This window comes from Anser anser (genome assembly GCF_964211835.1).
Source record: "Anser anser genome assembly, chromosome: 4".
Lineage (NCBI taxonomy): Eukaryota > Metazoa > Chordata > Aves > Anseriformes > Anatidae > Anser > Anser anser.
This window is the reverse complement of record NC_139724.1, coordinates 65,436,312-65,508,400: the sequence shown is the minus strand read 5'-3', so window position 1 is coordinate 65,508,400 and position 72,089 is coordinate 65,436,312. Positions and strand designations below refer to the sequence as shown.

At 43.0% G+C, this 72,089-nt stretch overlaps 1 protein-coding gene and 2 long non-coding RNA genes across 6 annotated transcripts; 1 reads left to right on the top strand and 2 right to left on the bottom strand.

The window, feature by feature from the left end:
* Positions 1 to 19,207: 19,207 nt before the first annotated feature.
* LOC310899275 lies at positions 19,208 to 23,740 on the bottom strand. 4 transcript variants are annotated; one of them, XR_014584150.1, is made up of 4 exons: positions 23,304 to 23,725; positions 23,037 to 23,202; positions 21,626 to 21,736; positions 19,208 to 19,942 (listed from the first exon to the last, which is right to left on the bottom strand). It is a non-coding gene; the product is annotated as an uncharacterized lncRNA (long non-coding RNA). The 4 variants fall into 4 exon arrangements; XR_014584148.1 differs by having other exon boundaries at positions 23,045 to 23,731; XR_014584149.1 differs by having other exon boundaries at positions 23,037 to 23,725.
* Positions 23,741 to 35,121: 11,381 nt separating this feature from the next.
* Positions 35,122 to 38,242, bottom strand: MSX1 (msh homeobox 1). Its single transcript, XM_083835192.1, has 2 exons — positions 37,663 to 38,242; positions 35,122 to 36,120 (listed from the first exon to the last, which is right to left on the bottom strand). Exons 1-2 carry the CDS (start codon positions 38,129 to 38,131, stop codon positions 35,690 to 35,692), a joined length of 900 nt encoding a protein of 299 aa, XP_083691318.1. The 5' UTR covers positions 38,132 to 38,242; the 3' UTR covers positions 35,122 to 35,689.
* Positions 38,243 to 39,889: 1,647 nt separating this feature from the next.
* LOC310898955 lies at positions 39,890 to 62,429 on the top strand. The gene is made up of 4 exons (XR_014583873.1): positions 39,890 to 40,466; positions 58,486 to 58,580; positions 59,840 to 59,977; positions 61,157 to 62,429. It is a non-coding gene; the product is annotated as an uncharacterized lncRNA (long non-coding RNA).
* Positions 62,430 to 72,089: the final 9,660 nt, after the last annotated feature.

Genomic DNA, 72,089 nt, shown 5'->3' with positions numbered 1-72,089 from the left:
AATCGCTGTAGTATATGTGTTTACCACTAGTTATTAATCAAAATAAAAATATAAAGAGGCATATATTTATAAATGAAAAAATAAATGATCATTGTGCATAAGCAAAAGACAGAAGAAATGTCATTCATTCTTAAGAAATTACTAAGGGGGAAATTGCTGTCATTGCTGTCGTTGTTATTATGGAGAACTAAGAAATGTTGCAGACACTGACCATGTTCAAATCACACAGGACAGAATGATAGCCAGTGCTGTGTCCCCAGCTCTCCACCCTAATCTTCAAGGGCTTGCAGACCACATTGCCTTGGGGAACCCCTGGGAGATTTTTTTCTCCCCAGTGAGAAAGAGAAAAAATGCTTCCCAGACCTTGGCAACTGCTATATGCAGAACACTCAATATAATTTTATCTTGAATCATGGTTTGTATCCAAACCTTTATTAGGTTGCTTTGTGCCCCCAGCTACTCCCTTTCTGTCCCTGTGGTGAGAAACTGGTAACTTAGGCTGTATTTGTCAACCTCAGGCAGTGAAATATTTGAAAGCCAAGCAAAAAATGAGAGGTCATCCTAATATGGGATTTTGAAATAAATATGTTGGGAGTTTTCATGAGTGGAAAAGCCTTTGGACTTTTATTACTGGAGGGAATATATTTATAGGTTTATCTTGGTGAACAGCGTGACTGGGAGTTAAACATTTGAAACTATAAACTACGATGCTGCCTGTATCACAACTTCAGATTTTAGTAACTGAGAAAAAAACATCCAACACTATCAGGATAAGAAAGACTGTTCAAATCTTAAGGCAAAACTACCCCTCCTAGATCAGATGTCTATAATAACCATATGCAGGAGTTGACAACTCAGAGATTTCACTATGGCCATAGAAATGTGTCAGCTACATATCTTGTTAGAAGCATTCATTCATATGGGAATTTTCAAGATCTTTTTTTACTTCTGCCAATATTGCTGCAAACCAAGATTCTTAACATGAATGGAAAACAAATAAGAAGAACAAGCAGAATAGTCTAACCAAATGTGGTGTTACAAATCGAAATAATTGCAGCAATTTCTTTGCAAGATTCATTCAACCATGGGTCTGATAATAAACCCTTGACTGAAAATGTGTAACACTTATGCTATATAATATTAATTGTGAACGGCCTTAGAAAGGCTACTACTATATAACGACTTCATTTCTGGTTTCATTTCTACATTACATAAATAGTGAGTCAAATAAAAAACATGGTAAAGTGAGGTACTTGAAAGCCAACATTTCTACAGCAGAATTTTAATTGCCTAGAAAGAAATGTATTCAGGTCAGCATACAGAGAAGCAGCTTGAACAGTTTAACAGTTATTTAATTTTGTTAATGGCTCTTATTGCTAATGCAAGTTTAAAATTCTCCACAGTTATTATTGTTTGTTCACAGGGCATTTGCCAGCAATAATGCATACTTTTATTTTACAATTTTAAGGCACGCCCCAAGCCAGGCTTCAGTGGCAGAGGAGGGCTTCCAGGGTGGGGCTGGCCTTGGGAGAAAAAAACAAATCAACTTCAGAGCAGCTGCTAAGAACTGCATTTTCTCTAAGTTATAACGTATTTCTTTATTTTTAGCCAGTGTTGTCTTATTTAATGGCTCTAGAGTAGAACACGGCAGATGGGCTGTGGACCTTGTAAGTTCAGACCAGAATTCCAACTTTCAGACAGCCACAAAGCTGAAGGGCCGCCTCGGGGAGAGATGTTTGTGGTGTGCAGGAATGTGCTGGGAATTCCCACAGCATCGCAGGGATGCTTCAGCCAGACTTCCTGGAAGATCTGGCTAGGTTTTATGGAGGACACGTTACATCAGAGCCACCTTACAGACATATTTTAAACCCAAAGGCGGGGTCCTGTGTGCACTGAGGGCCTGGGGATTTTACATGCAAATCACTCCTTGTCACAAAAATGTACTCTGGAGTTTTGAGTATACTTCCTTAAAGAAGTGTATGAGTACTCTTCATGAATGAAGAAAAGCTTGAAAATACAGAGAAAGTGTAACCGGGGTGGTGTCTGTCTGAGCCTGCACATAACCCTCATGCACCCATAAGTAATCCCAGTCGTGTTTCCTACAATGCCCTAAAACTCAGAAGAGTTGGCACTGGCTGGTTTGCTCCAGTCAGACATCACAGTCTGTTGTTTTCTGTCCCCTTCTCTGTGACGACCTGCCTCTTGCTGTCCTACTTTCCCCACAAAGACAAGTTAACTGGACAAAAATATTTTCGCTTTCTGCTCTGTTTTGGGCAGACGGGCAGCTGGGGAAGAGAGAGCCAAGGATAACCTCTAGTGAGCAGCCAGCGGCACAGGAGCCAAAACTGCCATATGAGGACTCAACAGCCAAGGGACAACCCTGGGGACACGCTGCTTCCGTCTGCTCAGGCCGCTCTACCACCTACCACTGTTTTCTCTGGAGAACACACTCCAGGAAACTTTTATGAAAGCTCAGATGTGAACAACTATATTGCAAAGCCTCATTAGCAGCCATATTTAAAATGCGCTTGCCCAAGATATAGTCACAGGAGCTGTGGGGATATACTCTCTGTTTCTTAATTTAACACTATATTGCACATTCAGTGAATATGTCAAGACAGGTTTTTGTTTGTTTGTTTGTTTTTTTCCTGGGAACCTGCATGGAAGTGAATGTATCTTGCCAAGTTATTGAAATAAAACACCTTTCATCTTGAACCATGACCCTTATTTTACAGAAGAAAGGAGAGATGGAGAATTCCCTATGAAGGGAATTTTAGCAACATTTATCATAGGATAATGATACCACTGGAGCTAGCAGGCGTTATTGCTCTGTCAGAGCCTTTCCTGCTGGTGTAATTATCGTTACATTGCATATGTATGATATAATTACTTCATATTTTTTTTTAATCTCTTGTTTGCTACAGAAAGGCTGCTTTGGGTCTTCAATCTTTCTACAGATAATGACACTAATTCCTGGAGGACTCTTTCATGATAACCCCTTATAAGCCTGTTTCATACTAAATTATCTTGGTGCACCACTTTCCTGCAGTGAGTAGTGTAGAACTGGGCTTGGAAACATATCAGAAAGTATGCCAGGTGAGCACAGAAGACCAGTCCAAGTCCTTTAAACCAAATACACAGTGACAATAAGACTGCCATCTGAGACAATCATGGTGTGTCTGCAGAGCTGCTGTTGGGTCTCACGCTGTGCCCGTCTTCTGGGAATCAGGCAAAACCTTTGGGCTTTGCATATGATGCTGCTCTGTGAGAAGGGGCCACCAGGATAAAACTGCATCCCCTCACCCTGAGGTGTGTGGTGGAAGTCAAAGAATGAAGTCAAAGAATTCTTGCATGGAGAGAGATAAGGGGAGAAGTAATTCATTGTAATTCCTAAATGGCCTAAAATATTTCTGTTTTCATCTAAAATATTTCTCTTTTTACTGCATGTTGAAAAATTACACTTCTCTGAGTAGGAAGTTTATTCTTCCCCCTTTTTGTTAACATTCTCAGCAAAGAAAGTTATATTTTCATAGTGGTACTTGCATGCTTCTGAAAACCCAACAAAAATACCAAATATCAAAAGAAAGATCGTGGATACCTGTACTACATCTAACACAGCACAAGATTTTTTATTTTTTTTTTAGCCCAGGAGAGATCGGTGTGAATAATAATAATAATAATAATAATAATAATAATAATAATAATACCTTAGAGAGCTAAGATTTTTGTCTCTGTGTTCAAGCTATTCCTACATACTCTTTTGCTTCTTTTGCTTGATATTCAGGCAAAGTGGGAACAGAAGGGATGTGATAGGGAATAGTGAGCAGGACAGGGTTTTTCCATTGTTTTGAGTTCTTAAACCAAAAAAGCATGGTGAGGTGGGGCATCTGGAAGGAGACATCAGAAGTGAAGCACCAGTGGAGAAATTTTGTGCCCTACCATCAGAGGAAGTATAGAAAAAAATGAGCAGTGACTGATAAGGGTGGCCTGGATTCAGTGGTCACTTACGTGTCTGGTCACGCTTTCTGGTATAACCTGAAGAACCAGGTATTTAAAAGCTTTCAACATCAGTGTTTAATGCTTTTTCAGAAACTTTTGATCCTCCTCTTCCTTTTTAAAGAGCCACATCTTTTTTAATGGGACTGGGGGGGGGTGGGGGGTTGGGGGTGAGGAAATTAGTTTTTCTCTCTCTTTCCTTGATGGGAAAAGGTGTGAGGGGATTAAGACGGTCTTTCACATCCCCTCCATCCAGTTTGTCTAACAGAATTGTTCCACTTGTAAACTTCAGTGATTGCAAACACACCCACTAGTTCTCAGATCATCTGACACATTCATTAGGAAATCAAAGGTCTTTTCTAGCAGGGAAGAAGTCTTTGCATCAAATACTAAAAGAGAAGCACTCTGTAACAGGCCATTATGCAGAGACAAACAGGGTTCCAGGTTTTCTACAGGGAAAGGCTAACAGCTTTTTACTGAAGAAAAGACAAAACACAAAGTTCCTGAAACATCTAAATAGGTTCTGTCCACAACAAAGCACTTCACATACCTTAAGGCTATTTGAAGTTCTATGACTTTTTTTTTTGTGTGTGTAGGTTTTTGTTGTTGTTGTTTTTGTTTTTTCCAAATTAATCAGATCTCTCTTATCTCTGTGCCCCCAAGTCAGTGTAGCTAAACATAGTGTCCATTCTGCACTGATTGCAAAAGATTTTTAGATTTCTCTTTTTTGTATTTAATTATAATGATGTTTTGATTTTAGCTATCAACACCTCCAAGATGGGATGGGCTTACAAACATGCCACAAACATAGCAGCCAAATTCAGATATTGTCAAGTTACTGAGTAAGCATAACTCACAGCACACCATGCATTTATATTGGCTTTGCTTCACATCTTCAATAATGGGACGCATTTGTCTTGGACAATCTTGAATTTGAACGCATGCTGTAGGAAGGTAAGTAACATGGTCAAAGAAAAATGTAGACAACATGCATTTGGGTACAGCACGTTACTGAACACCATTGGGCTACAGCAGCCCACATGACGATTTTCAATCTGTTAATTCATTTTCACTCAATCACATTGAATTGTGATTCTATGTCCACAGACTTCAACTTGTTTTGATCGCCTTGAGTGACTTATAGCAGGACTAGATAACATGATTGCAATGTTGTTAGCACATAATGTGTCAAGTACTGTTTCAGCTAAGAAGACATATCCAGCCAGAACAGAGATTTTTCTTCTTGATGCATCACTTTGCTCTGCGGGACACCAATCCCAAACTAGATCTCTAATCTCTACCACAGTACAACTATACCTAAGCACAAACAACCCCACAAGGTAATGGGCACACTAATAATATTCCATATGACCATACAAGTTGGTGTGATTTAATATTTTTTTAATTTATAATAGAGAACTCTACTGCTGCTAAGGAAATTTGTGGGGCAATTTGTAGTGTTTTTTACCAGCACCTAGTAAAGCACAGGCATGATCTCAGATTGATAACCTTACTTGCTCTCCTGTTCAATATCTATACCTCAGGGAAAATGCTTTAAGTGATCTTTGTATGGATTTCTGACTCCATAGCTGCTTCATTCCATATGAATTGTCCCTCTGATCTCTCAGGTTTATGAGGAGTCAGACTTGTGAAGAATCTCACTTTAGCAGCTGCTCCCATAAAATGGTGTATATGAGCAAATTAGTAGAGACCTGAATCTTTCCCTATTTACCCATGAAAATATTGTAGCAAAACCAGGCAGATTGAGATATTGCCGTCATCCCAGCTGTTTCTTACCACCACTGTAATGGAGTCAAAGGAATAATGTACAGAGGTACCTATGGGCATTTTAGGGCAAATCTAATAGAATAAACCACTTCCATGTTGCTAAACTTTGTGGAAGTGGAAGTGGATTTGTGAGTGGATTTGTGTTTCTTCTATGGTGCCAATAACTTCTTTGGAAGCTCCAGTGCAGAGCTTTGTGCTGAGTGGCATTTCTGATGTCAACAAATTCCTGTAGACCTCCAAACAGTTACCACAGGGGAAAACAAAACAAAACAAAACAACAAAAAAAACCAGCATCCACTGGCCCCTTCTTCCCAACATGTCCACATATGCCATGCAGTGTAGCTGAACGGAGACTCTTTTTCCATCATGGGCTGAGTGTTCAGAAGCTAACTCACTGGGGAAGGCGCTGTGAGAGTTCACAAAGCCAATTAATATGAAGTCAAACATTCAGGTTCATAGTCCTTCCACAGTAACCTAATTAGTAGGAAAGCAAACAAAGTGCCTTAGCTCATACTTAACTAGAAACTGTTAAGGAACCACTTAAAATTACTCCTTTGAATTTCATAGCAAGGACATAACTAGAAAGTGTTAGTAGAGAATGTCTGCCCATGGCCCCAGACTCTGACGGTTTATGGCCTTTTTTTTTCTTTTTCTTTTTTTTTTTTTTTTTTTTCTAGGTAGCAGCTCCAATCTGCCAGCATCCTTCTTATTTTCTTCCAGGTTTTGACAAAAGGTCTTTCCTTCTAGCTCAAGCTACAATTTTCCCAGCAAGTCAGTGCTGGTAAGAAGGTGTCTGACTTCAATATTTCTTAACAGAAAGAGCACTTCTAGTTTTACAAGACCCCAGAGGAGAAAAATCAGGCTTGTAATAAGAAAAAATCTGCATTTAACCAGGTCAGTCTCTCTTGTAGACAGAGTCTATAAGTAGAGCTGTGAAGTCTCACACAATGAATATGGGACTTACCCCCCTGGCTTCTCTCTGACATCCCCCAGGGTAAAGCCCTATCTATACTGTGCACTGTCCCCTTTATTCTTCCTCAGAAATACAGCAAACAGCAAAGCCAAAATGTATTAATGAGCTGCAATTGGCACAGGGTGATGGAGTGAGAAGGCTGGGGCCAACACGGCAGTCAGGGGCCTCATGGCCACAGGAGCCATGGAGGAGACACGTTCCTCAGCTCCAGCCATGCACTACATCCTTTCCTCAGCACCTGCCTGAACAAAGTCCCTTTCCATGATGTTATTCCTAGGTCCATCCTAGCACACAGTCTCGCACCCCAGACAGATACTGCCCCTCATCATTTGACTGGAAATAGACGATTAGCCCGTCTGACTTGTAGAAGCATTGAAAAACCAAGGCAGGGGTTGCCTATAGCAGTTTGTGAGACCAATCTGACTTGAAAATAATTTACACCCAAGAGCACTGTGGTAAGCAACTACTTCAGGTTCTTTGAGCACACAAACCTGAAGCCACTGTTGCTCAGATCAAATACTGACTGGGACCAAAATACTGGCATACGCTGCAATCATGTCCATTAACAAAGCAGGATGGGGTTTCACTTTCTGTCCCCATGCCTTGCATCGTCACTTCCACTGTCCATCTCAATTCATTGAATGAAAGCTTCCAAGACCTTTACTGTTCATAAGCATGAGGACTTTTCTCTGTTCAAATTATGAAGATCTGTGATTTTAATGAATTATATGTTAAGGCAGCAACTTGATGCTAATGAATTACAGAACGGAGGTTGGCAGCAGAGACCTTCCATAAGTTGCAGTGTGCCCAATTATCCTAACAGGCTGGGTAACAACGAGTGAATTATTCCAACATAACATAAACCAGCATAATTGTTTTCCTGCAATTTTTATATCAAATATCACTTGTTTTTAAAAACACATTTCTTCTTTCTTTTACCGTATTCTCCTGTTGAGGAGAAGCATGATCTGTATCTGATCAATTTGTTGAATACACTGGGAAAAAAAGGCACACACTGGCTAAGGATGGATCAAGCTGTGTTTGTTTCCACACTGTTCTTCTGACCTCCTTTTAGGAAAGAGACCTGATGAGAACTTTCTCCTGGGTACAGTCAGAAGTGTTGACTTTCAGTGTGGGGAGGTTCCTACAAACCCTGATCTGATACAGCTCAGACTAGATATGATTTTGAGCTCATCTACATTATAAAACCTATTGTGGTGACACAACACATCATGGGACAAAAAAGGGGCATTCTGATAGCACAACATTGGCACTTCATCACACAGGTAAGTCGCAGTGACACTGTGCTATGTCTGTAGGAGGGATTTTGCTGCACAGCTCTTTTGGTTAGTGCAAGTACAAAAGTTCTGCTTTTGTGTTTTGTTGTTTGGTTTTGTTTTTGTTTTCCACACTGTATATAGCTGAAAATATATATATATATTCATAGTTGAGACTTGGTCTTTCACTGAGCCTGTTTGCCCCAGTTCTAGGTAAGGTTAAGCAATTGCTGTATATAAAACAAAGCTTACGGCAGTTTTGACTTTTTAAAATAAGGATTTGAACTGGAACAGCTTTATAATGCCTGATTTCTAACCACAGAGGTCCCCAGCAGAGATAGTTAAGAAAAATGAATTCATCAGTACTAATTTGTATTTGGATAACATTTGGAGTGAAATTTTAAATAAAAGTCATCAAGGAACAGGGAGGTAAAAGAAGTCTTTCACTTTGCCCTCTTCCAGGGGCATGGCTTATAAGGATATGACTATTATAGTGAAAAGACTTCCCACATTTCTCACTCCAGCAGCTGGCTAAAATAGTTGGCTGGGGTTTATTTTATTTTAATTTATTTTGCATTTTATTTTATTTTATTTTATATTTTATTTTATTTTATTTTATTTTTATATTTTTATTTTATTTTATTTTATTTTTATATTTTTATTTTATTTTATTTTATTTCTTTCATTTCATTTCATCCCATTTCTTCTATTGGCTTATTTTCACAGATTTTGCTGAGCAGAGAGCCTTCAAATGTTTTCCAGCAGTATGTGATCTCTCAAAGAGGCCATGAGCTGTGGCTCTTTAGGAGTTGCAGTGATGCACTGTGACATTACCAGACTGCCTCAAACCACACAGCATCTGGCAATGACCCCTCTAAGTGGCAAGGCCTGGACTGGACAACGCCTACAGCACCAGGAATGCACGGACAGTGCTTGACCCCATCTTGGGACTGTGCAGTGCCATGACCTGAGAACCCTGCAAGCCATACAACATCCTGGATTTAGGGCAACATTTTTCTCCCACATGTAGCAGGGCATTTCTCCCCAACATCATCCCTATGTGTATCCCTCATTCTGCTTGGTGGGAGCTCATCTTAGCAAAGAATGTGCAATCAAGACCTGCAATTCAAATCCAGGAGCAGAAAGTTTTCTTTAATTTATAAAGTATGTAAATATAAGAAATCCTGAATCTGATTTTTATCTTTGTCCACATTATACTATTTTGTTAGTATCAACATAGCTTTATGCACATATGTATATATTTTAGTTTAAAGAATTCCCTTCAACTCCTACTCAACAACACCCTTCCTGTCTCTCCTTATTTCAGTAACTTTGAATGTGCATGCACGTGCTTACGCATGCACACTCACACACAAAGAGACCACATTCAATCTCAGTGTAGTATTCAAGCTCCTAGACCACGCATTTCCTATTGCCCAGAAGTGCTGAGCCTGTAGCATGAGCCATCACCAGCTAAAATTAAATTTCTAACTACATGAATGTTATTTCTAAATGAGATTTCCTCCATCGTGTGAGAATTATTTCTGATTAAGTCCCCAGCAACATTAGGAATGTCAAATAAGAAGGGACCTCAAGAATGATTGCAGCAGTCATTAGTACTACCTCCATCACACAGCTGTTTTCAGAAACTCATGATGTCCCACCATCTTTAATCTTTGGTGGTAGTCAGAGAACTTAAAAAAACATGTGATTAACCAAATAATTGTTAAGAGGTAATAACATTTGATACTATGATCAAATTCAAGCAGTGTTTTTTTAGAAAAAATCCTTATTAGTAAGGCAAAAGACTAAGTGTTTTGCCATACCCCAAATCTAGGAGATATCAGATCTACCTGACACATGCTTAAACCCTGAAGTGAGACAAACCAAGTAGGTTACTATGAAAAGTAATTTTGTTTTGGTACATAATATTATAAGCAATAGTGAAAAATGTTTTTACATCTAGAAAACAAACTAGAAACAGAAAAAAAAGTCTATGCTTTATAAAATATTGCAAATTGTGGGTTATGCCATTACCTGCAATGAATAGTTTAAAGCATAACTTGGATACTTTTTTTACTAACTCTTCAGTACAACATACACTATTAAACAAGGCCTCACTGTGACTAAGATGTGGCCTGCAAGATGTCTACTGATGGCAAGGTAGATCAATGCCGTCTGCTTCCCAGACTGAAGCCCAATGGAGAACTCCCGGTCTGAGCCCCCAAGAATGCACCACAGGCATAAAGAAATCCGATTCAGACATGGGACTGAGTGGTCAGTGGTGCAGGGATGACTGGTGAAAGAAAGAGCCTTCAAGGATCAGAGTTTCAAGGGTGGAACTTGGCAGCCAGGAGCAGGGAGAAAGCTCCAAGAGTAGGAGTGAGCAAGAAAAAATTGAAAAGCCAAGTGTGGGAAAATGAGCCACAGGAATCAATAATGATGTATGATCAGAAGGGTATGGCACGGGAGACTCAGAAAAGGGGCGGAAAGGCTTTACCAACTTGTTTGTGCAAAAGCTGGAAGGAATGTCTGCCATCCTGAGCCAGTGTCACTTTTCCTTCTGTTGTGTATTCTGGATGGTTTAAACCCCCTTGAAGTTTTCCAGCTTTTCACAGGAAAAGATTTTAGGATTTTCCTTGGGGGTGTTGGAGGGGGAAGGGGTCATTTTTCATTTAACATTTTTAGTATTCAAATTAGAAGACTTTCAGCATCCTGGGGTGAGACTCAAAAGACTTTCCCTAGGAAGCCTGGGAGCATATCAGAAATCAATGGCATGGAGGATGGAAAAAGTTTCAAAAATGTGAGACTGGCAGGAAATACTGGCACATTTCTGTTTGATATTTACTTTCTTGGCATGCGGTGGCTCTTTTAGCGCCAGTGGAAAATCCTTTAGTGCCAAGCCACTCTCAGATAAATCTGCACAAAAAATACACTTTGAATTGGCATGTAGCATTTGAGATTGAGGTTTAACCCTTGCCAAAATATGTATTTTTGGATTCTACCATCTCTCCAGTAAATTAGGCAACTTCATAATACTAAAATGCTACACATGACTGCTTTGAAGTTGATGCATCCGAGTTCAGCCAAACCAAATGAATGGGGAAGAGTGAAGACACCTGACACAGAAGGTAAATCAGCCAACCAAACCTCTGAATGACATATCCATTTTTATACCAACATTGAGGAAGTTGTAGACTTTCAACCTACACAACTTAAACCTAATATCCAGTGATAATTAAGGGTCTTACTACAAGAGTGGAGGTATTCTTCATGTGAATGAGGAATGTAAAGGGGTTGAGACACGTGAGAACACCTTGCATTTTTTCTTGCTAATGGGTTTTAAAGCCCCTTAGTCTTCCTTATAAAATCTGTGCTTGCACTATACCCTACCCAAAACTACAGACTTTAAATTCCAGTCTTTCAAATGGACAGTTTGTACAATCCTGAAAAAAAAAAAAAAGAAAAAAAAAATAATACTTTTATGCTATGCCAGAGTTCATGGGCTTCATCCCATCTTATGGGATGAACTGACTAAGAACCTCAGATCAGCAGTTCTCCCTGAAGCAAGCTGGGAGCAATTCCTGGTCACAAACATAACTGCATGACATTCCAATATAATAAAGTCATCTATATGATAGTTCTCAACTACACAAAAAGATGTCATGGACAGAGACCTGCTAAGTCTATCATTGTGAGCAGCACCATAGCTGTTGGAAAAGAATGTATGGTCTAGATCAGGAGCTCAAATCAGTAAGCACAAAGAAAAATCTAAAGAGCAAGACATATCTGGATGCTAACAAAATAAGAGGGATATTAGGTTATGCTGCTGAGATCAGTAAAAGGAGAAACCCTTGAACTGGGTTTTATATCCATTTCCACTTATTTCTTCTCATTTATTCATCAACATTATGCAGAATATTTCCCCAGAAGAAAAGGTTTCTTACAACTTCTTTTTCTTTGCAACTTTCCAAACCCCATTGCCACCTTTGGGAAGCTGGAGAGTATCTGTCTTTGATGCGCCAGTGGGTCAGCTGTAATTCTTGAAATGCATGTGGGTTTTGTTTCATTTAAATTTTTTTTTCATGACCATATGAAGACAATACAAGGCATCACAAAGAAATGAAAAGTATGAGAACACAGATTAACCCAAATACTCCTGTTTTTGTTTTCACATGGAGTTTAATTAGTCAGTTTTTAAAAGGCTATGATGTACACACCCAGCTATCTATATTCCATAATCACATTATTATGTCTCATCACAAAGCAATCACTTAAAATCTTTCTCTTTTTAAAACAGCTCCTTTTGGCAGTGGTAGAACAAGAATTTTAAACCTCAGCTGTGTCACCTAAGACAACGCCCAGCTTTGCTAAAAACTACAGTTATGCAAGGTCTTCCAGAGAAAGGAAATACAGTAATGTTAACTTAACAAAATATGATACATAGCCTATTCAATATGGTGCAACAGACTTTGTTTATGCCATTTCTCTCTTCCCGTGTTATTTCTTTGACTTCAAAGAGGTTATTTCAGAGATGTACCAAGAACTCTAAAACAAAGTCTCTAGCATGGTATTTCTAGGCCTAACCAACCTACTGAAAGTGTCGGACTCTAGATTATTCTGACTGCCCCACTGTAAAGTAGCTTGAAATCATGGTCTGATGAAAAGAAGAACATTAGCATCAACGTTCCAGAATCTGACTAACTCACTTGCACTTTGTCATTGGAAATATTGTTATTAACAATATTACTTAACAAAGCAGGCACTCAAAGGAGTTGCTTGAATCCTGTTTTTTAGACACACAATTTATGGCATTCAGACAAATTTACCAAAAATGTACTGGGGGGAAAAAAGGTTGTTTTATATATTTTCAGATCAAAGATCTCATTATCTAAAGTACTGTCAGGTTGTCTTTTATCTTCAGAGCTGGCAAGCTTAGGAAAACACGTTGCAAATAAAAGCAGCCTTCCAAAATGTCATACTGATTACACATTCAAAACTCAGCTACTTGATGCTTAGCTAGATGACAAATACCACACGAGTCTATTACATGGTTTAGCTGTTGTGATTTGAGAGGCTGGACAAAAGGCTTCTCTACACATATTACAGAAGCAGCCATGTTGTAAAAGACATATCCACTGACAATATTTCCTAACCTATTAACTGCCCTAACTTCTTTTGTTGATTGATAAAATACAATAAAGGCTGACATCCAGCTACTAGCTTTTTATCACATTGCTTATTTCACAGGACATATGTTGACATGTTCTGTAACTTGTTCCATTATTTTTTCCCATTATTTTTCCATACTTTGACAATGATAACAACCTATGACTGCCCAACTCTAGAAATATAGAAAAAATATTACAATACATAGTTGAACACATTTTGTGCATGCAGGAACTTCTTCAAAGTTGTGAGGTGCTCCCCTGTGTGTACCTTTCCAGCATTAATGAGGTGTTGAGCAATAAAAGGAATGCATGTCAAATTGTAACTGATAATGGGCAATGATTTATTTCCACCGACTTTACTAGTTTTTCTATCTCAGGAAAATATTTAGTGTATATTTTTGTTAGTATGCTATTTTCAGAAGAACAGGAAAATTGAGACTAGTTAATGCCTCTTGAAAGAATGCTTTCAACTGCTGAGAATGGAGGAGAAAAGCCATGGAAGTAATTTGCTACTGAATTTCTTCATAATTACAGGGTTACGACACATACAAAAACAATGAGTCTCCTTTTGAAATTTTACGTGGGTGAAAGGTGAAGACCAAGCTGAATTGGGTCACTTGTTTATTCTTCTGATGATGACAAGCTTGAATATATAATAATCAAGAGAAGTCAAGAGCTACGTTGACATAGATGTCAATTAACACAACCAAATCACAGAAAAGCCTAAAATGATTCAGTCTTTCTTATTCAGAAATAGTTTCTGCAGATTCCAGTAAAAAAATGATAAAAATAAACAAATATTTAATTGTGCACATATTTATTAATGATATAACTTATATCATTGCTCATAGTGGTACTGTATTCTATATCTTGTCTGCCTGAATGCATAATGACTTGGAAAGCTAGCTACAATTTAATGTTTTCTAATACAAGAAAAACTAGACTGAAATAGTGTATGCTGTTTTTTGAGGAAGTTATTATAAGGTGTACAACTGACTTCTTAATCCACTAATGTTCTTTTCTGCATACAGATAGGACAAGTCCAGTTAAAATTAGAATCTCTGGCAGAAAGATTGTGAAGAAAACATTATGATAAGTCTGATGTCCTGCACAGACTGAAGAATGTCACAGAAAATGCCCATGTTTGGGTCTCTTCACAAATGTAAATATGCTATTGATAGGATATCCTCTTCTGAATGAGAATCATAAAGCATTGACACAACCAGCCACAGCATTGTTTCTAGGACTCTATACATCATCTCTTGTCCAAACACCACAGCCAGACATATCCTATACATTATCCTGCAAATAAATGTGAAGGATGGGAAAACACAACCACTTTTTTTTCACCAGATGAACAAGTCACTAAAGCGTTTATCAAAAGAGCTATTTCTATGCTGTCTAATAAAGCAGGTCCAGAAATGAAACTAGAATACTGTTTGTCCATGTCACTTAATTACCAATATGCTCCCTGGTATGGCTGTGCTAGCTAGCGCTCTCAGGTACAGTGTGAGGGATAGACAAGACTCTTTCTATCAGAAACTGTGGACAAAATACAGCAGGTTCCCTCCACCTCTCCTAGTCCCCACGGCTATCCCAGGCGACTTTGCCTCCTAACTCTTCTTCAGTGCACTCCTTGGGCATGCAACACATACCCTTCATGCTTTGCAAGAATTTATCTAATGGAAACACCACATTGTTTCAGACACTGCGAGCTGAAAAAAGACAGCATTTGTTTCACTAGAAAATGAAATATCTGAACTTGCACGGACTATAATAATTTAATTATGCCTGCTCATTACAGAATATTCAAGTAAATGACAAACACATTGAGTACTCCCATCTTTTGACCCCAATTCAGATCCCATTACTTTGATACTTTGAAATCACTGGATACGAGTCTCTAAAAATAATGTGAGTCAGCAAACTGTTCTTCCATTGGAAAGACGATCTGGACTTACGGTACTGCAAACAAGAGCAAAGCCTGGCTGCCCAGGTCTAAAGTGAATGCAGACTTTGTATAATGAAATTTTTAGGACATAATTGTTTTAAGTTCATTCTTTTGTTTTCCATTTGGTAAAACAAGTTTAAATATGATAAGGCAGAAACCAAACCTATTTAGGTTCATTTAGACTTAAATTTCAGGTGTCTCTTGGGGATGAAGTAGGTTTTAATAGTTTTTATACAGTAAAGACTTACATCCTCCATACAGCCAATGGGGAGAGGTCTCTGAAGACTTCCATGGAGATTCTCTGTACCTGAATTAATCTTGTTGACTCTTCAGTGAAGGTAAGTAAAGATTCATTAATGACACTGCAGAACAGAGCAATTCAGTGAGTGGTGCTTCAGCATTACATTGGAAGCTTGGAGCCAAACTCAGTTTTATTCGGGCCTCTGGGAGCCAAATTACTTCTGTGCAAGATTGTCTTTTTTCATCAGCCCGAAGACCAGGATCATGATTAAAAGGCAATATAGGTAGACCCATAATGATAATTAGGGGTTAGACTACTTCTTGAGAACAGCTCACAGGTGATCACCTCAGACAAAGAACTCATCAGCATTATTGAATAGAAAAGAATACCATTTAAGGCTGAAAAAGGGTATCTGTTATGAATCAGTGAATTAACATTTCCTTCTAGACAAAATACAATGGCAGTATGCCCAGTTTGTCATGGTTAACAAAATGATCTAATAAGCTTCTTTCACCTCTAATTTTAAAAAGTCAATTATCTACTTTAACAAGATGCTTTTTTGGCAAGGGCCAACAATAATGATGATGGACATGCCCTTTTCACTTACAGTGGTTTTTGTAATTTACATATATAACATTTTTCATAGCATTAACAGTATTCAGAACTATGCTGAAAAGGTAATTGAAGCATGTCCAGATCTGTCTTTTATGTAAACATGTGGAGTGCAAATACACATAGGATGATTATCAGTAGCTTAAGTGGTTTTTATCATAATGGCATTTAAGCCTTATTTCATGTGCCATGGGGTTATTTTAAAAAATCTCTTGTCTAAGATGACAAATCACTTCTTGGGAGTTTTTCAACCATTCGATTAAGAACTACCCATCACACCCAAAAGCCCTGCAGCTATTCTAGCAGAAAACTTAAAGGCCAGGATATTATAAATATCAGGAATAATCTTGCAATGATTAGATTTAAAATGCATTTGTTTACTTGCTGGGATTTGCTACATTCCCGAAAATATAGTTCTTAGAAACTATAATAGGAACTCATTTATGTAGCAGCTCAAAAGGCAAAGAACACAGTTCTCCTCTTTCATTCAAAATATGTTTGTTTTTAATTTTTCAATATGAAGTATGAAATGAAGCCTGAAGCACAAAGATTAAAACATCTAACAATAACAAAAACATCACTTTTGTCAGTATATCATTTCCTGTTTCTTTTGATTTCAGTGTTCTTTTCACACAGCAAGTTCTCTGTTTCTGTGCACAGACACCTGGGCCAGTAAGTTGATTTCTCAGCTATGGACAAAATAGTGATATAGTGTCTAAGTACATTCCTGCTGCAATTTATTTTACTTATCTATATACACATCTACCCACAAGTCAGGCAATAAGATAGTCAAAACCTTATGCAAATATATCCCTTTTTCAAGAAAACTCAGCCTTACAGTAATTGTAGGTTTGCAAGCACAACTCTGTCCCAAGAATTGACCTAATCATAGCCTAAAGAAAATTTCCTTTTTGATTACATGGCTACCTCTTCTCTAGCTATTCTACACACTCTTGCACATCTCAGAACAATCCTCATCAAGGCAAATGTTATTTATGTATTAAATAGAACTGGGAGACTACAGCTGCACTGGCCCACACCTGTAAGTGTTGAATTTAGTGCATGACAGAATACAAAGACAGAATATGGAACCAAAAGGAATTCCTGGAAAGTGCATTAAGAGGCCGAGAATAAGTTTTCTTGAACAGGAAAGTGATGTAAGGTTTCAAAGTGTTCACAATCAAATATATTGAAATACAGAAGCAAAGATGGTTCCTAAGCTTGCAATACCACGAGGCAATTCTGACGACAATTTTTGCATTATGACATCAGCTATTTAGAACAAGAGATATATCTTTCTAAAGATATAAATCACAGGATGAAAACTGAAGATAAAATTCATTTTTTCCACAATTCTCTGTTTGTAATTTTTCAGAACAGACTTTCTACTAAGCCTGCCATTTGTCTCGCTAGATGTGAATAACAAGATTAAAACTTCAAGGACTCTATCCTCATCCAGTATGTACTTGTGTACAAGAGTTGAGGCTTCAGACTAAACTATTCAAAAGCCCATTTGTGTTTTAAAAATTCAAACAATTTTAATATTTTAATATTCCCCCTCGAGTTATTGAGAAAAATCAGATTTAATACTCACCAAGCATCTGATTTATATAAATATCTTATAAACTTTAATACTGGTGCCTTTGCGCACTTAAGAGCCACAAGGGATATGAGAATAGGGAAAAGTTGCATGGAAAGTCAGTGGGAAAAGATCTGGTTTCTTAGTTATAAAGCAATAAAGGGCATGTATTTAAAATTACATATTTTAATATTTCACGTAGCCTATACTGGATGCTGCAGAAAATGAGTAGGTTGGTTCTGAACTTTGCATATGCTTGTTGATCGTAACAAATCCAGGTGGGGGGCCTGAGCTATGTGCCCAGGCGCTGTGTGGTCAAGTGTGTGCATGCTGAAGACGGAGGAAAGCTTACCCTTCTGAACCCTAAATGTGACCACTCCTGCTTCACGTATTATTCCTCTCTCTCATCTGCAGGATTTGCCATCAGGGAAGGTAACAGGGATATGGCTCAGATTAATGGCAGTGATTTGCTCTACAGCACTGGAAATACAGAGCTCCCTCAGTAGAGGTGGACTGCTACCTGTCTTACCCACATTGCATCTCTTTGGAGAGAGGTTTATAAAGTACAGAAAAGGGAATGTTCAGTCACAAACATATAAACTTCATAAATGAACTATGTTGATGATCCGTGATTAATGTATCAAAATACATTATATTTCTATGTTGAAACAACTGCTCTATAATGAAGGTTTCATATTTAAATGAATTAATTCTATCTTCAAGTCATACCTGTAGGGATTGTTTTGCTTGAAAGTGGTCCTGTGGTGGCAGGTTAGTATGGTTTTGTTTAGATCTCTGGATAAGTTTAACGGTGAGTTAGTAGTTGAGGCGTAAACTTGTTTGTTTGACTGAAGGAAAGCAGTGGTGAGCAGCAATGTATTTTGTTTTTGTTTATGGCTTTGTCTAGAACCTCTTTATCAGCACAGGATTCCTGACACAGTACCCTCAGAATGCCCTACCCCGGTGTGCATACAGCTATTCTGAACAAAATCCCATTTGTCTGGGACAGCAAATCCCCACGCCGTGTGCACACATATGGTAGTGGTAGTGGCAGTGGCATGCTGGGGACTCTGGCTCTTCACCCCGTCACGCTGACAGCAGCCTGCAGCAAAAACATTATGGCTGTTTCTCATCCCCAGGCACAAAGTGACCACATCTTTCATTAGGAAGTGAATCCCTCCAGCTTAGGGAGTGTTTCTCAAGATTATACATATTTAGTGAACAATCATAAAAGATAACTTGGTTCCAATTCCCATGAACTTCACTTGAATTCATTGCCTGATCTGAACAACATTCATCCCTGCACAGAGTGTTAATGTGAAATTAATGTGCCTCATAATTTCCAGTTAAATCTTCAAAATAAGCAGCTGTAGGAGAGAAGCCATGGTGATAAGGCAAGTGGAAGCAGAGAGCAGGACAAGGTGAAAGCAACCAGCAAACCAGCAGCCAGTCAACACGAATCCCTGAGGAGCACAAAATGGCGGTCACTCCTGGTCTGAGGACACCACTAGCAGACTGGATGTGCAGAAGTAGGGCAATGACGAGCTAAAGGGAGGGCTTGTTGCCAGGGAGAGTGGCACAACATGAGTTAAAGAAGAAAGACAAATACTATTATCTGATATGATCATTTACTGTAGTATTTCACTTTATTGTGCAAGGATTTTTTTTTTTTCCCAGGGTAGGCCATGTTATTTTATGCTTTGTGAACTAGTGGGCAAGCTCAGGGCCCTGTGCTGAAAGCTGCCATCGACCAACAGTAAAAAGTGAAATCAGATGCAAAATTCTGAAGGCCACGAGACGTGATTGGAGTCCCATGGTGGTAGCTAGACCCACACAAGCCCCTGGCTGTGCTCCAACCAACACTGAGCCCTTTGTCACTTTTTAGTGACATTTAAAGTAAGCCAAAAGAAACCAACTTTTATCACAGAACTAGAGTATCCCCAGATGGTACTGTAACGATACAGCTCTGCTGGAGCCATGACACAGGGATAACAGGCAAAGTCCTCCTCTGCTGACAAGCCCTTTGCTTGACTCTCCCATTGGCACACTCACAACTGGAGGGGCATGGAGATCCAGTGCGACGACACCAACAGAGAAGCAGGAGCAAAAAGCAGCTGTGTTTATGCTGCCTTTGTACAATGTTCCCCATCTCCTTCCAGTTATCTAGGGCATGGGCCTGGTTGGGCTGCCTGGCTCCACAGCAGCTTGGTAGGAAGCCAGGAGTGTGCTCCAGCTGCCTTCACGCCACCACGGCTCACTCACTGTGCAATGAAGACGAGAGGGTGGCGGTCCTCTGGGCTGCCAGCTGCAAGGGCACCTTCAGGTGCAGTAGACCCAAAGCAGGGCAGGGAAAGCTGCAGGAACAACAGCTAATTTAATAATAATAATAACAACAGCAAACATCACAGAACCAACAAAAATGAAAAGGACCTTAAAAAGTCCTTTAGTTCACTCTCCTATTCCCATTTCAAAGGCAGGATCAGATTATAACCTACTCATGACAGATGCTATTCTGCATCCTTAAATAATTTCTTATTATGGACACTGCACAGTTTCCTTAGTGATTTATTTCTGTCTTTCTTCCATTAGACATTTTTTCCCAATACCCCACCTAAATGTCTCTTGGGTATTTTCAGCTCATCATTTCTGATTTTACCCACAGCAGGCAGAGAAACATTTCTTCCCTTGCTTACTGAGGAACCTTTGACATGTTTGAGGCCTTTACTCAAGACTGGGAATGGCAGGCAGATGGCAAATGACTTATGCAGAAAGCTTATGCATGGGTCCATTGCATCCAGGTCTGTAAATATAACATAGATATAACATCAGGAAATCCATCAGGCAGAAAGCCATCTGTTAATACTTGGGTACTAGGAACAATGGTTTAAGTGGTGAAATTGAGCAAATGGTGAAAAAATGAGAAGAATCCCATTGTTTTGTTGAACTATGTGCTACAGAATTGACCTTAATCTCCTTCACAGAATTTCTCTGTTGCCAGTGGAGTAGTGGTGTATGATCTTTAACTTCCTAACAGATATATTTATCAATTTCATCTTCTACAGCAGTGAACATTGAATGAAGAGAAAGTGATTCTGTCCAAAAAGCATATCTGGGCATTGTTTTAATGGACCTTATGATCATTATCCATCTATCTCAGCTTATCCGCAAAAAAATATGGAAATTGCTTAGTGGCGTAATGATACCACACTTATTAATATGCATTTCTAAAGAAAAATGCAGCAAATTTCTATAAAATTTTCCATTCTTTCTTCCTAACTTTTACAGTTTTTCTTCATGTTTTAGTATAATTCTTTCTTGAGTGACTTCAACTTTGCCTTTAATTTAATTCTTAAAAAAATTCCAAATATTTGAAGAAATGACATGGAAAACCCTTAAGTATGTACAATTTGTCTTGCGGGCATTTTCCTGGACCAGCAGCTAAAGGGACTGAGGATGGAAAGGCTTAGTTCTGATAAACTACTGCTCCTTATCAGGTTTTGTATGTGCCACTCTTTCTAGAGCCAGGCTGAAAGACGGAAGAGAGAAGAGGTGACTAGTACACAGGCCAAAGCTTTTGTCCTATAACAGTAAGTGGTTTGTTGGTAGATAATGTCTAGATGATTCTCAAAACTGAGCAAGAATACTAATTTGCTATAGCTTCTTAGGAGCTCAGATGTGTCTATGTGCACTGCGCACTGAGACCTAGATTCATCTCCACTGAGACATCAAACTGAGATTTCCTGTGCAGGCACTAGGGAAATATAGGACCCTCTAGAGGGTAGCATCAAAATTATTTACTAATTGCCCATTGGCTTAGCTGAGGAATTAAAGGCAATTTTATTCCTAACTTACCACTTCATCTGACCCAAAACCCTAATTACATAGCCCTAAGAGAGGAATTTAAAGGCTCTGTTCCCCTATAGACATGTTTGAGGCCTTTAGTCTACATTCAGTGATACCAACAACCTTTTTTTCCTGCATATCTCGTTTCATCTCCTGGTCACAGCTTTTCTATACTGACTCATACAACAGCTTACCAGTTGCAGTCATATCCTGACTACGTTGTATTTATGATACAATATGGTGACCATTGACTTTTCTTCAAGAATAGTTTCATCATTTTGAGTGGCAGGCGGAGAAAAACAGTTCTGAAACGAAGGAAAACAGAAGCCATTTTAAAGAAAATTTCTCTCTCTCTACAAAATAGTATGAAGAGAAAGAATGCAGATAATACCAACTATGTAAGCAACTGAATGATTTTTACAGGTTGCCAACAGGTATAATTGTGCCTGATGATCTGCCTTCACAGCTTGAGACTAATTTAGTACAAACAAGAGATCTCTAACTGAATATGGAGTCTCCCACAGCAAGGTCTTTTCAGAAGTGGTCCACGCTGACAGTAATCCAAAGTCATCAACACTTGGCAATTGATTCAGAGGCCTATGAAAAATATGTGGATGGTCTCAGCTCAGTACCTAATTATAAAGTGGCCGTAGTGTGGAAATCTCCTTTATAATTAATTTGTAGCTACACCAACGAAGCCTCGGATGTTTTCCCAAGAGTTAGACAGGGATGGGAAGAGCATCATCCATGGGCGGTCACCGATAGCTTGCAAGCAGCTGGCTGCCCATACTGGTCTTGGAGTAATACTAACCAGTAATGTTTGCCCAATTTCCTTGCAAATGCAAAGTTCAAAGTATTACTATTTATTTGCATTTACAGCTTTTATTTCTCAATGTTCTGAATATCTGAATGTCATTTTACCAAGAAAAAAAAGGAAAACCTTAGCTTCATGAAGGAGCTTTTGTTTTATGTATTCCCACTGCGTAAGAATAAAAAAGACTGAATACTATCAGTTGTCCTAAAGAAAATACAATGCAGACTCACAAATTTGGCAGGGAATTTAGTTTGTAAAAGCATTACCAAGATAATACAAGTCACATTATTTTTATAGCTAGGATATTGCATTCTGCTGTCGAGGCAGCTGCAGTCGGACTCCGCTTGGACAGCAGATGGTGTCCTACTGTAATACTATGTAACAGTGCTCGAAGAGGAATCTTAAAACAGCCTTTAAAAGACTCTTCAGTTCTTATTTAATTCCTTTAATTGGCTTAATAGACTATGGAATAGAAATGAAGGATCTGTTTAAACACTACACTGAATTTTAAAGGTAATCATGTCAAAAACAGTGACATGGTTCCATTTCTGAGAGTATTTTCCAGTATTTAAAGGAGCTTTTGAAGAATGTAATCATATCACTTCGGTGCCTAAGTGGCCCATTTCAAAGTCGACATGGGCAAATAAGCATTAAAAATCACTCTGAGGGTCAGATGTCTCACACTTACCTGCACCTTCGAAAATTTTCCCATTTCATTATATATTATCTGCATATAATATAGAGAAATCTAAATTTACATATGTCCTGGCAAAGGTAATGCAAAGACTTACGAGCTTACAATAGCAAGGACCATTTTTTCTTCTGTGTTGTATAACATCTTGCGCAGTGGGCATCTGGTCTGTGCTGGAGCTCTCAGACACAACATCATACAATTAAAAATCCATATGTATTCAATTTAGCCCTGGTAAATGGCACACTGTCACAGTGATATTAAACCTAAAAGAAAGAATTCAATGCATTCAGCCTGCATCCAAAGACATTTTCCTTGCATGATTGTCTTTTCCCTGATCTTTGAGAGTTGCAGAAGCTCAGAGTACTTGGTGAATAATGAGGTGAATTGGATGGTAAGCAGAAATATGCTGCAATAAGATCCTACAGGTCTGCTGATGACATTGGACTTGATGCCTCAGGAATCAGGTAGGTAAAGATGAAGGATTATTCCAGGATTGGAGCCTGTAAAAGTGTAGCACAGAACCTGACTCATGACAAAGCCTGCTCTAAAAGGACTCCTCTAATGGTTCCCTGTTCACATCAATTGCTGAATCACAGCTGTGGCCACTTCTGGGTCTGATGCATTGCTGAGCAGGCTGGTGTGACTCATCTCAGGGTTATCTGGAGTTTGCTAGCCTAGATTGAATTTACTGTCACTGGGAGGGCAAAATTTGTTGGGAACAGTTTTGTCATTCATATTCCGAGGTGGTGAAATCTTTGCCTGCTGGAGCAGATAATCACCATTTTTGTGTAGCCAAACTAGGGCTGGGGCAGAGGAGTCATAAATGGTGTTATTCACATGATCATCACTGAATCACATTCTTCCTTTTCACAGAAACCCCTGTAAAATTCTACCCTGTTTTTGCTGCTTTCATAATAAAATAATTGTTCGTGTAGCCCCAAGTTATGGGAGTAGTCTCCACTGATTTTTGGTGAGACTCTTCATTTGAGAAAGCACTCTTGCCTCAGTCCTTTACAGAAACAATATTGTATTAGTCATATGAAGGAGATATCTTCTCCTTCTCAGGAAATGTTTTAGTTTTCTTCATCATCCCAGAATACGATAGAGGATGCAAAGGTCAATATTATCCAAAAAACATTTACATAACCTCTCCAAAAGCAATAAAATGATGAAACCCAGAATCTGCAAATTGTGGTGATTTGTAGCTCTTTGATTTATAGCCCTGTTGGGTTCAGAGTGAATGATTTCTACAGAGACCAGTCCCTCTAATCGGAATTTTACAAGAAACGGATGTGCTAAAAGAAACAGAAAGCTAACAGGGCTTCTGGTTACATTTTCAGCCTGATTTATAGAGCTGTAAAACTCTCTGTATCAGGGAGCTGACACCAATTTCTAGAGAGCTGTGAACATTTGTTTTCATCTGATTTTCCTGCAGGGTTTCTAGACCCACTTCATTCACAAAAGACCCCAGTGAAATCCACGTCAGGTGTTAAAGAGCATAGGAAGCTGGTGTCACAAGTGAGGTGGTGGTAAGGAAGGACAAGTTTTGTAACTGAGCAAAAAGAAACTAGCTCTGGGAATGTCTGGTCTGGGGACAGAAGTCTACTTTTAAGGAGTCAGGAGCGGAAATATTACAGGTGTTACCTGGGTTGAAATGGCTCAAAGTGGTGCTGGTCCACCAAATTGTGGTGAGGGAGGTTGTAGAACTGAGCAGTCGTGGAGCAGAAGGTGAGCTGGTGGACAAGTCAGAAACTTGTCCTTCAGACAGAAACTTGGCCTTCACACTCGCTGTCAGAGGTGAATGTCACCTGCACAGGGTCAGGTGACAGCACGCCCACCAAGCCAAACCACCAAGTCCTCTAAGCTAAGCACGTTGCCCAAGGTAAGAGAGCAAATAGAGATGGGCAGGACAAGGCATGGGTCAGGCACAAGGGTCAGGAGAAGAGTCAGGTGCAAAGGCTCAAGTCAAGAGCAGGTACATCACCAGGAACTGGCCTTCCGGATCTGTACACAATCAAATCTCTGTCTGCCTCTGTGAGGACGCTAAACTGTTAGGTCTACAACCAGGGGAGAGCTCCATGGCTTGCATCTTGACAGGTGTGCTCCTTCTTAGAACTAGAAACATGTAGAAGTATTTGGCTTGCATTTTCATGTCCAAAACAAAGACAATATGAAAGGTAAAGAAGTGTTTGGCTTGCATTTTCATGCCCAAAACAAAGACAATATGAAAGGTAAAGTAACATGAGGCTTCTTCTGAGAGGATAAACTGTACCCTTCCAGAAACCAAATTGCTCATCGATCACAGCTCATTGAGGGTGCTTGAGCTAGCATCCCATTCAAGGAGAGCTGCAACAGATTCAAAAGGAAAGGAAAACAGAGAATTATTTTAAATGAGCACTTTCAAGCCTAGGGGATCTTCAGATCTAAGGCCCTGATCCAACCACTTGTTACATTCCAGGACACTTAGCGGGTTGTGGGCAGGCACAACCATGCCCAACTGGCAGAGGTTTTAGGATCAAAGCCCAGCGCATTTATGTGCTGACTAACAGGCTAACACATACAATGGTAACTTCTGTGAACATAGCATTCAAGAATGTTATGCTGGTTGAGCTCTGATGCTTATTTTAATATGTCAAATTATTAAATATTAAATATTTTATTAAATGGTTTAGTAACAAGTCAGTGTTGTTTCATTTTTAGTGTCAATAAAAAAAAAAGTTATTAATTAGTAAACCAAGGTAAACCAAGGTGCATTTTTTCATTAAAATGTGCAGTTTATTGCCACTTTCCAAGGATTTGGTTCCTTTATTAAAAAACAAAAAATAAAAAAAAAATGTCTTAAATTAATTATAAAGATCTAACTTACAAGGAGAGGCCCTGATCTAGAAAACACATACGCTTATGCGTAATTTAACTGCATGAGTAACTTCACAGAATTCAGTGGGTGAGAGAGAAGCTGTGACCCGTGGAGCTCCTAATGTGGGTAAAGTTATTCATGGGCACAACTGTTTGCAGGACTGGAGCCAAATATAACACATACAAATTCCCATCTAGAAGAAAAGGCAAATTAATACACAGTAAAAAGCAATTACATGTTACTGGATGTTCTAACAACTATATATATCCAATAATAAGTGCATGAACAAAAGTATGGGTTCAAAGATGGACAGTGGGACAGGAGTATAATTGAAAGATAATGAATGTTGAGGTAGAATAAAATGGAAAGATGAATTGAACACAGTATAATTCTCTTCATGTTAGAGTTTCTCTGAGTTGTTTCTTAGGTTCAACAAGTGTACACAGGAAGTAGTTAAATGAAAAAACCATGGTTGCATTCAATGACCATCTTTGGACACCAAATACAGATGTTGTGCTGCCTAAAAAACACTTTTTTTTTTCTTTTCTTAAGGTGTTTTAGAGCAGAGCACCTGAGACAGATGCTCAGATGCCCAGTGTGCTCAGTAAGTGAGAGGAAGGCACCTTTAAGGTTAAATTAAAAAAGCCTTGTACCACACTCAGTACACTGCATTTTATATTAGATAACCTTTGAGCTCCTCAGCTCTTCCTAGAGCCTGTCATTAAAATATGCATAAACACTTCAGTCCCCCTGGGCCGGGCTGTGGATGCGTTAAGCACTCTGGAAGTTCTCCTTACAAATTGCCAGTAAAGTAGCTTTGCCAATGTTTATGTTCATGCCCATGCCCCACTTATTTTGCCCATAGTAAATAAATGCTGCTGCCAGGCACAATACAATGCACACAGTGTCTTTTGCACAGTTCTTGCTGCTCTTCAAGGCAAGCCACATCTTTAGGGATGTGTTTCTAGCTCTTCACCTCCCTCCCTCCACCTGTACTTTGGCAGACTCTGCGTGGAAGATATGATTGCTTTGGTCACTTCAGCTCCATTCCATGCCAGCTGGCTATTTTTTTTTCCCTGCAAATATCTGGCTGCTGTTCTTGGAGTCACTTCTCAGCAAACTCTCTCCCCTCCGGCTGTGTATGGCTCTTGTGCAGATCTCCTGGAAGTACTTCTACTCTGGATGCTACCACAGCATGGTAGGAAAATTACAAAAAATTGCAATCATTTTAGCAAACCTTTCTTCTGGGTGCACAAACGGAATGCACACTGTCAACAGTTGGACATTTTTTTCATATGTGTACCATGTGAAGTATATAAATGCTTTCTTTCTGCTCACTTGGAGGAAAAAACAAACAAACCTGAGTAAACCCTTATTTCCCAGTTGCAATTAGACTTTAAAAAAAAAATAATAGTAGGAGAAAGAAAGAAAGAGAGAGAGAGATCCTGCTCATAACAATGAAGAGTTTTGCAAAAGGGAAAGTGCCACTCTCCTCTTGGTGGCATTGTCACCTTACAGGCTTCAGTCCCCTATGGATTTCTAACCATCCCTCCCTGCAGCCTCTGTTTTGCCACCACGGCCATCAGCAAGGTCACAGCTCTAAGTGTCATCAGGCACCCGATCCAGCTTTAAAATGCAGTAATATGCTTTGTGACGTGTAGCCAAGAGGATCCTCTGTCACCTAAGGGAAGAAATGAGGAACAGGGTCTTAAGGCCGAGTAGATAAGCCAGTACCACCTCTAAATGCCTCGAAATGTGAAGCCCCCTCATTAGGCACAATACAACCATTTTGCAGGTTAATCAGGTGCTCGCTGCAGGCCTGAACCTGCTTGTCCCTGTGTAAACAGTGGCGTTGCTGTCACTCAGTTTATATTCAGGCTGAACTCTCATGGGGGATGCAGGGAGTTCTGTCTGAAGGGAGCAGCCAGTGAAGATAAGGGTTAATCATATCTGGAACAGACAAGAGCTCTATTACTTGCTACAAGACCATCCAAAATAGTGCCCCTTCTGTTTTTTTCACCCCTTTGTGCAAGAGATTGCTTTACTGTTTTTTTGAATGCGAGCTAACTTTAGTTATCAGTACCCAAAAAGCAAGTCCCTGCAGGGTCCCCACTGACAAATCCTGCCAGGCAGTCATGCCCTTTCCTCTGTGCTGAATGCGGTAATTAGAGAGATGCAATTTTCCAGTAGTGCTTGACAGCCTACATCAAAGGCACAGAAACTGTTTCTGGACATTGAAAAGATAAAATTCTAATACTAACTGATGCCTCCTTCAGTTTTTATTGCAGTTCAATGTAAACAGATGCTGCTGTTTCTAAAACTGTTGTTCAGATCTGTCAGGGTATATACATTGCAGCAGTGATATCTACTGCAGTAAACGCTGATATTTACCATCATGTGTATATACTTGAATCAATCATCTCCGTGCCATTAGCTGTATGTGTGCTTACACATTCACAGATGTCTGCCCTTACATGTACATGCACACAAATACAAACACATGCATATGAATTAAATGGAAACCGTAACCCAATCTTAACTAGGGTTTTAAATTAATCATAATACATACACACACTCACAAACACTGGGCTATATTTAACTTTCACATAAGCAGTGTAGAACTATTATCTTCTGTGGAGCTCTACAGTTTATGAGTCAGACCCAAGTCTATTAGTTTGCCTGTGGAAAGACGCCACTGACTTTATTGGGCTTTGGACCAGACCCGAAGCCAATGGTTAATTGTCTCATATAATATAACTTTCCCTTCCAGAAAACTTAAGATAAACTTAGATTCTAATTCCAATAACTCTCTATAATTTTTTCCAAACAGATTCCTTATGGAATGGAAATGCCCATTCTTGTTCTGGGCATTTTTCAATACTTTTGCATTTCTTTGTTTTGAAAATCAGTTCAGTCATGTTAAACATTATACAAGCTTGAAAAAGATCACAGCCTCCAACTATCCAAAGTGAAATTCTCAAATATACATAGCTCAGAAATAAATGTCATTAGAAAGTTCAAACTTGTCTGGTATTAAAGCCATCTTGGAGGAAGGGAAAACAATTCACATTTGAAGAAATTCAGCCCTGTGTTTTAAAAAGTAAGAATAGTTTAGGATTACGAGTCCATCTCAGCTTTCTCATTTTATGATATGCTCTTTGCAGGTTTCTATTTTCTCTCCAGTTCTTTTTTTTTCAACATGGATTGATGTTGAGTATGTACTTGAAAGATGTGATTATTTAAAGGGAAAATTAACATGCCTGCACCAGGCTTCTTGAGTTAAAGGGAGAGCTGACTAAAGATCCTCATTTGAACTCTGAGCTAATAAGGATGTTAGGTTCATCCTAATTCAGGTATCATAGCTGAAAAAAAGGAATTAATGACATTTCTGTTAAGAAATGACCCTCAAAGAGTCTTTTGACTAAAGATGCTGCCAATCTTCCTTTGAATAATGTCTAAATTAAAATTCTGAATTAAAAGCTCACGTCTAAGCTTTCTGAACACAGGTATTGGATACAGTTAATACTCATACTATAAAAAGGATGTGGCTAAAGTGTTTGAGCTGTGCTGAGCACTAAAGGAAGTTGCTGTTTGAATTGCAATTTACACCGATATGTTTTTTATCCAATACAATCACGCTGCCTTCTGGCTCTCAGCTGATGAGGGTCTTGCGTTTAGGTTCCCAGCTAAGTGGCAGCTGGGAACATCTCCGTTCAGTAACCTGCAGTGTCTGCACAGTCAGGTGGGTGCCTCCAGGGGAAGTAATTAATTCAAGGCAATTCATGCTTAAAGTGTTGAAGTGAGTATGCCGACTCCTGTTTCTCTCCATGCCTATTCCAGCCCCACAGCACATGTATCGTATTTTGTAACCCTGCTTTCTGTTTTATAAATAGAATTTAATGCATGTTGTTTATGTAGCCTCCTACCCAAAGGGAGGATTGACAATGTCACAGAAAGAAAAATCTTCAGTCAGACTGACAACATCCATGACATCCCAATGACTCTTCTTGTGGTTTACCATGGATATGGCATTCACAGTAAGTCCAAAGCTCATTACAAGGTTTTGAAAAGCATTTATGGCTTTTAGTGAGTAAAGTGTGAGGAGCAGATGCTCCCCAAGACATGAGCCTGAGTTAATAAGAGGGCAGGTCTAGGAATCCCAGAAAGTCTCTTCCAGTCCTTTGCTGATGTAAATGGGAACAGGTCCATTTTCTTACACGTAAATGCATTTACAGTGTAAGACCCCTTATTTTTAAAGCGTCCCAGCATTACTTCTGTATTTATGTTAGCTGTTATTTGCATAATAATGCCCAATGCACACAAAACATTGGATCAAAAGAAAGTTATTTCTTTCCTCCAGCTTGCCTTTTGGAAATAATTCTCTTCTCCTCCCTTCCTGAGAGCTTCCCCACACCATTTTGCAGTCCTCCAGTTAACATAATTTTGTCATCCTTTTCTACCAGTCCTCATCTCCAGCTGCCACTTCCTTACGCTCTTGCATGCAAAGTGAGCCTGAGTAATGGCAAAATCTCTAAATCCTACCTCCCTGGGTGCTCCTTCTCTTTCCAGCCCTCCACCAGGCAGGGACAGTGGTGGTCAGAGGCTCTTGAATGTATTTGTTGTCACAGGGTACCTCCTTCTCCAAAGTACATCAAGTGCACATTCTGCCCTGCTTGGTGCTGTGTGTCAGACACAAAACACCTCCAACAAAAGCATTGCTCAATTAGGCTGAAAGCACCTTTACTTTGGTCTGCATCTTTTCATGCCCGTGTCCCCAGATCTCAGTCCTGCCTGATGCTGACCATCCTGACCCCGCTGCCCCATTGTCTGCCCCAGCTTCCAGGTTGGATTCTGAACACAGAATCAGTCTCAGATTTTGAACATTGCTCCTACAAACTCCTTCCCAAGGTCGGTCTTACTATCAAGGACGGAGTTGGTACTATTTAACTGAACAGCTCTGATTGTCCCGTGAGCCTGCTGAAGAGGTTTGTTTCTTTTCCTCAGTGCTAAGCCAGAAGATATGCTACAAGTGCTTGAACCACCATGAGAATCAACCGAGACCCTGCAGCACAGCAGCCAGGAGCCCAGGGGTGGGGTCCTCAGCAGTGTCCAGAGATGAAATGGGGAGCGTTGCACGGTGGCTTTACTGCACATTCCTGGTCTCCCGAGGGGGACCGACTCCAGGTAGCTCCCCCTCCTGTTCTCCCTCTGATCCCTGCCGGGTGGGAAGCAGGGCCAGCCCGGAGCAATAAAAGATCTCTGCCATGAAGAAGTACAATGAAGCGGAGTTAATGTCGACCGATTTATTGTTGTAAGCAAATCACTACCACATCTCTCCGTTGTGATTTAATACTTGTAGTTAAATGACTCAGAGCTCTTGCTTCTGGCACTGCCTCCAGGCTCTCCTGCCCCAGAGCTGGGCAGACAATGGGTACATGGTGCAGAGGGGCCTCGGGCCAGCTTCTGGGGGCAGTGGGTTGGGATGCCCATTATTGCCGTGCCTCATTTTTGGGCTCCCTGCTGCGGAACAGATTGCTCCAGCCAGGGACAGATACCACTGTGCTTCACACAAGGTGTGGGGAGAGTTAAAAGCTAAGGAAATGGAACTTCAGAAATCCACAGGCTCCCTGGGTTAAGATATATATACACACACACATATATATACATATATATACACACTTCTGGGCCCCCACGCTGTGCTAGGCAGCGAGAAGGTGTCTCGTTCTGCCACAAACTCTCTGGCAGCTCAGTGCCTAAGCCACATCAGCCTGCTTTTGTGGAAAACTAGGGAGGGAAGAGAACCACCTCGTCACATCCGACAGCTCATTGGGTACAGTATAGGATATCCCAAGCAATGGGAGCCTTACTTTCCAGTCCCCGCTCTGCTGGATTTAATTTGGGTTGCCCTGCGGCTCCAAGGAGTGTCCTGACCATGAGGCTCTTTAGGAGGCCGCTTTTTCGTGCTGTCTCTGGCCACCTCTGTGTCTAATATAAAACCAAACGTATCATGAGGAGAGCTGAAGAGCAATTATCTCTGAGTCACTAATAAATCGTCGATTGGGATTTTCGCTCTGCTTACGAAATACCTGAGTGCAGATGTTTACCTGAAATGGGGAGGCACCAGGGGGTCAGCGCCCCTTCTCCTGTGGGTGTCCAGCCTCTTTGCTCAGCACACCTTTCAGTTTCCAGCCCTTTGGGAGGAAGGGCTGATGTGAGGGGACTCAGGCCAGATGCTGAGCCTTGCTTTAAGCGTACCAGTGCTGGTGAGAAGCTGAGGAGCAGGCTGCCCCCCCCACCTCCGCCCGGCCTTTACAATGGGCAAAGCTCGGCAGCTCCCTGCTTTGCCGCTGCTGGCTGAGGGCTGTGTTCCCAGGCACAATCCTGAGCAGCAGGAGGCTGCTACTGCTCTGCCCAACTCTCTCGCTGAATTTAGCCTGCCCTCACTTTTTCAAAACGGGCTTTTAGCTCCTAATTCACTTGAGCACTGTGGAAATCGCGAGATAAAGCATCAAAGGCAACAGGGCACCGGGCTGCGTTTCGAGTCAAATCGCAAATTCAGCCGGAGAGCCCAAAACTCCCAGGAATTCGGAGCAGACAGCAAAGCCGTGGTTTCACCGAAGGTTTGCTTAGCAGGTTTTTCCAGCAGCCGTGTTCTCTGGGGTTAACAAGAAGAGTCTTCCCTTCCTTTTGAGGCTCTCAACCCGCGGCTGCCCACCCCTCTGCCCGAGCCCCGCAGCCGGGCTCCTCGGAGCGCAAGGATGCAAAGAACCGATTGCGGGCAAAAGTGCCCGAAGAGGCTGGTTTCATGCTCACAGCCGCCGGCCAAACCCTACAACCGGGCTCGTTTGTGGGAATAAAAGTAGAAAAATGGCTTCCTCGGTTGGTGTGGGTGTGTTTTGCACACTCGCCATGCTCTGGCTCCCGTGCCCTGAATTTCCTTCCCTCCGTGGAAACCGGCGCATCAGTGTGTGTGTCTTACACGTATGTGCTCGGGGCCCCTCTGTTTTCTCTCGCCTGTCTGCCCAGGCTCTCTCGGAGTGTGTGCAGATAGGCGGGGGGGTATCAGAGTGACTGGGGGGGGTGGCGGGGGAGAGGGAGTTATTAGGAAACTTTGCTTTGGCTACTCTCTGTCCTTGGGGCTGCGTGGCGCCAGCACCCTCAAGTTGAAAGGAAAACAGCCATTCTCACTTCCAACTGCCCACTGAGCTCCTTAAGGCGACAAAGACACAAAAGTGAGTTTTATTTGCTGGTAAGCCAGAGGCAAGAAAAAAGAAAAGCCAATTCCCCCTTAAAAAGAGCCGACAAATCCTTTTTGCTCTTTTGTGTGAGCTTTTCCTATTCACATGGAGCGTTCATCCGTGTGATTCCCAACTTATTGTCATTACTTAGTTATTAATTGTTCTCATCTGGGTTTAATTGAGCAACCAAGGACTTTAGCCCAAGGGTCAGGGGGAAATCTTAAAGCAAAGACACGTTCAATAGGAATCCTGCGCTTCGAATATCCATCCCGAGTTGACATAATGTAAAAAAAAAAAAAAAAAAAAGGAGGGGGGGTGGTAAATACAGACAAAGCGGAGAGATGAAAGGGTCCCGGCTAGCTCGGAGCCCCGCATTGCCGTGCCCGCAGCGCCCAAAGGTGCCGGCGGAGGGGAGAGGGGCTTGCGGGGAGCCAGCTCGCGGCGGTGCTCGCTATTTCAACTCTACTTTATTTTTATTTTTTATTTTTTAAGAGCTTCTTTACAGGATAAACCTGGCCTCCTGTGCGATTAGATCTTCTCCCCAAACCCGCGGTCTAATCGCGCAGAGGCTAAGTTTATCTCCAGCCTTTTCTGCCGGAGACGCAACGTGGGAAAAAAGCCGGCACCGCGCTCTCCCGGTCCGGCGCGGCGTTGGGCGCTGGGGTCAGGATCACAGACACCGTCATTCGCACACAGAAAAGAAATGATCGGAAAAAAAAAAAAAAAAAAAAAGCCAGACCAAAAATAAAAAAAAAAAAGACCCACAAAAAAAACCAAAACTCACGCCAGCCCAGCCAGGACTGAGCGGCCAGAGCGGAGCGAGAGATGAGAAGAGGGGGATTAGAGCAGCGAGCTCTGGAGAAAGTGACTAGGTTCAGGTATGTTGTTTCGCTGAGTTATTGAAAGCATCACTGATATTTAGGAGATGATAAAAGTCCCGCCTCGCCCCCAGCTACAGTCTCGCTGGAGCCACAGTGCCTGCAGAAGATTGCCTAGCCTCATTACAGCAATTATTTTCCTTCTAACTTTGCTTCAACCTTAACGTTTTAAATTGCTGGAAATGAAAGCAGAGAAAAAAAAAGAAAGAGAGAGAGAGAGAGCGCTAGAGAAAAGAAAGAAAAGGGAAGAAAAGAAAGAAAAATACAAAGAGTCCCAATTTCTCAGCGCCCATTCCCGGCACATAAAGATAAAGCAATAAGGTAAAAAGTAACAAGGGAAATCCACCCTCTCCCCTAGCCTAAGGACCCTCCAAACGAAATCAGGTCTAGGGGGGCAATGAGGGGGCTCTGGGGGCGCAGCCGGTGGGGGGACGCGGTGCTGCCGGGGTCGGCGGGCGCTGCGCGGTGCGGAGCGGCACGGCACAGCCCGGCACCGTCCTGCCCGGCACGGCACGGCACGGCACGGCCTCGGCCGTGGTCGGCGGTTTCTGCACGGCCGCGGTGACCGAGCCGGGTTTCCAGCGGGGCCGGGCGCTGGGGGCTGCGGGGCGCCCGGAGCCCCGGGGCTGGGCAGGAGCCGGCGCCGAGCGGTCCCGACCGCCAGCCCCGCGGGCGGCGGGTCCCGCCCCTGGCTGCTGTGTCCCCGAACAGCCCCGTTCCCACCCCCCGGCTCCTAACAACCCCGTCCCCATCACCCCGTCCCCTCTGCCCCTTTTCCCGCACCACCCCGGCCGCGGTAGCCCCAACTCCATCCCACCGCCCCAAAGCCCGCCGTGCTCCCTCCTCCTGAAGGAGCTGCGGGGGAAGTCCTCGGGCTCTTCCCAGTCTCGGGAGCTCCTCCTGACTCTGTCTGGGGAGGGATGCCCGGCAGGGCCGGACTGATGCTACCCCAGTACCCACGGCCCCGGCTTAGGGGCTGCAACAGAGGGGCTGGGGTCTATAGGAAGAGATTTCCACCTTCAACCAGCCTTGGGAGCACCTCACCGGGCAGCTCCAGGGCACACAGCGAGCTGAGAGCCCTGCCATGGAAGGAGGAAAAGTTTCTGGTGCGGCCGGTCCCGCTCTCCTGTCCCCGTGACACACAGACACGTTTCATCCAGTGTCAAACCCTGGCAGGGCAAGGAGCAAAGAAGCTGCATGAAACAACGGTAGCTTAAAATTAATTTATTTAACAAATATAGCTATAATATAAATGATAATAAAATTTCAAATATACAGTATATTACATAGTACACAGAGCCCCTTCCACAGGAGCCGGTGGAGGAGCAAACACAGGTAACAGCCAGTGCTGCTACACAGGGACATGAGAGGCGCCTCTATGCTTCTGCCTCTTAACCTCGCTTTGCAGAAAGTGAGAGAAAAGTCCTTTCAAGCCCCCTTTTTGCCGTTTCTCTTCCACAGTTCCTTCCCCCATGCCGGGGGCTCTCCCCAGGCTGCCAGGCGGGCCGGGGGGAAGCAGGGCAGCTGCCCCATGGCCACCCGGTGCTGGGGAGCGGCTGGGGTGATGCCTCCAGTTTTTCCCAGCCAGAGTGTGGAGCAGCTCCCAGGATGGCCACGGAGAGCAGAGCAGGAGTGGAGGGGGGGGGAAAAACGGAGTCGGACTGGAGAAGTCTCTGCCACGGGGCCCTTGGGGGAGTCTGCAGCGAGGGCACGGAGCTGGAGGAGCGGGGAGGGAGCGTGTGCGGGGCCGGCGGGCTGGGCTGGGCAGGGCTCAGCTCTATGTGAGGTGGTACATGCTGTATCCCACATGCGCCGTGTACAGTCCCACGGGAGCCACGGGCAGCCCTGCCCGCTGGAAAGGGCTGGAGGCACCGTACAAGGAGGCGCCGGCCACGGCCGGGCCGCCCAGCGGGAAGGAGATGCCGAAAGCAGCGGGCGGCAGCATGGGCTTGGCTGCCATCTTCAGCTTCTCCAGCTCGGCCTCCTGGAGCCGCTTGGCTTTGGCGCGGCGGTTCTGGAACCAGATCTTCACCTGGGTCTCGGTGAGGCTGAGAGAGCTGGAGAACTCGGCGCGCTCGGCGATAGACAGGTACTGCTTCTGCCGAAACTTCCTCTCCAGGGCCAGCAGCTGTGCCGTGGTGAAGGGTGTCCGGGGCTTCCTGTTCGTCTTGTGCTTGCGCAGGGTGCAGGCTGGGGGGCTCAGCCGCCCTGCACCGACAGCAGCCGGGGGAGAGGCGGGGAAGGAGAGAGACAGCTCGGTTAGCAGCGCCCGGACACACTCGCCCCGCAGAGCCCCCACCCTGCAGCAGTGGTGGCAGGGACAGTGAGGTCCCCCCAAAGCAAAGTGGCCCAAAAACTCCAGCACCTCCCTGCCTGGGGTGCACTTCAAATTGACATCACCCCTTGCTGTAGGGCCAACGGGTGGTTCACTAAGCTTTTTCAAGGCTCTCAGGACCAAAGTCACTCGCAGCCACTTGTGCTTCACGGCCAGGAGCCCTGCGGCTCCAGGGCAAACCTCTGCACAGGGTTCTGCGCGCCTCCTCTGCCTTCGCCTCACCGCTCCCCTCTCATTAGAAGCCCACACAAACGAAGGGAATGATCCCTCAAAAAAAAAAAAAAAAAATATATATATATATATATGTGCTGTCCTTTTGACTGGATTAAGGGAAAAAACCAAAACCGGCTGGCTTCTTACACTCACACCCTCTTCATTAGGCCCCTGGGAACCAGATTAAGCATGCAATTAATTATGAGCTTGGAATTAGCACTCAGCCTCTATCTACAGCTCTTCACCAGCCTGCTTCTCTCCTCTTATTTAAGATTTCTAAAGGTCCTCAGCCTCGATCGGCCCGGGTTTACTTAGCAAAAGCAACTTGTACTTTGCAATTTAAGTAAATAAAACCACTGCGGTTCTCTCCGCGAGTCCTTTCGGGAAGCCTTCCTTTCCCCAAAGAAGTGGTCAGCTCTGCTCACAGCTCTAAAAGCACCCCAAAAACTCCGCGAAGCCTCAGCCCAAGCCCTTCCCACGGGAACGGGAGAGGTTTGGGGGCAGGATGCGGCCCGGGACGGGCTGTATCGGCCAGGGGCCGCCGCTCCGCCGGGCTCAGAGCAGGGGATGCACGGGACTTTCCGCTCTCGATCGTGTTTTCGAGAATTTGGGATCTCTCCGGAGTACAGCAGCAAAACCATCGGGAACTCCGGCTCTCGGGACTGCCGAAATAACAACGCCGGAGAGAGCAGCCCGCGGCGCTGAAGCCCGAACAAGTCCGAAGCCGCAGCAACCGGGACCGCGATCAGTGCGCGTCCCTACAAAATAATCGGAGCCGCTTTTAGGAAAAAAATAAATAAATTAAAAACCTAAAATCCCTAAAAATAAGCCTCAGTCCCCTGCCGAGGCTAAGTCCCGCTCGCAGACTGCGCACGGTCGCTTCGTGGCCCCAGTGCTGCTAACAGGCAGCCAGGCCGGCTTTCGGGGTTTTCTTTTCTGCTTTTCCTTCCCCTCCCCGGCCAACTTTTGGCACAAGAAACCGCCCTGGCGCGACCGCTCTTCCTTCGCCTCTGAAGCCACCGCCGGGACCGCCCGGGCTCCGGCGACATCTGAAGCATTTCATTCCTTCGGAAACGCCCAAGTGGCCCGGCAGAGAGCGCGACCCGCCGGGAAAACCCCTCCGGGAGAGGCCGGAGCAGAGAGGAAAGCCCCGGGCGGCCCCGCAGCTCTCTCCCCCGCGCCGTCGGGGTCCCGCTACTTACTGGGTGGGGGCGGCGAGAAGCGGGGGCTCTGCATCCAGGGGCTCCGCTCCTGCTTGTCGGGGCTCTCCGCCTTGACGAGCGCTTCCTCGGGCAGCTTGACCAGCCCCCCGACGGCGAAGTGGCCGCCGAGGGGCAGCGGGGACGCCGGCGCCTCCGCCGTCGGGGCGCCCAGGCGGGGGCTGAGGCTCCCTCGGGCGGCCGCCCCGACGGCCGCCGGGACCCCGCTGCCCTCGGGGCCGGCGAGCGGGCCCTCCCTGCCTCCCGGCGCCTTCCTGCGGTCGGCCATGAGCGCCTCCACGCTGAACGGCAGGAGGGAAGGCGAAACCTTGGGCTTGTCGCTCTCCTCCTCCCCGCCCATCGCCGCCGCCGCGACGGGGAGGCCGCCGCCGGGCTTGGCGAAGGCGGAGGCGGGCGGCTCGTCGCTGCGGACCCCGGTGGGCGCGGTGGTCATGTCCGCAGCCGGGGCCATGCAGAGGGGGCCCGCTGCCGCCGTGCTGCGCGGGGGCGGCCGCCGCGGCTCATGGGGGGCGGCGTCGGGGCGCGGGAGCCGTCGGCGCGGTCCGGCCCCGCGGCGGGCGGCGCCCCCTGATAAAGGGGAGCGGGAGGCGGCGCCGCCCAACCGGAGGGCGGGGGGGGCGGGACGAGGCTGCCCATTGGCTGAGGCCGCGGCCCCGACGGCGGGGAGGGGGAAGGAGGAGGGAGGGGAGAGGGCTCGGCCGCCGTCGGGGCGGTGCGGGGCGTCCCGCTCGGCTCCCAGCCGCGGGTGAAGGCGGCCTGGGCCGGCGGCTGGAGCGGGGCGTAACGCGGGAGAAGGGGATGGGACGGGACGGGACGGAGGCTCGGGCATCGGGCAAGGGCTTGCTAACGTCGGGGAAACGCCGGTGGAGGCAGCGAGGCTGGGATTTTCCTCCTGCAACCCCCTGACATGGCCCTGTACCGGGTGTGAGAGCTCTGCGTTGACCCCCTGTGTTTCTAGGGTTGGCTACACCTTGGAAAAAAATAATAAAATAAAGCTTGTTTCGGGTTTTTTCTTTTGGTTTTCTTTGGGTGGGTGCGTGGGTCTGCGCCCGTGTGCGCCTACGTGCGCGCAACCTCTGGCGCGGATGCGTGCGTGTCTCCGGGCCATGAAATATTCATTCCCCTAAAAAAAGGCACATCTAAGCCCCGGCCCCATTAAAGTCCGGGCTATTTTGTTTTGTAAATTTGTTTTACGAGCCCTTATCCCCGCGCCCAGGACGGATGTGCAGTAAAAGGGAGCCGCTCTCTACTGAGGCGATTGGCCGCTCGCTGGGAAAAGTTTATTGATAGCTGCAGGGCTCTAATCTCCTGGAAACACAGGAGGCTCTCGCAGTCATTTAAGGGTAATTATCTAAACGGGGAGGGACGGCGAATTCCCTTTCCTTTTAGCCGGCCCCCATAAAGATGGGAGATTAGGAGCGTATACAGTATGAAATGAATTGATATCATAGACGCTTTATTGACTGATAAACAACGGGATCTGGTTGCATTGAGTTGTCCCGCGCGCACACGACACCCGCACCCCCCCGCTTGCTGGAGGTGGCGCCCCGCGGGTGCCCTATCCACGCGTGTACCCTACCCACGCGTGTCCCTTACCCACCGAGCACACGCACACCTTGTGCTGTGCATCCAGCGGGATGCACCGGGCAGCTCCGCCGCATCCCGCAGCAGCCGTCGGGCCGGGGGCTGGGGGTCGGGGGCTGGGGGCTTGGGGCCGGGGTTGGGGGGGGGGGGGTAAAGGGGGTAGGGGGGCAGCGCCCGGAGAAGCGGCTGCATTGCTAATTGCGAGAATAAACAATCTGTCACGATTAGTCAGTGCCTCTAATAGGCAGACAAGTGATGTTGTTTTTAGGCGCCAGCAGCGGTCGGATCAAAGGCTTCAGCTGGAGGGGGACTATTGAGGACGTTAACCCGCATCAAGGGAGCAAGGCGCCTTAGCCCTGGGACATCGGCACATTCAGCCTGACAAAATTAGTTTGCTCTACCAATCACACGACATTTTCCCAAAGCCCCGGTGCTTGACGCGAAGATGCAACCCTCCCCCCCCCCCCCATCCCCGCCTAAGGAAACACACGCGCAAATAGCGGTGCATTTGTGTTTCACGTTGCCCCCCCCCCCCCGATCCTACAGGTAGGATCACTTATATTTTTTTTTCCCTGCTCCCAAACGCAACCGTGCGAAAGAAAAAAAAAAAAAAAGTGATGTGTTTATTAGACCCCCGGGCAGCCCCTAGGCTACTTTCGATCTCATTGTTTTGACGGAAATATGAAAGGAAAAATAGAGCTGCTGTTTTTTTCCCCCCCTTTTCTTTGGCAGAAGGGTTTGGGCATTGGGATGTTGCTGAGGTTTGAGGAGACGAGCGTGTGTCCCACACTGAGAGCGAGATCCCGCTTTCCTTGAGAGATGGCAGAATGAGATAATTAGCTCTTTATTTATCTCCCAGCAATGAACGGTTTGTGTTTACGTTTCTGTCATACTTGGTGGTATTTTAATCACTGTACCATAACGAGGACTTGATTCTAATCCACATGCTGGCAAGCTCTGGGGCTGAAAACGGGAAACCAGTAAAGTTTCTTTCGTTTCTTGTTCCTTTCTCCCTTTCCTTTCTTTCTGAATGAAATATACAGGCTCCAGGTTAGGAATGAAGCAACCGAATTTACAAAACGAAATCTCTCCCGAGACGGTTTTCCTTGTTTAATGGGAACTGCTCAGCACCCGATCGCTCCTCGTCTTGCTCGCCGTGCCCGGGGTGAGCAAAACACCGCTGGAAACTGGGAACTTTTTTGGTATGGCTTCTGTCATGCTGATACTCTCGCTTGTTTTTAAGTGTCTCGTTCTTATTTTCCTCGTTTTCCTATACAGGAGACCGAAGCGAAAGGGCGGGGGGGGGAATAGGTGACTTTATTGGCGCTTGTTCCAATGCAGTGTTTTTATGGGGAACTGTGGCGCTTCCCTGAAGGCACTTGTGCTAGATAACAGGATTGGGCAATTAGCATCCTAAACAGTCCCGTTTCATATAATGAATGTGCAAGGCAAAGCCATTACCCCTAGCATTTTATTTCAGTGGGAATACAACAACAAGCGCTGGTAGGAGAGCGGGGGGGATGGGGAGGGAGGACAGGAGCAGCGCTAAGCCAATTCAGGGCATTGTCTCCCTTTGTAAACGTTATCTTTGACTTAAAGGCAGGAGTAAGAAAGGAGAGGGTTGTTGTTGTTTCCCTTGCTTCTATTTTATTTCCCCCGGGACGGCGGCTCTTAGGAGAGCGGCCAGCCCTGGAAGACACCAGGAGGCTTTGGGGACGCGGGGGACTTGCGGCGCCGGGCACCGCTGCGCGTTTTTTGCGCGCTCCCTGCGCTCTCGCCACCCGCTGCCCTCCGAGCGGCTCAGCCCGGGGGGAGCTCCCCCCAAAACCACGTCTCCCGTAAGTGCCGAAAGTGTCCCGCGGGCTTTACGAGCCTCCAAATCTCAGCTCCCCCTGCTCCCATCACTGCTCCTTCTCCACTGACAACGCCAAAAGACCTCGCTTTTGCCTCGCTCCCCTCTTATATATATTTTTTTCCCTCTCTTTTTCTTTCTCCCTTTCCCTTTCTAGCCAGGTCAGACATAACCCAAACTACTTTCAGGGTTTCGGGCACCTGGGCTGTTCCTCGGGAGGTTACCAGGAGCGGGGACTGGGATGGCCAAACCCCAGCCGCCGCGGCGTCCCCGGCTCTTTGAGGGTCGGAGGAGCAGGGCTGAAAGGAGAGCCCTATTTCAAGTGGCCCAAATTAATTTGATCGCGACATTATGATGCACTTGGAAAAGATGAAAGAAAGGGCTGGCCGTCTCCTCCAAATCTCTATAATTATAGATAATATATCCTATTTCAAAGCAATTAGCTCAATCAGGCGTAACGAGGCACTTTGCTGCCAGGGAGTAACAATGCCTTACGGTTATTTAAGCTTCAAGATGTCAAGCAGACTTCGAGACTCTCTGCTCTGCCCAAGAGGGAACTTGGCTGGTGAAAGCACCATGGCTAAGGCGGTGGTTTCCCTTTAGTGACAACACGCCTATTTTATTTCATCATTAGTTTTAAAGCTGCTGCAGAGGTGCCAGCTCTCCCTGAGAACAGAATCGCTTCTCCAGGCGCATTTGGGTCCGGCATCTGTGTGGCATCACCTCGCCCTCCCGCTCCAGGCTGCTTTCCTTCTCCGAACCTTTCCCCCGCTCGACACCTCTCCTTCGTGCATTTTTCTGGGGTGATTCCGACTATTTCTCGCTGAGGGCTGGAGAAAAAGTCGTTGATGGGATGAGCCCCGTGGCCTGCCTGGCCCCAGCATCCCACCGACCCCAATCCCGCCCCAGTGCATCCCCCTCTCTGCCGAGCCGTCCCCTTCCCCCGCGAAAGCTTTACCCTGCGCTGGACTCCTGTTGGGCTTTTTATATTTTTTCTTTCTATTTTTATTTTACCTGAAACGCTTGCAGACGCCAAAGGTCCCAAGAGCAAAGAGAGCATCCGACTGCCGGCTGCGCCTTTCCCAGGCATTACCAGGGAGCCGTCGGGCTGTGTATGTGCCTAGCCGTGTGCCGAGGGGGTCTGCACTGATAGCGAGGGGGAGCGGAGTCGGAAATGCCGAAATCCCCTCGTCCTGACCCAAAACTGCGGGAGGGGGGCGCGGGGCCGGCTGTGTCCTCACTGTTTCCAGGGGCGGTGGATGCGGGTTTAGACCCAAATGGCAAATAATAATAATAATAAAAAGTAAAATAATAACTAAAATTAAAATATAAAAATTAAAACGGCTGCTTTCCTTGCTCCTCTCCAGCGGGGCTGCACGGGGCTGGCTGCTCCGCGGCAATGGGCTGGAGGGGGCAAAGCCACGGCACGGTACAGCACGGCACGGCACGGCACGATACAGCACGGCACGGCACGGCCCACGCCTGACACGGCCCCGAGAGGCTGCTAAAACAGAGCCGGGCCCCGGCGAGGCGTGCTCGGATGAAACGCTGCTGGAAGGAAAAATGAATAAGGGTACAATTAACCTGTCAGCTTTCCTTCCAGGGATTTTTATTGCTGGGGGGGCGTGAGGGAGGGGAATTTAAAAAAAAAAAAAAAAGAAAAAAAACATCGTCCCATGGGTGAGTCATTTGAACTGGACAGTTCAAGGGAAACAGGAGGCCGGGGGCATGAATGAGAACTAAACAAAGTTTAACTACCCCTCCTTCTTTTCTCCATGCGCAAAATGGAAACCTTATTATATGATTCACTGTGAATCACTAGATTGAATGCGATCATTATGAGTAAATGATAGTCGGGGCTCCGCCGGTCTTTTCTTTCCTAGAGGCAAAACTATAAAATATGAAGGATATAAATGATCTTCTCTCCACTCTCTCATAAAGGACATTCATTCAAAGCCGCGCTCTGTCTCGCTCCCAATTCCTTTGGTACCCCTTGAATTCCGCAACGATCAAGGTAGATTACAGCAAGTCCCGGTTTATTTGTCTTCATGTGCTTGTTTATTGGCGAAATGTCACGAAATGTAATTTGTCCCAAATTCTTTAACATGAGAAAATACTTTGTGGTTGAAGGAATCCATGCTGGTACCGCCAAGGCGATCTCCGATGTTCAGAGCAAGTTCATTATCATGCTATTTTGCAGCGTTTCCATGTTTACTCCTTATTTCTCAGGAGCCTTTTACATATCGTTGCATAAGAAAAGGATTTCGCCAGCTCTAGTTATGAGATTTCCTAGATTTTTTACAGGCGAGGCCAGTTTACAAAAGCTGTATTGTTTGACTGCGGTCTGGGTTTCCATTTGGGGTAATTATTGTATTCCCAGCCTTCTTCTAATCATTTGCTCACAGGGACACAGTTTGGGATTTTTTTTCCCCTTTTGAAGAAGATGAAATACCCCAAACTTGCAAGACCACTGGAATAATCCCCCCTTTTCTTTGCCTATTGTGTAAAAGCAATTCCTTACATCTCTCCAAATTGCTGGAAAATATGTTGTGGAGAGGACAGTAAGAAAACATATAGAGCAGAAGAAACAAACGTCACCATGTTTTGAAAAAGCCCTGCAAAGTGCAGAAGTCCAGATCTAAGTCTGTTCCCAATAGAAACGTCTGTGTGAATCGGGGAGGGAAAAAACCAACAACAAAATACAACAACAACAACAAAAACAACACGAAAAAGAAACACACACACATAGGAAACACCAAAAAATAAACCCAAACCCCCTTTTTGAGAAGGAAATACATTTCAGCTAGATACCAATCAGCTCCTGGGGGAAAGAAAAAAAGGGACACAGAAAGAAAAATCAAGGGAGAGCCAACACCTGTGCATGGCAGGGCCATGTCTGTGCAGAAGGGTTTCTCCTCCAGCTGTGCATCTGGAGGCAGCAGCTGGAGAAGGGCTGGGAGCTGCAGCTCAACCTGCGGGCACTGAAGCTGGACTTGGTGGCCTGCTCTTTTCTGGACCCCTCTTCAAACCTTCCTGCCCGTGTCACCCGGCTTCCCAAGACAATACAGCCCCCTCTGCCTCCCAACTTTAACTCACTTCTGTGGAACCCGAGGCCCCAAATATCCCTCTGAACAGGTGGGATACAGGATTGGGGCAAAAATTTATTTTCTTTCTCCATTAAGATTGTTAGAAAATGATCATCTTAAGCAAAAAAAAAAAAAAAAATCCAGTTAGGAAAAAAGTATATATTCATGCATATACATATACATGGATTTTAATTTCCTTGTGCAAAGGAAACTATGGTTGAACAACAGAGTAACTGCAGTCAGGTATCTTCCAGACACTGTCTATGGAGAAACAAAACAACACCACACTCCTGCAACTATCAAAGCCATCCCCAAGTATTTGAAGCTGTCCTGATGATATGCAACCTCCTGTTTAGGAACTCCCGCGCCTTATTATTTTGGCGATGTGATCTCACCACATCCTCTTGCTGAGTGGCAGCCGATGGCTAGATATGATACTGCAAGTTACGTCATTCTAATAAATCAATGTAACCAAACAATCTCGTTGCCAGAGGAGGAGGGGAGCAATCCCAAATATTTTGTAGGGGAACTGAATTTGTCTTTTAGAAAGCTTACGTTCCTCTCAGATTTTCCATCAACCACAAGCGTAGACATAATCTAAAATGTTCCTGGCTTGCCCACTGCTGGGCTGATTAGGATTTGGAACAGAAGAGATAACATTTCTAGACATCAGTCTGCCTTCAGCTGCCTTCATGTTATTCCCTGCATATGTGTTTTTGACATTATTTATGCAACAAGTGTAGGCTCTCTGGTGGTGTTGGGTCATTTTGCTTTTCAACGGCTGTTTTTTTTTTTTTTTCCTTTTTTTTTTTCCTCTTCTGTCACTCAGGGCAGAACTTCTTGCAGCCTTTCAAACAGCATCAGCCTTCTCCTCACAATCCACAGCTTGAGGGCAGGAGCCCTACAACACATCGAGCATCCCCTGCAGGGACAAGCCCAGGCTGGCCGCAAAGGGCCAGGTTGGCAGCATGGGCCGCTGAAGACAAGCTGGGTGTCATCCTGCCACTGGTGACAATGCTGCTGATGTGGGGCTGCACGGGATTTGGCCTGCTAACAGTGCCATTACTCTGGGGTTGGATTTGGATCAGCTTGAGTTTTACTTCTGAAACAACCTAAAGGATGCCAACTAAGTATTCACACCCACTTTTATTTTTTATTTTTTCCTTTCTTTTCATTTTTTATTTTTATTTAATTATTTTTTTGACCCCTATAAAATGAAAGGAGAGATAATGAGCTATGGGTGTCACATTAACTACAAAGACACAAAGGGCAGGCCCTGTGCCAGCAGGTAGAGCAGGGGTGCATTCAGTTCTCTCTCCTAGATTTGCAGCTGGCTTTTGCAAGCCTTTTCACCTCTTTTACACCAAAATTTCCCATGGCAGCCTACTTTTTGCCAGTCACCAGTGCAGCTGTAAGCACTGGCAGTAGGTGATGGTTGCGCACACACGCTTGACGTCTACACCCCCATGCTGCAGTCACCCTCAGCTGGGTCTGGGGAACTGGGGACAGATTGCCATCCACTTGTCTCAGCTGTAACTGTTTACAAGGAAAATCCTAAATCGCAGGTAAATTCATTTCCTCTTCACTTGTCCACACTATATAAATACTGGTGATGTGTAAAAAAACAGGGACAGAGAAGGAAACGCTACAGGAGTGTGCACAGAGCTGACAAGGGACAGGAGCAGCGAGCTCACCATCAGCAACAAGGAACATCTCTGTTGCACATGAGATTTTGAAAAATAAGGGGAGGGAGGAAAGAAGGTGAAGAAAAATTGAGAAAAGACTACTATGAGCATCTTAGAAAGACACCAGGAACTTTGTTCTTAGGACTAAATCTGGCTTCTAGTGACCCCCTTTCAGTAGGGTTGGCTGTGACTCAAACAGGTCCCCTGAAGCCTTCCTGGCATTTTTGTTTGGATCCTGGGAATCTGCCTGGAGTACAAGGCTGGGGGACCAGCCATGGGTCTGCAGGAGGGATCACCTTAGGGGGCAGCCTTGTAGAGGGACAGGATTTTTCAGGGATGTGTTGGAGGGATGTGGGGATGAAAGGGATGGAGGGATGGAGAGGACTGAGCAGAGCTTCCTGGCCCTCACCCCACACCAGGGTGTCTCACCCCTGTCAAGGTATGGTTACAAGAAGGCAAACACCAACTCAAATGAAAAGCAACCTGCAGATGGAATGGAACAAAACCAGACCAAACGTTGTCAATGAAGCAATGGCTCATTACATTTCCCCAGCCCCTTTCTAGCTCTGCTTTCCTGCAGATCTCTTTTGGGGTGAGGAAAGTCTGGACTCTTACAGCTCTCTGTTAAGTCCATGGGCACTAATCAGCAACTTTCCAATACTTACAGGTTTTCAGTAGTGACTGAGACCTTTTCAGAGCCACTTAATTCCCTTACTTTTTCCAGTGTTTTGGATTTAGTTATCCTAGGACATTATTTTTCATTTTGCGTTCCCCATCTGCCCCTGGCCAGCCCCCCCAGCATGACCTTTAGGGATAAAATTCAATTTATTTAGCTACTTTGCAGACAAAATCTGAAGCCTGCCTTAATTTGTAGTTTACTAGTCCTCTGATGTGAGACTACATAGAAAGCTCCTATCTGATCAAACGGCCGGTACCTTGACACAGCCCAATTATGTGAAAATATATCCTCGCTTATCATTTCAAACATCGTATAAGTGGAGAAACCGAAGTCGCTCCCTGTCTGTTTGATTTTCCTGTTCAGACACACTTGTTTAAACAGGCACCGTGAGACTTTTCTGTAATTTTACTCAGAGGGATTTCAAACAGTGCTGTCGCCCTGCAAGCCCCAAGCCAGGTGATCGCGGCCGCCCCCAGCCCGCTCCCAGCCATGGCACAGAGGGCAAGGGACAGCACTGGAACCACTGCAGGAGTCAGGGCTAGAGGCAAACACTGAGCTGGGCCCCCAGGGGGCTGGGGACCCTCTCACCCTTACCCTTCTGGTCTCGCCTCTGTGGTGCTCAGCGAGCCCCACAGTGGAGGGTGTCTCTTGAATTGCCCATTCTGCTGGTGATGGAGAGTACCTGAGAGTACCTGAGACCAGGTGCCCCCCAGTGTCCTCCTCCAGTTCTGCCCACCAGGATCAACCCTGCTGCTCAGATAGACAGTACCCAGGCTGGCCCCGCTGCATCCCCCTTCGCAGCCCGGACCCCTCCTGCCCCAAGCCCATTGTATTCACCCCCCCAGCCCTGCTACACCCTATTAGTCCCAGCCACCTCGGAGGAGGTGGCCACTAGGCAGTGAAGTCATTAAAGCAGCGAGTTACCAAACGTTCATCATCCAACCCATGTTTTCAACACACTGGAGCTGCCAGGCAAAAGGCATCCCAGAGAGATGCAATCCTAGTTGTCCCTGCTGCACTCCCCACTGTATTGCCAAACATTTCCAGGGAAAAGAGGATTGATTTGGGATCTCATCCCACAGATCCCCTTGCTTTCCTTCATGACCCAGCCATGACACACTCAGAAAGCCAATATCTCATTACCCAATATCTTCCTAAGCTGGTCTAGATGTAGAAATCAGTGGAAAAAGACATCTATCAAAAACAACAACAACAACAACAACAGAGGCTATTCCAATTGTTTGCCCAACATGCACTGATCCAAAGTCTTTGCAGCCCAGGGCAGTACCTCCCTTCCCTTCCTTTCATCAGGTTTCAGATTAATCCCTGGGTGCCTGTAAAGGACTTTTTCAACTTTCTGATAATTTCATGGGAGTAGGTCTCAGTGAAATCCACAACTCTTAGAATGGAGTATATAAAACAGGCCTTGGGGATTTTAAGTATTCTTACACTTCCCCTTTCTAAGAATCTGCAATAATCTTATCTTCAGTCATTTGACAAAATTCATTTTCTGCTAAAGCCTATGCAGAACATGTAAGACATTGAAGAAAAACCCCAACAACTAGCAAATCAGGTACATTAAACAGTCACTGCTTTTGAAAGATCGTATTTTCTACTCATTTCCTTCTTTTTACCCTTTTTAACTCTTTTTTATTCTCAATTATAAAGAAGTAGTAAAGATTACCTATTTTTTTCTCAATTAAAGCTATGTTTAGTAATTATGTTTGATCCATAAGATTTCTTTTTGCATCTATTTTACTTTGATATATTTTTATTTATGTTTGTGTCATGCTCTGGAAGACTGATGTAAAATACTGATTGGGTCTTCTATGTTGCTTCTATGTGATTTTTTAAATTAGGCTGTGTCTGAAAGCTTAACTGATATATGAATATTTGAAGTGCTCATTCTTTTAGCTAGCAATACTATCAGTCTGCACAGCTGAGAGAAATGAATCAATGAATCACTTACAGAGAGAGAGAAAAACTTGTGAAAATGTTGAAACAGACTGGAGAAGCAGAGATAGTAATAGCAGAATCAGTCAGAGGCTTCTCCAGATACAAGGATGCAAGCAGCCAGCTGGGATGCATTGCCTGGGTCAGCACCGTAAGAGCAACACATTATTTAAAGATTAGCTTGTAGTGACATTTTCCAGGTATCTTTATGGGAGCTGAGGAAATTACTCAACTCAGTTACTGAAGTAAAAAATCAAATCCAAATAAAACAAAAATCCTTTGGTGGGGCACAATCCTTAAACACGGAGTGCTCCCAGTTTCTGCCTGTATCGTTTGGGACTAAATAACGGAGAGCCCTCGCCACTCTCTCCGTGTGGAGCCGAGGGCTTATCCCAAGCAAGAGCCTTGCTCAAAGGAGGGTCGAGCTGGCCAAGCTCCAGGGCCCAAGGGCTGCTCTTAATTTGCATATAAGAGGCCAGCTTGCAGACGATGCTATCTTGCAGAAGGCAGCAAAACCATGCAACAGGCAGGCTTGATCTCAGTTTTCTGGTTGCATTGCTTGAAACAGAGGGTTTCACTCTGGGAGTTGCAGTCTCCACATCTATCATCACCCTGAGAAGTTTCTGGGTTCATTTATAATGTCTAAGGACTGATGGGAACATCAGATTGCTTAATATGACTTCCTATATGCATTACAGACCATTTCATTTCATCCAATTACAACAGTATTGAGTTCAAAAAAGTGTGTGTTTGGATAAAAGATAGCTTCCAAAAAGGTAGCTGGAAATACTAAAAGATGAAGAAGTCATCATTCAGATTCAAAGATTGTTTTAGTAGTTAATTATCCACACAGTAAGAGGTCTCTTTTACTTCCCGCATAACTCTATCTCCAGGTTCTTGTTGTTTTCTGCGACTGTCCCTGTGAAGTTAAATAATGCCTGATCCTTTTTTTTTTTTTTTTTTTTTCCTGTAAGGACACGAAGCCCTCTCTCCTTCTTCATTCTGGTACACGAACCCACCTGGGGCTGCTTCTCCAGCTGTCTGCCTTTGTTCTCTGTCTCTAGACCCACTGGTGTGGGTCTTGTTGACACGCCAACATCATGGCATGGACACGAGACCTGAGTTTGCCTTTACAGTGTGAACTACACTGGCTGCTGTACAGTGATTCTGTTTGAGCCCATCACTACTCCATACTTGGCTCCCCATGTCCCAGCATCAGTGAACTTCAGGTCTACCACTGAATAGTGGTCCTCAAAAGAAGGACAACCTCCTAGGAGTATCCGCACAGACTGCATTTACAAATTATTTAAATGGTTGATTCTCTGTCCTATTCTTATAACTTTCTCTGGGATTTGGGCTTGTAAGGCTGCCTGCAGTCCTCAACAGTGTGTGAGAGCTGGAGAGGTAGGGGCTGCCAAAGGAGAACAAGCCTGTGCCCTGCAGATGGGCATCCCTCTGCCCTGGACACCATACTTGAAGGGGAGCACCCTGAAAGCAGCATCCCACATGGGAGCCACATTTGGGTCTGGAGTCACTTCTGATCCTCACACGTGCCTAAAAACCTCAATGGATGCTCCTTAGCTCCCAGATATAAGAGAGGACTCATTCTTTGTAGATCTCTGAGCTAACATCAGACAGCAGCCAATCTACGGTGGTCTATTTCACATGCTGCACTGAGTTGTCACTTTTCTTCCTTCTTTTAATATGTCCCTGCAGTTTGTGTGCTCAGTGTATCTGCCAGCTGTGTGCAGAGTAATTATTAAGTTGGTTGCAATACCAGAGAGTCTGATTAAAAAACACGCAACACATGCTGAAAAGTGTGCATTTGGGTCAGCCAAAATCAAATGCTATCACCATGCATGGGGTCAGGGTGCATGCGAGGGGTGGAAACAAAGCTGAGGTTGGGTGCATGAGGTCTGGAGTTGCTTGTCCTTATTGTCATCCTTATTTCTTTGCATCTCTGAAAGCAACTTGAGGAGGAAGGGTCAGGAGGAAAGGCTGATGGCTCCCAAGGGGAGAGAATGGCCGTACTTGGCAATAGCAGCGCCTGCTTTTTCCAGTGTCTCTGGGATGGTCCTGTTACATGTTGCTCCTCAGTGTGGTCAGAAATCTCTGTTTGGGATGGACTGTTGCCACAGCCTGGTGGTTCAGCAGCAGAGTGAGCAAAAAAAAAACAGCACTGATCTCATAGCAGCTGGTGGAAGAGTAGCAGGAAAGGCCTGGAGCCCGTGAGGATATGCTTGGCTCTCACTGAGCTTTTACTGGGTTTGGCAAGCAGGTCCATCCAACTTATTGGTTTAGTATGAGAGTATAGCTGGGGACAGGGAAATGCACTGCCTTTCACTATTAAGTCTGCAGCAGAAGGTAAACTTAGAGTTTACCCACTTCATCCTGGAATACAAACAGTTTCCTATTCTATTTTTGATTTTATGTTTTGTTTTATTTTCTACTATAACACTCCTGTCATTCCAAGATTAAAAGAGGCAAATGGGCCTTAACCCAGGACTCAGTTCTGAGGTAAAAACCTCTTTTTTCTAAATACTGAAGACTCTTGGCTCCTACAAACAGCTTGTTTTGCTCCTGTTCACTGTGATAGCAAAACTTCCCTGAAATTAGTAAATGCCAGCCTGGAGCAAAAATCAGCTCGGCACAGAGGAAATCATTTTATCTGAGTGGTACTTGGTACGGGCTTCAGTAACAGTTAAAGGAAAAATATGGTAACATTTAAGAGTTCAACAACAAACGAGCAAGCCATCGACTTGTTGCAGTTAGTGCAACCCCCTTGAAGTCCACGGCACAAGCGCATGGGAGCTGAGAATCTGGCCCTCTGTCCTATGGGCAATCTTGGATCAGATAACACAGATGTGTTAGATTAAGGACAGAACCTTATAAAATAAAGTGCTGGCTGCACTGGGAGAGTCCTTAAAAAATAAAAATCCATCCATTAAAACATTGAAAAACAACAAGAACAAAAAGGTATAAGAGAGCATAAAAAACGAAAAATTGATGTAGTCCTCTAGATTTACACTCTTTGGACTTTTTTTTTTTTTTCTCATGCACCCAGCTGGTTTAAGGGTCTATTCTTTTTGTTGTACATGCATGCACATAACTACCATTGATGTGGAGTCTCCAGGTGATTTGATGTGCATTCCACATAAGGCATGGTGTCAAGTATATGATCCCCATACAAAAGAGCTGCCTGAGAACCACTCTTTGGGATATTTCCTTTTTTTTTTTTTTTTTTTTAGATTCCTTTGCTCCACATCTAGATTTTAGCAGATCAGAGTGCCTACCCAAGCAGTGGGACTACCACTGCTACTCTTTCATTTGCTTTGATCTGTGTAAATCTGGGGAGTGGGGGTTGGAAAGGCTGATGGGAAGGAAGTTTTCAAATCTGTGTGCAATCTTGTAAAATGCTGAATGTTTCATAGTGTAATCCTAGCGAAGATGTAAGGGTGTAAAAGGCCTGAAGATCAAATCAAAAGAGGCAAACAGGAATGAAGATATATATTTTTGGAATAGAAGAGTTGAAAACAAATGATTTTACACATCACTGGATCATCTCTAGTTAAATGTTTCTGGTCTATATTGTAACTTATTCTGGCTGCAAAGTCCAGAGTAAGACTGCTCTTCTCTCCATGGGGTACAATAAAGACTGTTACCTTGGCAATTGCAATTAGTGTGAGATACAGAGGGTTAGCAGAAAAAGCAGACGGATCTATCTGCGATCAGTAGATGATTTCAGGTAGATGTCAGTAGTGTAGCAACAGTATAAACCAGGATGAACCAAGACTTGCTTTCAGTGGAGGACTAAAACTATGTATCAGACTAGAACTTTCTGTTCAAGTTTGGTATAATGCACCTCCATAAGAAATACGATTATTTTGGGGGCAGAATTTTTGTGCAGTAAAGTGATTAGTGACTTTTTCAGATAAAAAGTCAAACCATTGTTCCGCATTGTTAGATTTTGCTATGTTTCAGAGAGAAATATTAACAATAATAATCACCCCAGATTTTGCTTTCTTTCTCCCTTACACACACATGCAGGCTACATCTCAAGTGTGAGCCAGTTTGAAACAGTGGTATGAAAAATTCTAAATTACTGCTAATTTTATCATGTTAACAGAATTACCCCATTTTAAACCAAATGGAAATTTATCCCTCTTGGAACAGCCTGTGTACATAAGCCACTTGAAGTTTTCCAAGCCTGCTTTGTTGTTTTCTGATGTTATGTTCTCACAAATGTCCTGGTTGAACCAGAGGAGATGCAGAGAAGCAGGGTTGCTAGAAGAAGGGATGAAAGGATTAAAGAAAATTGTAGTTCAGGGTTTGAGGGAACGAAGGGAGGATGCAGACCCAGATGCAAAGCAAGTTTGCATTAGGAGCAGGATGTGCTGAGCAGAACTTCGGAAAGAAAAAATGAGGAGATGAATATGGATGTACCATAGGTTTGTTTTCATGAGGGACGGGGAAAAGGGAACTGTAGATTGTAAGAATGTTTTTTTATAAAGAAATTGGTCTGAAAAAAAAGCTCCACATATGGTAATAGTCCTCTGAGCAGTTCTAGCAACATAATTACTGTCTGAAACAGTTTTTCAATGAAAACGTACACTTGGATCAGCCAAAATCAAATGCTATCACATTTGCTTATTTTTTTTTTTCAGTCAGACTCCTCTCTTTCCAGTTCAGAAGGCAACAGAATATATATATTTTTTCTATTTTAAACTACTATTTAACATTGCTTACTTTTAAAACAGAAACTCAACAACTAAGCTCAATTTTCTGTTTGAAAGACTTACAGATTCTTTTTTCTTTTTTGTATTCCAAGACAAATTTAAAATTAAGATTTGAGTCAACCTACAATACTTTTACAGCATCTCACCCCTTCCTCCTTCTCTGAATTTTTGTAGGCAAAACATAAATTATTTTCACAACACCCTAGACCCTTCCCCCTGCAGAATAACCTCGATTTCTGTGTGCATCTTTCCCAATTCTATACCCTAAAAATAGTTCAGGAACACAACATATCTGTGTTTAAATGCCAACATTTCTATAAGGAAGACCCAAACTTGCTGTTTCAGACATTCCCCCCACCAGAGATCACACAGACACTGATGTTTTCAAATGCTGACAGAAAACACATCTCAAAGCCACCATTTGCCATCTGACCCTGTACCTCAGTCACTCTTACAAGGATAAAACTGCAGGCAGAGCTATCTACAGTATAATTTACAAAGGCCACTGCATGCTTTACCAGTTGCCAAAACACTCAAAGTTGTTATCAATAAACACCATCAAAGGTCAAGGCGTTGCTCTGGTGGTGGAGCACAAGGGTGCTGAGATGTGGCTTGCAGGGGAGGACCAGGCGATGACAGAGATGGAGATGAGGAGCAGCCAAGGGGAAAGTAGAAAGAGTTCAACTAGAAAAACGCTTGTTACATTCTGCTTCTCAGATTCCTTCTGTAGGACATCTGTGCAGTGGGGCAAACTTAATCAGATCAAATAAAGAAGCAAAGAGTGAAAAATTATTTGCAGTTCCTGGTCTAGGTCTGTCGTGATTTAAAGAATGCTTATATCTTAGAGAGCAGCTGATCAATACAAACTACACCATTTTCATTAATGTATTTCAATTTTTAACTTTCTCATGTAATGTACTGGGGCAGTGCCTCCTAAAATAAAACATGGTGTTACTTTCACATGGATTATTGTAATTACAACACAAATCCCCACCATGAACCCATGGAAAGACCAGTATAATGTGTTGTTCTGTAGGTGCAATCACAGTGTAGAAAGATCTGTATCTAAATTGCCCTAAGGACTATATTTTGCTTTCAGCACCTTGATATAGTGAAACCAGAAAACATTAAGAAATGAAGATTTAGTTAGCAGGAGAAATCATTAGCTGGTCTGAGCTGCACACATATTAAGATGATGTTAGCCATTTTAAAAAAACAATTCTTGATTTAAAAAATCAGTTTTGGAAGTTAGCATGTCAGAAAAAATATCATAAATATGTGGATATTATCAGGAATATGTTGACATATTTTACTAAAATTAAATTTTAAAGATTTTTTAATCTCTCTTAGTATTAATACTAAGAACATTTTTTTTAATGAAAAGATAATGATAGATATCTCTTGAAATTCATGTGCTTCAGTTAAATATTTCTTACTTGAAGATGGCTTATCATTTATGATAATGCATTTATTTTCCATAGCAATTAGCAGGATGACAAGAAAATCATTATTTCATGTGTGGAAAGGGCTGTAAAATATGAGGCAATAGCAGAAGTCATATGTAAACATTTGATGTAAAATTTTCTTCCCCTCCCATAAGATTATTTTGCAGAGAGTTTTAACAGTTCATTTCATATCTGGTCAAGTTTTGTAGATAAAAATTGTTCCTTCATCCTTTGGGATTTCCATTTATTTTTGCAGCTACACAGCACCAGGAGAGGAGTCCCCAGCTTCTCCCATCCGTAGCCAGCTTCTAACTTCTATAGGCTGTGTCTGCTAAGAGTTAACTACACTGGAGTTGACTGTTAACGCAGCTTCCTACTGCTCTGAGGAAACTACATTAAATCCTGTTAATCCATAGTGATAATTTTAGGTCACTGTTGACTTACCTCCCTACCTGTGACTTCCTTCTCTGTTTGTATTCTTTTATTATTATTATTATTATTATTATTATTATTATTATTATTATTACTACATATTTTTATACATGCAGCTGAAGTCAATGGCAGGGCCCTAAGTTTGTTAGGAAGCGGGTTAAATTCATGAAGGTGTCTTAACAAATATAGAGAGATTTGGCCAAGATATCTCTCTCAAAATACATCTAAAATTTTAACAGTTGTGACCATTGGAAAATACACACTACTTTGCCTGTTAATTGCCTTTGGACGTTGAAGGTAGTGAACTTTTCTATGTATAAATGGGATGTCTCTCTTCTGCTGTGTATCAGTTTGAAGGGGGAGAATCCAAACATTAATAATCCATCAGCCCAGTAGCCTGGTATGAATTCAGACAAATATGTTTAACCAAACATGGATGCTTCAGAGGGTGTTCTTGTGGTTACTCCAACTGCTTTCATTATACATTTATATTAACAATGTGCCTGCTCACCATGTGCAATAAAACAATTTCTGAGGCTCAGCCTCAGAACATGAGGCTTGTTCACCGCCTTGGATAATGGCATTGCTTGTTTGCACTGTTCTTATTGAACTTTCTAAATATATGTCATTTTCCTTTTCATTCTAGGAGTGATTGTACATTACAGCAATTACAGACAAACCCTTCCAGACAGTTTGAAGACCAAACTTTCTTTGTGTGGAAGTCCAAAAGCAATTATTGGCATTACAGTTTAAGAGAAGCATTCCATCTCCCTGATGCAACAGCAGTAGCTTTCTGTGGCATGTTAAATAAAGCAATTTGCCCTGTAGGAGACTAATACATGCAGAGCTGTTATGAAAAAATAAAATCATACAGCTGCTCTGAAAGAAATAGCAACCCCCTCTTCAAAAATATATAAAACTTCTTCTGGCACTGTTTTAAACATAAGACACCAAGCATCTTTAACTTTTGCTGTTAATTCTTTGATATTTCATATATTGCTTCAAGACTCCATAAAGATACAAGTGTGCTAATTATCAGTCAGGTCAAAATGGAAGATGACAGCACTTCAAAATACACACCAGAATATAGAAGTGAGTTATAGACATATTTTTTTTCATAGCAGTTTCCATTTGCAGAAAAGAAGAAAATGAACAGACTTGAGGCTAGAAGAGCTGATCTTAAAAGATCTGAAGGTCACATTTTCCTATTGTGGGGGATTCACCCCCTTCAGTTATGCTATCAAAAATAATTAAATAAATTATTCACCTAACATATCTGTGACTTATTCATCAATCTCAGTTAGGTGTGTGAGTACAAAAAAGGGATGATCAAATACACTTAGAACTGAAAGTCTCAGAAAAAGTTGCAATATTACTGCAGCAAAATCAGTGAGCATTTTTCAGCACTTTGAGATCCTCATATTAGTAGCATGAGAGGCTTGATCCTAAAACATGATTAACTGCTCACCCTAAATGTATTTATACCAGTTGATAAAAAAACAATCATAAGAAGATGAAGAGGACACTATTACTAAAACAATAAATATATAGGACATAATTGTCAGGCGAAAGAACAAAAATACATGCATTCAGGAGAATGTATGCAATCAAAATAAATGGATCAAATATTACAGCTGGCTCATTGGCATCTATAAATGGAGTTGTAGCAATTTTTTTTCCAGACAAATTTCTGCTCTAGAGGATAGAGAAAGCTTTGAACAGAAAGGAAAGGAATTGCTTTAACAGCTGCATTATAATAATGAGACATTAGAGTAGCTGATTTCCCCAGTCATCACGCAGACTGTTCTTTTGAACAGTGAATGCGGTGAGGTTTGCAAAACAGAGAACACTAATTTTTCTGAGACAGAGCCAGGTTTACTAGGACAGGCCCCGAACATGAGGAAATTCACTATTTTTTTAAGAACAAATTAAGCCACTTTGCTTTCTTCACCATCAGAGTGAATGCCTGTCTAACAATTTGATGTAAAAGCTGAACAGAGTATAGAGGATTCTTGGAGGGAAGGAGGTGGAGAGAAAAGGTAGAAAAGGTTGGCCAGAATATGATGCTTTTGCAAAGCTTCGAGTGCCAAGGCAAAGAGCAGACTTCCCGTAAACATCAGCATGCAAAATAAGCATCGGCTTTCCTATATTGTACTGATGTTTTGACAAATATATACATTGTTTTTTCATTATAAAATGATTTGAGGGTGGTTAGTTAAGGCTAGGTATTAATTAATTTGGTGTTTCATCTGCCAAATGTACCCTGGAAGGAATTGGCTTGTATCACCATTATGAGCCTTACATGATTCACAGAATCCTAGAATGTCCTGAGTTGGAAGGGACCCACAAGGATCATTGAGTTCACCTCCTGACTCCACACATAACCACCCCAAAATCAGACCTTATGTCTGACAGCATTGTCCAAATGCTTCCTGAGCTACAACAGGCTCAGGGCCCTGACCACTTCCCTGGGGAGCCTGTCCCAGTGCCCGACCACCTTCTGGGTGAAGAACCTTTTCCTAACACCCAGACTGACCCTCCCCTGTCCCAGCTCCGTGCTGTTCCCTTGAGTCCTGTCGCTGTCCCCAGAGAGCAGAGCTCAGCGCCTGCCCCTCCGCTCCCCTCGTGAGGGAGCTGCAGGCCGCCATGAGGCCTCCCCTCAGCCTGCTCTGCTCTGGGCTGAACAAACCAAAGGACCTCAGTCACTCCTCATACATCCTTCTCTCTAGACCCTTCGACATCTTCATAGCCCTCCTTTAGACACTCTCTAATAGTTTTATGTCCTTATGTTATGGTGTCCAAAACTTCCCTTGACAGGCTAGTCATGCTGTGCCTCATGCACCCTGGAGTACAGTTGGCTCTTTAGGCTGCTAGGGCATGCTACACAGCTGGCTCATATTCAATTTGCCGTTAACCAGAACCCTCAGATCCTTTTCTGTTGGGCTGCTCTCTGCCCTCTTGTCCCCCATTCTGTAAACACAGCTAGGGTTGCCCCATCCCAGATGCAGTATCTGATATTTGCTCTCATTAAACTTCATATTGTTGGTGATTGCCCATCCCTCTAATTTGTCAAGATCTCTCTGCAAGGTCTCTCTACCCTCGATGGAGTCAACAGCTCATTCTAATTTAGTCTCATCTGCAAACTTAGTATACCTTCAAGTCCTGCACCCAAGTCATTTATAAAAACATAACTAAACAAACAAACAAACAAACTCTCTAAAACAGAGTCCTGCAGAACCCCAATACTGACTGGCTGCCAGCCTGATGTAACCCCATTCACTATAATCCTTTGAACTGGGCCTGTTAGTCAATTGTTCACCCATCATATCATATATTTGTCTATCTGTATGCAGGACATTTTTTCCAGAAGGATACCATGAAAAACAGTATCAAAAGCTTTGCTGAAATCCAAGATATTTAAGTCAACTGGCTTCCTTTGGTCAACTAGGTGGGTAACTTTGTCATAAAAGGAAATTGAGCTTGTTAAAAAAGACTTTCCACTCAGGAATTGATGTTGGCTGTGACCAGATACATTGGAAAGATGACTACATTGTCTTTCAGGTGTTCTTTAACAACTCCCAGAATAATTTTCTCCATAATTTTACCAAGCGCTGAAGTGAGACTGACAGGCCTATAATTACCAGGGTCTTCTTTCTTGCCCTTCTTGAAAATTGGAACGACATTTGCCAGCTTCCAGTTGACAGTGACCTCTCCAGATTTCCAAGACCATTGAAAAACAATTGACAGAGCTCTCACAATGACATCAGCCAGCTCTCTCAGTACTCTGGAATGAATCCCAATAGGCCCCATAGACTTATATGCATCCAGCTGGAGCATCAAATCCTGCATGAGTTTGGAGTTGGTTGGAGTTTGCCATTCCTGTGGTCATGGTCCATCAACCCCAGGTTCCAGGGGTCCAAGGGCCCAGGACTTGTCCCACCAGGTTTCACTTGTACTAATGCTGTTGTGGCTCTGGGACTGAACTAAGGCTTCTAGCTCCTCTTGCTTGTTCCTAATGCTGTGTGCATTGGTGTAGAAACATTTCAAATGTGCTTCATTTTACCCAGCAACTCATGGAGCAGACTGAGGGATCTCATTAGCATCCAGTCCCTTAATTTTGTCATGCTGTCCTATAGCTTATCACTGGCAAGCCTGTTTTTATCCCTTTACCCCTTCAAATCTAGTTTAAAGACCTATCAATCAGCCCTGCTAACTCTTGCACAAAAATCCTTCCTCCCTCAGAGAAAGGTGTATACCACCAAGTGCCAGCAGGCCTGGTGTTGCATGGACCATCCCATGATTGCGAAGCCCAAAATTCTGCCAGCGACACTAGCCTTGCAGCAACATATTGATCAGCTAGGTCTCCTTGCTCATTTCAATATTGTTTCCTGCTACTGGAAGGTTAGAGGGAAAAAATACCTGTGCATCTGATCCTTTAACCAATTGCCCCAAGGCCCTAAAGTCCCTCTTCCTTGACCTTGGTCATTGACCTCTTTGCTACTTCATCACTGCCAATGTGAAAAACCAATAATGGATAATCATCAGAGGGCTGTACCAGGTGAGCAAGTTTTCTGGTAATGTCTCTCACCTGGGCCCCAGGGAGGCAGCAGATTTCCTTATGTGTTGGGCCAGGTTGGCATATTGGGCCCTCTGTTCCCTTCAGAAGAGAGTCACCTATGACAACAACTCTTCTTTTTTTCATGACAGAGATGACGGTGATATGAAGAGTAGTCTGACTTGCTCTAGGTGACCCTTACAGCCATGATGGACCTTCAACCACACCATCGTTTGCCTGGCCATCAAGTTCCAGAGCCTCATACCTGTTGTATAAGGGTACCTGGGAAGGTGAGGTTTGATTATATCCAGCATTAGCTGACCAGAAACCTTATCACATCAGTTACGATGACAGCTTAAATTGATTAGCAATAAACACTGATGAAATATTCTCCAGCTAGTCCCCAAGAACTGCTTCTTGAAAACCTTTCATCATCCAGAGCTAAGCTTTTTATATATTGGCCTGGTTTTAAATATAAAAGCAACTCTTCAGAATGCAAAAGAGAATATCCAAAGAAAATGTTTCTCTGAAGCTGAGGAAATAGCCTGAGTGTTCTTAATTGTCTAACCACACAAATACTTTATGGTAATTATATGCCTTTTAAAAATGTATCGCTCTTACTCCTTGTATCTGAACAACTTTGTAGTATCAAGTAAACAACAAAAAAACAATAGAATATCAGCTTTCATTGAGGGTGGAGAGACCTTATAACACTGAGCAATAAAGTGATAAAATCAGTGAAACAGGAACTCTCCCATTGCGCGTGTCCGCACACTGCTTGCACGGCGGCCCTCTGCCTGGTGAGGACTCTCCCCGTACTGCAGCACAGATAAAGAGGCCTGAAGTTCAGGGCTGTGTCAGGAGATCAGGTCTCACGTTCAATAGCAGGTTGTCTGAAAAACAAAACAGCAAAAGGGAGAAAAGACACTCTCAAATGACTTCTACTGAAGAAGCCAGTCTTCCCTTTTCCTACCCTGAATGGCTTTAAAAAAAAAAGCAATAAACTGAAATATGTGGGGTTTGTGAACAACATAATTAAAAATAGGTCATGAGGAAAATAAGAGCTTACTCTCTTAAACAAATGATCACAATTAATCACCAAGACCAGAGCCTGGCTCCTTAGAAAGTGCGTGCTGGAAGTATCCTCGCTACAGAGAGCAGCCTCACAGGCATTAATAGAGGAGCTCCCCATGCTGATGGGCTTGCCAGCAGGAGCAGCCATGGTGGGATCCAGCCATCTGTGGTTTAACATGATCCATCAGCTGATCACTTGTTCTGCTGCAAGGCAGATCATTGACACCATTCCAGTTTCATCCGTTGCCTCAAAGCCAATTTCACTGCATATAAGCGCTTCATTCAGAGCACAGAAAAAATACATTAGCGAAACAATATAGTGTACTGTACAACAAGGATTTCCTGCACTGTAACTCTACAGCTCACCAGGCGAAAAACACTTCTTTTTATTCTAGTTCCCCAGGGTGCTACATGGAGACACCAATCCTGAGACGGATTAACTGTGGCGCTTTCATCAAGAGGAACTTGTCTTCACTATGACTTTGGAACAGAAAGGACGTGCTATTAGCCTGCGACTTTGAAAGAGAAAAGCTTTCTACCTACATTCCTCACTTGCTTCCAGAGTTTAGCTGGTAGGGATTAGAATTTGCTAGATATAGGATAAGCCTCTTTCAAAATACTCGTTTCAGGAAAGATGGAGATAGCTTTCAGATATCTTTACTGGGTATTTGTTAGTCTTAAAAATAGGTAAATCAGAATTAAAGGACAAGGGCAATATTAAATTTCCACATGAAATACATGAGAATAGTCAGGAAAAAAGACTTTTTTTTTTTTCCTCTGTGGATTTGCCATTCCAAAGCAACTTTTTTTTTTTTCTTTTTTTTTTCTCTCTCTCTCTAATCAACAGGTGAGTTTGCGGATACTTTGATCTTTGATTTGGGAACCTGGCTTGATCCATGTTAAAGGAGAATAACATTTCTGGCACCAGGTACTTAGTATCTCCTGCATGTCAAGGTTTCTGAAAAAGTATTTCAGTACCTGGCCACACTCCTACTCCAAGAGTCATATATCGCATGTGATTTGAATGCTGTCTTTAAGATTTCTGATAGCAGCCTGGACCAGAATTGCTGAGTGGTTTTGTATGATCATTGTCTGTATATAATTATATTGAGCCACAAGAATACAGAGACTAGCTGATGCTATGTAGTGAATTGGAAAAAATATGCACAGAGGGTGGAACAGAAGGTAACATAATTCAACAGATACTGCAGATAAATATTAAATAAGATGGACGGGTCTGCTGGCATAAGTATGCAACAGCTCCTGCTGAAGTCATAGTAAGAGCAGAAATCAGCGTATGAAATTCAATAACACTTGCAGAGACACACCACTTCATTCAATCACAATCTACAATACTGGATTCAACTTTTTTAATGCTGTAATTTTTTTCACTGTTTGAAAATGTCTTCTTTCTCTAGTGAGGCATGTTTTACTATTAATAAAATGGCTGAAAATGAAACCAAGTGTCTCTGAAATTAAACTGATTTTGAAGTAAACTGCGTGTCCATACCTGTATATATATGCACACTGATATAAAAATAAGTTAATTTTTTCTTCATCCATGTCATTTTCATGTTCACTATATAACTGATACATTTTTTTTATGTGTCTGAATATGCAGTTTTGTGAAAGCAATTTTAAAAGATAACACTGTAAAAGTGGACATTCAAGCAGGAATGGAGTAAAATATTACATTTGTCTTCCAGTGGAGATGTTTTTGTTTTATATGTCTCGTTAAGACTTTCCAGAGACTAATGAGTATTACATTTGAATAAATGACAAGATAATTAATATGTACCTGTTTCCATTTAACAGCAACATTTCTTTACATTGTATTATTATTATTAAACATTAATATTGTGGTACCATTGTCCTGGTTCCAGTTAGAACAGAGTTAATTTTCCTCCTAGTAGCTGGTAGGGTGCTATGTTTTGGATTAGGATGAGAAGAGCGCTGATAACATGCTGATGTTTTAATTGTTGCAGAGCAGTGTTTACACCAGGCCAAGGACTTTTCGGCTTCTTGCTCTGTCCTGCCAGCAAGCAGGCTGGGGGTGCAGCAGGAGCTGGGAGGGGACAGACCCAGGACAGCTGACCCAAACTGGCCAAAGGGGTATTCCATACCATCTGGGGTCATGCTAAACAATATATAGGGGTGGCTGGCCGGGGTGGGGGGGCTGGCTGGTTGGGGATAGGCTGGGCATCGGTCAGCGGGTGGTGAGCAATTGCATTGTGCATCACTTGTTTCTTACACATTATTATTATTAATACTATTATCATTATCACTATTATTATTATTGTTATTATTATATTCCTGTCTTAATAAACTGTCTTTATCTCAACTCACCGGCTTCACTTTCCCGTTTCTCTCCCCCATCCCAGAGAGGGAGGGGGGAGGGTGAGCGAACGGCTGTGTGGTGTTTAGCTGCCAGCCGGGTTAAACCACAACAACCATTTACAGAACATTACAGAGGAGCAGCATACACAGATAATACTTTTTTTGCATTGCATTTATGGGCCTTTATTAACTATATCAGTGGAAAAATCATTACATTGCTTCAAAATGCCAAGAACAATATATTAAATATACAAGTTATCCCACTCTTTTAATAAGCTCCCAAATTGTCATTTCCCTTATGATCAGAACATCTCCTGTTGTCTTGGGGAGGACCAGTTTACTTGGTCTAAAGTGACACTATACATTCTTACAACAAAAGAGTTTGCTTTAAGAGTTAAGCGTGTTCTTTAAACTTCCCAGCTAGTTACACAAGTGGTCTATTTTCAAGAAGATACTAGACAACTTAGAAGAACAAATGTTTTTAAAAATCAGTCATTTGTTCTTCCATTTATCCAAGGTAACAAACTAAATTAAGACCTTTTCAAAATGAGGACATTTGAAAGTTTTACTCTGATAGCAGACCGAAAAACAGTGTGTGGCATACATAAAATATTACTTGTCTAAAATGTGCATAAGCATATCTGTATTTTTCCTGTAAATTACAATAGATAGTTTTCTTATTAACTATTTAGTTTTTAAAAGAGTGTTCCTTGGTTATTGTTTGTCAAGAAATTCAGTATGCGTAGATATTGCAGTAGCAAAATAGAAATTCCTGGAGCTGATTTATCTTCTGAAGAGAAGTCAGAAATTTTAAAATCTTAAAATGTTGATATGGAAATGACAGAGTATGAAGGAGATCTTGTTTACTTTCACTACTGGAAACTTCATTGAATTATGGCTAAAAATTCAAGAACAAACCCAGTCTTCTTAATGCACAGGTGTATAATGGGAATCATTCAATTTACAGCAGCAGAACCAGGATAAGAATCTGGCCTCTGAGCCAGCAGGAATGCCATATGATATCTGAATGGTAATTTTCTCTGTATGTTCAACAATAATGCCTCAGACTTGACCTTTGGCTTTGTTGTCACCAAGTATTATCATATGTATAATTTGACCTTTCTCAGTTGCATGAATGCTTGGCCTTGAACTCCATCTAACCTTCTAGGAGCTGTAAAGATAATTTCTATGCATTTGCAGTAAGGTCTCTGATTTGACCTCTGACTCAAATGAACAATAATTTCTTAATATTCCCATTCCTCCTAAGACTATTTCCCGTAATAGTATAATAATAAGGCAATAAAATGTCCTTCAGTGTGAACTCATGTTATTCTAAATTTTGAAGGTCTGTGCTGCAGGGCATGCACAGTTCATTGCATTTCTGTGTTGTCAAAAGACACTATCAGGGCATCAAAAGTTTCCAGAATTTAAATCAAAGTGAATGAAACAACAACAGTGACATTATTTAACTGTGTCTATAAGCAGACAAAACTAAAGACAATAGTAAGGTCTATTTAGTAATAGTAAAAAAAAAAAAAAAAAAAAAAAAAAAAAAGCAAGCATATCTTAGCAATAGCAGAAGACCAGAAATAACCTTTGCGTTTCTATGGAACAGTCTTAAAGCAGAAAAGTATCCAAGGAACATTTCAGTTCTACTTTTTGGAAAAAAAAATCAATAAATCATAATCAATAATCAATAATAAATAAACATCATTGTATTCTGCACTGAAATATAGTAACTGATTTTTTTCAAAAAAAATAGTCTGTCAAAATTATATGCTGGAGTATTTTCTTCTACAATTAGAAGGCATGTTGATGTCATTAATGAAATATTTAATCCTGTTACCTAGACTAGACTTTCAGTACAAGAGCACAGTCATTGTGCTGAACTCAGTGACACCTGGAAGAGCACATGACTGTTTGGTGCCTGCATTGGTACCAAAAAAAAAGACCAAGGCTCACAGCTTTCTTCCTGCCATGCTTGCCTCTGCTCGTTGGTGGGCACTGCAGCACCCATTACGAAGGAGAAAAACTGGTGGCTTTTCAGGTCTCATTCCAGAAAGCTGTGGACAAGCAGGCAAGCCTTGACCAGGGACTATTTGTAGTGGTGTGTTTTGCATTCAGGCCACAACCCCAGCTTTTCTGCCCTGCTGCAATTTTCTGTATTTATGGAAACTCAGTAAAAGGTCTTCTATAATTTGTATATCAACAGGATGGATACCTGTCCTGGTTGCTGCTCTGTTTGGTACCTTAGGACAAGCTGGTGGGAAATGGAGAGTACTAACAAACATTTTCAAGTGATAACTAGATGGTAACAAACCTGTGGTTTGTGAAAAGTGGAAGTTTTATATAAATAAATAAATAAATAAATAAAATAAAATATAAAATTAAAATAAAATAAAATAAAATAAAAAAGTAAAATTTGAGAATCACAATGTTTCTTGGAATTTATGTGTCTTATGTGCCTTGGATGATGATGGCTCCATTTGTAAAGAGGGAGATGCCAAGAACAGCTTCTCAAATAAGCAGTCCCTGAGAAATTACACTAAAAAAAATCTTAGAATTGATTGAAGATTCCAGGTCCATTGGAATCACATTTTAGTAATGTTGGAATACAGGAAAAATGGAAAATGTTAGAAGTGTGCAAAGGAGCTATGACCATATTTTAAATGGATTCAACCTTATGACTTACAATGTATGTGGTGCACAAGTACCTTTACCAGATGGGCCAGACTGCAAAATTACCTTTCCAATTGCTTGACTTTCCTTCAGCACCTAAAGCTCTATTTCAAGCCAAATTTTGCTTAGAGTGAATGTTAATGGGTTATACTGTATATGATGTACAGTACAGAAGTTTTCATTTTTCATGCAGCTCTACCCAAAATATGAATGTTTGAATACTGACTAAAAATAGAAAGATCACATTTGAAGGTAAGTAATTCAGGAACTTGGCCCTGTACAAATGTAATGTAAAAGTTGTATACTTACAGTGTCGGCTCATGGATGGGATAAATGCAACAAACAACATGGGACAATTGAAAACCGTACAGGAAACAGTGACTGGAACAGCAGGTGCCACACATTGCTCACATTTAGCTGATGTCAAGGCAGAGAAGAGTTTTTGGGAAAATGAAAGGACTTTGACAAGACCAGCTGCAGCCAGGACATTAATGACAGGAACTCTGTGGCAATGCACCTGCATTTAGCTTTGTGCCATGACATGGATCTACAGTCATGGTGTCTTCTTTTTCAGTGACCCTAAAAACCATTCCTGCACATGCTATGTGGAAGATTCTCCATGCATCCTTTTTGGTTAGGAAACAAGAAGGATTTTCTTCTTCCTTTTTTTTTGTGTGTGTGTGTGTGTGTGTGTGTGTCTTGAAACGGTGCTTCTTGAAAACTAATTTTCGTGGCTTTTGCTCTCCACAGCTATTCAAGCCAAGGCTCTTTTGTGAAAATGAGTCTTTTCTACTCAGAGCTGAAGTGTACTTGTCACTGGTAGTAATGCTGTGACATGATCAATGTCGGCTCTCCTCCTTATACAAATTGCTCCTTCCGAGCTATCTGTCTTACTATCTAAGTTTTCTTCCCCACTGCAAAGGCTGGTGACACAAGACTAGCCCAGACACATCTCTTGAGATTAATCAGAAGCTTCAGAGCTCAGAGAACAATATAGGAGATAAACGCCAAATTATTAGTAGAATATGCAAATGGAAATTCAATTCAAAACCTTTACGCTGCTCTCCTTTTTTTGCTTTCCATCAGGGGCTGTATGTATTCTGATCTCAGTGGCAAGGGTAGCCCTCCATGGTCACCTGGGGGTCAGCTGCAGCAGGACAGAGGGGAGGGTTGAGAACTGAAGGATGAAGGTGCCTGTAGCTAATCAGATCTGCCTGAAACATAAAGGGTTTCTTTGGCAACAAGAAAATACTTTGGGTTCTTTAAGATTAGGGACATATAGTATGGTTGGCCAAAAAAAACAGAACATTCAGAAAAGCTTGGCTCCAGAGTGTATCTCTATCTCGAATAAGCAGATTAAGAATCATTTATTCTAAACTGTTTTCCCAACAAGAGCAAGCTTTGAATGTTTGGCTCAAGAGAAACTAAAAGTGCAAAACCTCGAGGATGAAGCTTTTGAGTTCCTGTTTTGTCAGCTCAGACCTCCAAGAAAAAAATGCAAAATTGACATTGTTCTCTGATCCGAGCACTTGAGACTTTCACTAACTTCATGAATTCTTCCAGAAATGTCCAACAGCCTCCACTCCCCACTGAAAGTGTTCTCATTGTGTCCAAAAGAAGGAGTGGCTGAGATGTGCTCAGCAGTTTGCTCCTGGTGCTGCTCCCCTCCATCTCTTGGATTGCAGGTCAACAAAACTGAGCTCAGGACAGCAACATGGTGATGGCCAGTGCAAGGGTGATGCATCGTGTAGGGGCACGGGACAGAGTTCTTCAGCTCTTTCCTTTGAGCCTCAGAGAACCCATGCCCTTGTGGAGGGAGCCTCTGGAGGGAGCCATCACTCAGGGAGGCAGGACCTTGGCTGCTGTTGGCCATGTCCTAAATATTCTGGCAAACAAAAATGGGTCTGCAAGGAAGCGATGAGATTTACAGAGTCCTAAAAACTGCTGCTTATAAAAACTCCTCAAACTCCTCAAGGTAATTCTAGTCTTTCTTAGTAAAATGTAGATGAGAAGGTCAGGCTGGGAGAGCAGTCAGAATTGCTGATAAAGCAGGAGACCCCAAATGCCCAGAGCTGCTGGGGGACACATCCAAGACCACAATTCAAGCCTTGACTTAATGGAGGGTTCCCAGACAGCCACTGAGGACAGAGGGAGGTAAGGCTAAGACAAACTGCTATTTCAACCAGATTTATGTTTTAATGTATGTGCTAATTACCAGCAAACAAGACAGGTGGTATCACTGCTTCTCTTCTCCCTTACTACAGACTTCATGGTTTGTTCAATCCTGCCTTATTTCCCCATCATTATAAACCAGAGCTTGCTCTCAGTCGGTTAGCAGAGAGGGACTGAAGTGTGATGCAGGCTTGCTCAGGGCCTTTTCTTCCATCTGGCAGCACAAGTCTAGAATATCCCAAGCGCCTTGCCCCAGCAAATTGTATTTCAGGCAGCAAAATTCTACTGGTTTCTGCTGGGAAGATGGGAAGCTGTGCTGTATGCTACATTCACTCCCTCTCACTCAGCTGCCTTCATGCATCTCACCAGCATCCTCTTTGGCAAAAGGGTCAGCCACCTTGCACTCACCATGCAGCACCGTGGGGCAAAAGCACATATTGGGTAAACTACAGCAGAAGAAAATACATGTTCATGGGTTGTAAATTTTCTCATCTACTGGTAACCTCAGAATTATCACTGCATGTTAGCAAAAAGAAAAGGGGAAGGGGAAGGGGAAGGGGAAGGGGAAGGGGAAGGGGAAGGGGAAGGGAAAGGGAAAGTTGGGTTCAAGCATTTTTGAAATCCGAATTCCTCCCACCTCCTGCAAACTGCTTTCTTATGCACTGGATTACAAAGTTTCCAAGGCTGGATTAAAGAGGCTGCTATAAAACAGCTTGCCTGACACAAAGCCATATTTGAATTAGCAATGCAATAAACCGCACCAAGAGGGAGGGCCTGCTCGTGATTCAAGGACATCATCTTTTGTATAATTTTTCCAGCATCATAAATTTCTGCATGAGCTCCTAGCAGGATAGCAATGCTTTGAAATATATTGAATAGGTGTCTTTCATAAAATGTTATACATGGAACAGAATTACAGTATCTAGATCACGTGTCTTTGAGATTAGTCTAATTTATATATATGAAGCTCTATGGCAGGATTTAAAACCTTGTGCTTTTAGATGCAAAGTTACATTTACTTTTCTGAGACCTTTGTGCTTAGCTGGGGAGTGTTTGCCGTGATTGAGGCATTTTCCTAAACAGGGAGGTGGACCATTTAAAACTTCTTGGTATGGAAACCCCCCCAGTTTGTCCACCTCTGACAATCTCTTCTCTCCAGCAGTTGTCACAGCAACAACTTCAGCATTTGAAAGGAATCTACTGCAATAATCTCAGTCTGTGATCTTTGACAGGCTTATAATGAAGGAACAGTTTGTTAATGCTGACATACACATTTTGAAAACCTAGAGGTGCAATTATTTCATATTGTTTAGGAAGTCAGCACTACGTGGTCAAGAGAACAGCATTCTGCAAAAATATTTACTCGTGCAATTTTCTCGCGAGAAAAACAAACGCTGACTACAGAGCTGAGCTGGGATTCCAGCCCTGTGGTTTCAGCAGCAAGAATTTTTCTTTGTCTCCTGTACATTTATAGCTCATATTTTCCCTCATAATCTCATGACATCTTTCAGATAATTCTAGGGTGATACACATCTCTGTCCAGTCGCTTTTTATTTTAAAAAGACAGAACATTAAAATAAAAAAAAAATCAGCCTGAATTAGATTTAATCCCAAACTGGTCACCTGATATACCACTTGCAATAAAAAGACAGTGACAAATGCTTCGCAGCCAGCCAGATGCAGTTGAAGTTGTTTGTCTGTTTAGAAAACAAAGCTGTTAGTTCTGCTCGGTGGAGGGCATGGCAAACTCCTCCATGCTGCGCTCGGCAAAGCAGCCCCGTGCCTCGCAGGTGAAGCAGAAGCTGGAGCGAGCCAAGAAGTCTGCGCTGCACTTTGGAGCCACAGATAGAGTTGTGCCGGGGAGCCCATTCCTCTCGGAGCAATTTTCTCCAGGAGCGTGAGGGCTCCAGCGGTCCTCGGGGGTGAAATCCATCACGCTGCACGCTGCACTCCATCAAGCGGGGCTCCCAGAAAGGGTCAAGTGGTCCGCTGCCATGCTGTTTGAGCTCATCAGAGACATATTTAATTTAATTAAGGTTGTCAGCACTATTGATTTTGGCAGTTTCAATTACCGCGCTGTTATGGCTTCTGGATCTACTGATCTGTGATGAGCCCTATCAGCACTGGCACACATTGAGGAAAAAGCCCTTTGTCTCCTTTAAAACCTGACACATCCTGCCATAGGCCATAACTTATTGCTTTTATCCAGCCCAGCTCCTCTTCTGTTCCTCATAATTAATTTCTCATTAGACAGCTCTTTATTGTTTAATTTGTGCAGTTTATAATCAAATTGGGCACATTAATTGTAGCTGAATTTAAGGCTAATGAAAAATAAAGGTTTTCAATAACTTACTCTTCAATTATTTCAGACAAGATAAAATAAAACACTTTAAGAGTTGTCAGCTTTTTAAATTATAAATTGGGTTGTTTAAAGAGCATGGGCATTTAGGAAGCAGTTATCACACATTTAGTAATTATAAATCCTATGCTGCAATACAATTATTAGGATATATTTACAATTCCTCTTAGTTTTTTCCACCCTGTTGTTAGTTAACTGTATAACATCTAATTGTTGGTGGTTAAAAATAGCATCATCTGAAGTCTGGGCCTGATTCCTCCTCTTCCACAGGCTGAGCTGTAAATCAGAGGCACTTCTGGGAAAGTCCACATCCATAACGCTGCACCAGAAGTGTCGGGGTAAGGCGAAGACGATCCTGTTTGCTAAAGATCTATAAAATTCTGCTCTTTCTCTTAGGCAGCATTGTAGGGTTCAGCCCCTTTCCTTTAAGAAAACGGTAACGTGCTATTTATGTTTTATACACATGAAGACCAGGACATCAGATAGTAAAAATCAGTAAATTCCTGTGGATGTAGACTACAATTTCTCTTATGATGCACATAACTTCCTGTTAGAAATGGGGAAACCAAGGCAGAGAAGCAACTTACTTGAGATGGCAATTTGGAGCTCAGGCCAGACTGCTGGAGCAGGCTTTGCTTGGTATTTTTTGTTTTCACACTTTTGCAGTGAATGGGGAAGGGGGATGGAAAGGGAAAGGGGAAAAAAATGGGTTGATAAATACAGATGGCAACTACCTTCTTCCTTGATAAAGTAAAAAATGGAAAAGCTGAGTTTCTGTCTTCACTCAATGGCTGGATTTAACTAACAACGTTTTAAGTGTGGGCAAGAAAAGCAAAGGAATGGTTGTGAGTTTCACACCTGCACAGAGAGGAAAGGAGGTCAGTAGCTTGGGCATGAAGGGATAGCAGGGGAATTTAAGTCCTCCTGTGAGATCAGGATGCTACGTTGTGTGAGAGTAGGCACTTAATCTGGCATTAGAGGAGAGACTGGAAGCTGGGTATCCAAGTTTCTGGAAAAGCATCCTTATCGTCTCTTAAGAAAGAAATTCAGCCTCTCTTTCTTAAGGAGCAAGCAGGGTAACTCTAGTTGGGCAGGGAAGACTAACTCTGGTCTGAGACCTTGGTTCAAATACCCACCCTCAGCGAGGGGTCTGGAATTGGTACTCCACCTCACCCCTGAGCAGTTTAACCCCATGGGCATTCCTTATGCTCCATCTGGGCATAAACCAACAGAGGGAAAGGCCGAGTGGCTAGGATGCTGCTGGCAGGCTGGGCGGCCAGCGTCAGCACATGCCCAGCCCAGGGGTCACCAGGGCAGGGACATCTCCCTGCAGCATGCACATGGTGTACTGAGCTGCTTCCCAACCCCGCCTGAGCAGCCCTGTGCCTGCCCATATCCCTGCCCAGCTGGAGAAATGGATTTGCATGGGAGAAGGAGTGGCAGAGCTGAAGGGTATGCCTGGCATCTACGTACTGGGAAACGTGCAAATTCAATCACTACATCCAAAATGTCCAAGACCACTGCTGCAAAAATTCAGGGCTGATGCTTTGATTCTCAGTCACTTGATGCGTGGTTTCTTTTTAATTAAAAAAAAAAAAAAAAAAAGATTAAAAATTCTCTCTTGTTATCACAAGTTCTGCTTGCTATCCAAATCTGGTTATGAGATTGTACAAAATGAGAAGGCAGTGTCGGAGATTTTCTTTGCATACCCCACTCTGAACTGGGAATATTTTCTGCTGCAGTGAAGTATGTTCATCCAAAATTCCTTGGTGGGGATCCTG

Coding starts and splice junctions, on each gene's coding strand:
- MSX1 (XM_083835192.1), bottom strand. CDS start 38,131: ATGGCCCCGGCTGCGGACATGACCACCGCGCCCACCGGGGTCCGCAGC. Junction 36,121..37,662: donor CTTCTCGCCGCCCCCACCCA/GTAAGTAGCGGG, acceptor CTGTCGGTGCAG/GGCGGCTGAGCCCCCCAGCC.